The 70,924-nt window shown below is 39.5% G+C and overlaps 7 protein-coding genes and 2 pseudogenes across 11 annotated transcripts; 3 read left to right on the top strand and 6 right to left on the bottom strand.

Annotated features, from left to right (window-relative positions):
- Positions 1 to 222: 222 nt before the first annotated feature.
- On the bottom strand, positions 223 to 13,067 carry LOC121741429. The gene is made up of 9 exons (XM_042134168.1): positions 12,672 to 13,067; positions 11,523 to 12,281; positions 7,260 to 7,709; positions 6,111 to 6,869; positions 2,954 to 3,276; positions 2,689 to 2,853; positions 1,710 to 2,397; positions 788 to 1,318; positions 223 to 396 (listed from the first exon to the last, which is right to left on the bottom strand). Exons 1-9 carry the CDS (start codon positions 13,065 to 13,067, stop codon positions 361 to 363), a joined length of 4,107 nt encoding a protein of 1,368 aa, XP_041990102.1. The 3' UTR covers positions 223 to 360.
- Positions 13,068 to 13,386: 319 nt separating this feature from the next.
- Positions 13,387 to 25,065, bottom strand: LOC121741432. Of its 2 annotated transcripts, XM_042134174.1 has the most exons (5): positions 24,533 to 25,065; positions 22,996 to 23,055; positions 14,912 to 15,071; positions 13,820 to 14,521; positions 13,387 to 13,528 (listed from the first exon to the last, which is right to left on the bottom strand). In XM_042134174.1, the coding sequence occupies exons 1-5, from the start codon at positions 24,742 to 24,744 to the stop codon at positions 13,520 to 13,522; spliced, it is 1,143 nt and encodes a 380-aa protein (XP_041990108.1). In that variant the 5' UTR covers positions 24,745 to 25,065; the 3' UTR covers positions 13,387 to 13,519. The 2 variants fall into 2 exon arrangements, with proteins under 2 accessions (XP_041990108.1, XP_041990107.1); XM_042134173.1 differs by lacking the exon at positions 13,387 to 13,528 and having other exon boundaries at positions 13,690 to 14,521.
- On the bottom strand, positions 15,277 to 22,282 carry LOC121741430. 4 transcript variants are annotated; one of them, XM_042134171.1, is made up of 5 exons: positions 20,945 to 20,965; positions 18,705 to 19,561; positions 17,556 to 18,314; positions 16,554 to 17,165; positions 15,277 to 16,162 (listed from the first exon to the last, which is right to left on the bottom strand). In XM_042134171.1, exons 2-5 carry the CDS (start codon positions 19,098 to 19,100, stop codon positions 15,446 to 15,448), a joined length of 2,484 nt encoding a protein of 827 aa, XP_041990105.1. In that variant the 5' UTR covers positions 19,101 to 19,561; positions 20,945 to 20,965; the 3' UTR covers positions 15,277 to 15,445. The 4 variants fall into 4 exon arrangements, with proteins under 4 accessions (XP_041990105.1, XP_041990103.1, XP_041990104.1 ...); XM_042134169.1 differs by lacking the exon at positions 18,705 to 19,561 and having other exon boundaries at positions 20,945 to 22,282; XM_042134170.1 differs by lacking the exons at positions 17,556 to 18,314; positions 18,705 to 19,561 and adding an exon at positions 19,853 to 20,554 and having other exon boundaries at positions 20,945 to 22,282.
- Positions 25,066 to 28,837: 3,772 nt separating the features above from the next.
- On the top strand, positions 28,838 to 34,059 carry LOC121810797 (annotated as a pseudogene).
- Positions 34,060 to 35,667: 1,608 nt separating this feature from the next.
- LOC121810289 lies at positions 35,668 to 39,000 on the top strand. The gene is made up of 5 exons (XM_042211084.1): positions 35,668 to 36,105; positions 36,864 to 37,076; positions 37,155 to 37,303; positions 37,388 to 37,456; positions 37,539 to 39,000. The coding sequence occupies exons 1-5, from the start codon at positions 35,893 to 35,895 to the stop codon at positions 38,878 to 38,880; spliced, it is 1,986 nt and encodes a 661-aa protein (XP_042067018.1). The 5' UTR covers positions 35,668 to 35,892; the 3' UTR covers positions 38,881 to 39,000.
- Positions 39,001 to 39,068: 68 nt separating this feature from the next.
- On the bottom strand, positions 39,069 to 43,211 carry LOC121810798 (annotated as a pseudogene).
- Positions 43,212 to 46,188: 2,977 nt separating this feature from the next.
- Positions 46,189 to 48,483, bottom strand: LOC121810290 (tubulin beta chain-like). Its single transcript, XM_042211085.1, has 3 exons — positions 47,865 to 48,483; positions 47,178 to 47,447; positions 46,189 to 47,090 (listed from the first exon to the last, which is right to left on the bottom strand). The coding sequence occupies exons 1-3, from the start codon at positions 48,256 to 48,258 to the stop codon at positions 46,420 to 46,422; spliced, it is 1,335 nt and encodes a 444-aa protein (XP_042067019.1). The 5' UTR covers positions 48,259 to 48,483; the 3' UTR covers positions 46,189 to 46,419.
- Positions 48,484 to 59,292: 10,809 nt separating this feature from the next.
- LOC121742064 lies at positions 59,293 to 60,881 on the top strand. Its single transcript, XM_042135091.1, has one exon. It carries the CDS (start codon positions 59,645 to 59,647, stop codon positions 60,725 to 60,727), a length of 1,083 nt encoding a protein of 360 aa, XP_041991025.1. The 5' UTR covers positions 59,293 to 59,644; the 3' UTR covers positions 60,728 to 60,881.
- Positions 60,882 to 64,170: 3,289 nt separating this feature from the next.
- LOC121741130 (putative germin-like protein 2-1) lies at positions 64,171 to 64,974 on the bottom strand. The gene is made up of 2 exons (XM_042133829.1): positions 64,842 to 64,974; positions 64,171 to 64,729 (listed from the first exon to the last, which is right to left on the bottom strand). The coding sequence occupies exons 1-2, from the start codon at positions 64,960 to 64,962 to the stop codon at positions 64,188 to 64,190; spliced, it is 663 nt and encodes a 220-aa protein (XP_041989763.1). The 5' UTR covers positions 64,963 to 64,974; the 3' UTR covers positions 64,171 to 64,187.
- Between the last annotated feature and the right edge of the window lie 5,950 nt (positions 64,975 to 70,924).

The following is a 70,924-nucleotide window of genomic DNA, read 5'->3' on the forward strand; positions in this document are numbered from 1 at the left end:
GGGCTGAAAAACTCCATTTCCGTTGGCGAACATCGGCGCTGGTTGGAACACTCCGTTTGCCGCTGGTATCTGATTTCCGTTGGCGAACATCGGCGCCGGTTGGAACACGCTGTTTGCAGCTGGTATCTGATTTTCGTTGGCGAACATCGGCGCAGGTTGAAACACGCCGTTTGCAGCTGGTATCTGATTTCCGTTCGCGAACATCGGCATCGGTTAGAACACGCCGTTTGCAACTGGTATCTGATTTCCGTTCGCGAACGTTGGCTCCGTTTGGAATACGCCATTTGCAGCTGGTATCTGATTTCCGTTGCCGACCAAGCCATTTTCCGCCGGTAACTGATTGCCATTTTCCACCGGTAACTAATTCGCCATATTTTGATTCGATGAAGACGTATCCTGTGTTTTGAAATTTTGAAACAATATTGTGGAGTACCGTTTATATGGAGTATAACAGAACAATTTTGTTACGGCGGTTACTCGAATCATTTTAAATAACCTATATATCAACAAGACAACAACAATCATGAAATACCCAAAGAATCACACAAATTTTACGAAGAAAACAATCTTTGTCAAGAAGAAAATCCTAAAAATACTTAGCATAAAGAAAAAGAGTGAATTCACAAATACGTCGATTCAAAAAACACTAGAAGGACTTAACCAAGAAAACTAAATTTCAGCCATAAATTTACAATTCATCAAGATTTCATAGAAGTAGATCGACATTTCATATTAGCGTTTTATACTCTTAACTGATATAGTAAATCAATTTTTAGTAAAAACTCACCACATTTGGTTGCAGAAGTCCGGGCTGAAAAACTCCATTTCCGTTGGCGAACATCGGCGACGGTTGGAACACGCCATTTGAAGCTGGTATCTGATTTCCGTTGCCGACCAAGCCATTTGCCGCCGGTAACTGATTCGCCATATTTTGATTCGATGAAGACGTATCCTGTGTGTTGAAATTTTGAAACAATATTGTGGAGTACCGTTTATATGGAGTATAACAGATGAATTCTGTTATGGCGGTTACTAGAATCATTTTAAATAACCTATATATCAACAAGACTACAACATTTCCGTTGGCGAACATCGGCGCCGGTTGGAACTCGCCGTTTGCCGCTGGTATCTGATTTTCATTGGCGAAAATCGGCGCCGGTTGGAACATGCCGTTTGCAGCTGGTATCTGATTTCCGTTCGCGAACATCGGCGCCGGTTGGAATACGCCATTTGCAGCTGGTATCTGATTTCCGTTGCCGACCAAGCCATTTGCCGCCGGTAACTGATTCGCCATATTTTGATTCGATAAAGACGTATCCTGTGTGTTGAAATTTTGAAACAATACTGTGGAGTACCGTTTATATGGAGTATAACAGAACAATTCTGTTATGGCGGTTACTCGAATCATTTTAAATAACCTATATATCAACAAGACAACAACAATTACGAAATACCCAAAAAATCACACAAATTTTACGAAGAAAACAGTCTTTGTCAAGAAGAAAATCCTAAAAATACTTAGCATAAAGAAAAAGAGTGAATTCACAAATACGTCGATTCAAAAAACACTAGAAGGACTTAACCAAGAAAACTAAATTTCAGCCATAAATTTACAATCCATCAAGATTTCATAGAAGTAGATCGACAATTCATAGTAGCGTTTTATACTCTTAACTGATATAGTAAATCAATTTTTAGTAAAAACTCACCACATTTGGTTGCAGAAGTGCGGGCTGAAAAACTCCATTTCCGTTGCCGAACATCGGCGACGGTTGGAACACGCCATTTGCAGTTGGTATCTGATTTCCGTTGCCGACCAAGCCATTTGCCGCCGGTAACTGATTCGCCATATTTTGATTCGATGAAGACGTATCCTGTGTGTTGAAATTTTGAAACAATACTGTGGAGTACCCTTTATATGGAGTATAACAGAACAATTCTGTTATGGCGGTTACTCGAATCATTTTAAATAACCTATATATCAACAAGACAACAACATTTCCGTTGGCGAACATCGGCGCCGGTTGGAACACGCCGTTTGCCGCTGGTATCTGATTTTCGTTGGCGAACATCGGCGCCGGTTGGAACACGCCGTTTGCAGCTAGTATCTGATTTCCGTTCGCGAACATCGGCGCCGGTTGGAACACGCCGTTTGCAACTGGTATCTGATTTCCGTTCGCGAACGTTGGCGCCGGTTGGAATACGCCATTTGCAGCTGGTATCTGATTTCCGTTGCCGACCAAGCCATTTGCCGCCGGTAACTGATTCGCCATATTTTGATTCGATAAAGACGTATCCTGTGTGTTGAAATTTTGAAACAATACTGTGGAGTACCGTTTATATGGAGTATAATAGAACAATTCTGTTATGGCGGTTACTCGAATCATTTTAAATAACCTATATATCAACAAGACAACAACAATTACGAAGTACCCAAAAAATCACACAAATTTTACGAAGAAAACAGTCTTTGTCAAGAAGAAAATCCTAAAAATACTTAGCATAAAGAAAAAGAGTGAATTCACAAATACGTCGATTCAAAAAACACTAGAAGGACTTAACCAAGAAAACTAAATTTCAGCCATAAATTTACAATCCATCAAGATTTCATAGAAGTAGATCGACATTTCATAGTAGCGTTTTATACTCTTAACTGATATAGTAAATCATTTTTTAGTAAAAACTCACCACATTTGGTTGCAGAAGTGCGGGCTGAAAAACTCCATTTCCGTTGCCGAACATCGGCGACGGTTGGAACACGCCATTTGCAGCTGGTATCTGATTTCCGTTGCCGACCAAGCCATTTGCCGCCGGTAACTGATTCGCCATATTTTGATTCGATGAAAACGTATCCTGTGTGTTGAAATTTTGAAACAATACTGTGGAGTACCGTTTATATGGAGTATAACAGAACAATTCTGTTATGGCGGTTACTCGAATCATTTTAAATAACCTATATATCAACAAGACAACAACATTTCCGTTGGCGAACATCGGCACCGGTTGGAACACGCCGTTTGCCGCTGGTATCTGATTTTCGTTGGCGAACATCGGCGCCGGTTGGAACACGCCGTTTGCAGCTAGTATCTGATTTCCATTCGCAAACATCGGCACCGGTTGGAACACGCCGTTTGCAACTGGTATCTGATTTCCGTTCGCGAACGTTGGCGCCGGTTGGAATACGCCATTTGCAGCTGGTATCTGATTTCCGTTGCCGACCAAGCCATTTGCCGCCGCTAACTTATTCGCCGTATTTTGATTCGATGAAGACGTATCCTGTGTGTTGAAATTTTGAAACAATATTGTGGAGTACCGTTTATATGGAGTATTATAGAACAATTCTGTTATGGCGGTTACTCGAATCATTTTAAATAACCTATATATCAACAAGACAATAACAATTACGAAATACCCAAATAATCACAAAAATTTTATGAAGAAAACAGTCTTTGTCAAGAAGAAAATCCTAAAAATACTTATCATAAAGAAAAAGAGTCAATTCACAGATACGTCGATTCAAAAAACACTAGAAGGACTTAACCAAGAAAACTAAATTTCAGCCATAAATTTACAATTCATCAAGATTTCATAGAAGTAGACCGACATTTCATAGTAGCGTTTTATACTCTTAACTGATATAGTAAATCAATTTTTAGTAAAGACTCACCACATTTGGTTGTAGAAGTCCAGGCTGAAAAACTCCATTTCCGTTGGCGAACATCGGCGCCGGTTGGAACACGCCGTTTGCCACTGGTATCTGATTTCCGTTGGCGAACATCGGCGCCAGTTGGAACACGCCGCTTGTAGCTGGTATCTGATTTCCGTTGGTGAACATCGGCGCCGGTTGGAACACGCCGTTTGCCGCTGGTATCTGATTTCCACTGGCGAACATCGGCGCCGGTTGGAACACGCCGTTTGCAGCTGGCATCTGATTTCCGTTCGCGAACATCGGCGCCGGTTGAAACACGCTGTTTGCCGCTGGTGTCTAATTTTCGTTGGCGAACATCTGCACCAGTTGGATCACGCCGTTTGCAGCTGGTATCTGATTTCCCTTCGCGAACATCGGCGCTGGTTGGAACACGCCGTTTGCCGCTGGTATCCGATTTCTGTTCGCGAACATCGGCGCCGGTTGGAAAAGCCGTTTGCAGCTGGTATCTGATTTTCGTTCGCGAACATCGGCGCCGGTTGGAACACGCCGTTTGCAGTTGGTATCTTATTTCCGTTGGCGAACATCGGTGCCAATTGGAACACGCCGTTTGCAGATGGTATCTGATTTCCGTTGGCGAACATCGGCGCCGGGTGGAACATGCCATTTGCCGCTGGTATCTGATTTCCGTTGGCGAACATCGGCGCCGGTTGGAACGCGCCGCTTGCCGCTGGTGTCTGATTTTCGTTGGCGAACATCTGCGACGGTTGGAACACGCCGTTTGCCGCTGGTGTCTAATTTTCGTTGGCGAACATCGGCGCCGGTTGGAACACGCTGTTTGCAACTGGTATCTAATTTCCGTTCGCGAACGTTGGCGCCGGTTGGAATACGCCATTTGCAGCTGGTATCTGATTTCCGTTGCCGACCAAGCCATTTGCCGCCGGTAACTGATTCGCCATATTTTGACTCGATGAAGACGTATCCTGTGTGTTGAAATTTTGAAACAATATTGTGGAGTACCGTTTATATGGAGTATAACAGAACAATTATGTTATGGCGGTTACTCGAATCATTTTAAATAACGTATATATCAACAAGACAACAACAATTACGAAATACCCAAAGAATCACACAAATTTTATGAAGAAAACAGTGTTTGTCAAGAAAAAATCCTAAAAATACTTAGCATAAAGAAAAGGAGTCAATTCACAAATACGTCGATTCAAAAAACACTCGAAGGACTTAACCAAGAAAACTAAATTTCACCCATAAATTTACAATTCATCAAGATTTCGTAGAAGTAGATCGACATTTCATAGTAGCGTTTTATACCTTAACTGATATAGTAAATGAATTTTTAGTAAAGACTCATCACATTTGGTTGTAGAAGTCCAGGCTGAAAAACTCCATTTTCGTTGCCGAACATCGGCGCCGGTTGGAACACGCCGTTTGCCACTGGTATCTGATTTCCGTTGGCGAACATCGGCGCCGGTTGGAACACGCCGTTTGCAGCTGGTATCTTATTTCCGTTGGCGAACATCGGTGCCAGTTGGAACACGCCGTTTGCAGATGGTATCTGATTTCTGTTCGCGAACATCGACGCCGGGTGGAACATGCCGTTTGCCGTTGGTATCTGATTTCCGTTGGCGAACATCGGCGCCGGTTGGAACACGCCGCTTGCCGCTGGTGTCTGATTTTCGTTGGCGAACATCTGCGCCGGTTGGAACACGCCGTTTGCCGCTGGTGTCTGATTTTCATTGGCGAACATCGGCGCCGGTTGGAATACGCTGTTTGCAGCTGGTATCTGATTTCCCTTCGTGAACATCGGCGCTGGTTGGAACACGCCGTTTACCGCTGGTATTCGATTTTCGTTCGCGAACATCGGCGCCGGTTGGAACACGCCGTTTGCAGCTGGTATCTGATATCCGTTCGCGAACATTGGCGCCGGTTGGAATACGCCATTTGCAGCTGGTATCTGATTTCCGTTGCCGACCAAGCCATTTGCCGCCGGTATCTGATTGCCATTTTCCGCCGGTAATTGATTCGTCATATTTTGGTTCGATGAAGACGTATCCTGTGTGTTGAAATTTTGAAACAATATTGTGGAGTACCGTTTATATGGAGTATAACAGAACAATTCTATTATGGCGGTTACTCGAATCATTTTAAATAACCTATATATCAACAAGACAACAACAATTACGAAATACCCAAAGAATCACACAAATTTTACGAAGAAAACAGTCTTTGTCAAGAAGAAAATCCTAAAAATACTTAGCATAAAGAAAAAGAGTCAATTCACAAATACGTCGATTCAAGAAACACCAGAAGGACTTAACCAAGAAAACTAAATTTCAGCCATAAATTTACAATTCATCAAGATTTCATAGAAGTAGATCGACATTTCATAGTAGCGTTTATACTCTTAACTGATATAGTAAATCAATTTTTGGTAAAGACTCACCACATTTGGTTGTAGAAGTCCGGGCTGAAAAACTCCATTTCCGTTGGCGAGCATCGGCGCCGGTTGGAACACGCCGTTTGCAACCGGTATCTGATTTCCGTTGGCGAACATCGGCGCCGGTTGGAACACGCCGTTTGTAGCTGGTATCTGATTTCCATTGGCGAACATCGGCGCCGGTTGGAACACGCCGTTTGCCGCTGGTATCTGATTTCCACTGGCGAACATCGGCGCCGGTTGGAACACGCCGTTTGCCGCTGGTATCTGATTTCCGTTGGCAAACATCGGCGCCAGTTGGAACACGTCATTTGCAGCTGGTATGTGATTTCCGTTAGCGAACATCGGCGCCGGTTGGAACACGCCGTTCGCCGCTGGTATCTGATTTCCGTTGGCGAACATCTGCGCCGGTTGGAACACGTCGTTTGCCGCTGGTGTCTGATTTTCGTTGGGGAACATCGGCGCCGGTTGGAACACGCCGTTTGCAGCTGGTATCTTATTTCCGTTCGCGAACATCGGCGCCGGTTGGAACACGCCGTTTGTCGCTGGTATCTGATTTCCGTTCACGAACATCGGCGCCGGTTGGAACATGCCGTTTGCAGCGGGTATCCGATTTCCGTTCGCGAACATTGGCGCCGGTTGGAATACGCCTTTTGCAGCAGGTATCTGATTTCCGTTGCCGACCAAGCCATTTGCCGCCAGTAACTGATGGCCATTTTCCGTCGGTAACTGATTCGCCACATTTTGATTCGATGAAGACTTATCCTGTGTGTTAAATTTTGAAACAATACTGTGGAGTACCGTTTATATGGAGTATAACAGAACAATTCTGTTATGGCGGTTACTCGAATCATTTTAAATAACCTATATATCTACAAGACAACAACAATTACGAAATACCCAAAGAATCACACAAATTTTACGAATGAAAACATTCTTTGTCAAGAAGAAAATCCTAAAAATACTTAGCATAAAGAAAAAGAGTCAATTCACAAATACATCGATTCAAGAAACACCAGAAGGACTTAACCAAGAAAACTAAATTTCAGCCATAAATTTACAATTCATCAAGATTTCATAGAAGTAGATCGACATTTCATAGTAGCGTTTATACTCTTAACTGATATAGTAAATCAATTTTTAGTAAAGACTCACCACATTTGGTTGTAGAAGTCCGGGCTGAAAAACTCCATTTCCGTTGGCGAGCATCGGCGCCGGTTGGAACACGCCGTTTGCAACCGGTATCTGATTTTCGTTGGCGAACATCGGCGCCGGTTGGAACACGCCGTTTGTAGCTGGTATCTGATTTCCGTTGGCGAACATCGGCGCCGGTTGGAACACGCCGTTTGCCGCTGGTATCTGATTTTCGTTGGCGAACATCGGCGCCGGTTGGAACACGCCGTTTGCAGCTAGTATCTGATTTCCGTTCGCGAACATCGGCGCCGGTTGGAACACGCCGTTTGCAACTGGTATCTGATTTCCGTTCGCGAACGTTGGCGCCGGTTGGAATACGCCATTTGCAGCTGGTATCTGATTTCCGTTGCCGACCAAGCCATTTGCCGCCGGTAACTGATTCGCCATATTTTGATTCGATAAAGACGTATCCTGTGTGTTGAAATTTTGAAACAATACTGTGGAGTACCGTTTATATGGAGTATAATAGAACAATTCTGTTATGGCGGTTACTCGAATCATTTTAAATAACCTATATATCAACAAGACAACAACAATTACGAAGTACCCAAAAAATCACACAAATTTTACGAAGAAAACAGTCTTTGTCAAGAAGAAAATCCTAAAAATACTTAGCATAAAGAAAAAGAGTGAATTCACAAATACGTCGATTCAAAAAACACTAGAAGGACTTAACCAAGAAAACTAAATTTCAGCCATAAATTTACAATCCATCAAGATTTCATAGAAGTAGATCGACATTTCATAGTAGCGTTTTATACTCTTAACTGATATAGTAAATCAATTTTTAGTAAAAACTCACCACATTTGGTTGCAGAAGTGCGGGCTGAAAAACTCCATTTCCGTTGCCGAACATCGGCGACGGTTGGAACACGCCATTTGCAGCTGGTATCTGATTTCCGTTGCCGACCAAGCCATTTGCCGCCGGTAACTGATTCGCCATATTTTGATTCGATGAAAACGTATCCTGTGTGTTGAAATTTTGAAACAATACTGTGGAGTACCGTTTATATGGAGTATAACAGAACAATTCTGTTATGGCGGTTACTCGAATCATTTTAAATAACCTATATATCAACAAGACAACAACATTTCCGTTGGCGAACATCGGCACCGGTTGGAACACGCCGTTTGCCGCTGGTATCTGATTTTCGTTGGCGAACATCGGCGCCGGTTGGAACACGCCGTTTGCAGCTAGTATCTGATTTCCATTCGCAAACATCGGCACCGGTTGGAACACGCCGTTTGCAACTGGTATCTGATTTCCGTTCGCGAACGTTGGCGCCGGTTGGAATACGCCATTTGCAGCTGGTATCTGATTTCCGTTGCCGACCAAGCCATTTGCCGCCGCTAACTTATTCGCCGTATTTTGATTCGATGAAGACGTATCCTGTGTGTTGAAATTTTGAAACAATATTGTGGAGTACCGTTTATATGGAGTATTATAGAACAATTCTGTTATGGCGGTTACTCGAATCATTTTAAATAACCTATATATCAACAAGACAATAACAATTACGAAATACCCAAATAATCACAAAAATTTTATGAAGAAAACAGTCTTTGTCAAGAAGAAAATCCTAAAAATACTTATCATAAAGAAAAAGAGTCAATTCACAGATACGTCGATTCAAAAAACACTAGAAGGACTTAACCAAGAAAACTAAATTTCAGCCATAAATTTACAATTCATCAAGATTTCATAGAAGTAGACCGACATTTCATAGTAGCGTTTTATACTCTTAACTGATATAGTAAATCAATTTTTAGTAAAGACTCACCACATTTGGTTGTAGAAGTCCAGGCTGAAAAACTCCATTTCCGTTGGCGAACATCGGCGCCGGTTGGAACACGCCGTTTGCCACTGGTATCTGATTTCCGTTGGCGAACATCGGCGCCAGTTGGAACACGCCGCTTGTAGCTGGTATCTGATTTCCGTTGGTGAACATCGGCGCCGGTTGGAACACGCCGTTTGCCGCTGGTATCTGATTTCCACTGGCGAACATCGGCGCCGGTTGGAACACGCCGTTTGCAGCTGGCATCTGATTTCCGTTCGCGAACATCGGCGCCGGTTGAAACACGCTGTTTGCCGCTGGTGTCTAATTTTCGTTGGCGAACATCTGCACCAGTTGGATCACGCCGTTTGCAGCTGGTATCTGATTTCCCTTCGCGAACATCGGCGCTGGTTGGAACACGCCGTTTGCCGCTGGTATCCGATTTCTGTTCGCGAACATCGGCGCCGGTTGGAAAAGCCGTTTGCAGCTGGTATCTGATTTTCGTTCGCGAACATCGGCGCCGGTTGGAACACGCCGTTTGCAGTTGGTATCTTATTTCCGTTGGCGAACATCGGTGCCAATTGGAACACGCCGTTTGCAGATGGTATCTGATTTCCGTTGGCGAACATCGGCGCCGGGTGGAACATGCCATTTGCCGCTGGTATCTGATTTCCGTTGGCGAACATCGGCGCCGGTTGGAACGCGCCGCTTGCCGCTGGTGTCTGATTTTCGTTGGCGAACATCTGCGACGGTTGGAACACGCCGTTTGCCGCTGGTGTCTAATTTTCGTTGGCGAACATCGGCGCCGGTTGGAACACGCTGTTTGCAACTGGTATCTAATTTCCGTTCGCGAACGTTGGCGCCGGTTGGAATACGCCATTTGCAGCTGGTATCTGATTTCCGTTGCCGACCAAGCCATTTGCCGCCGGTAACTGATTCGCCATATTTTGACTCGATGAAGACGTATCCTGTGTGTTGAAATTTTGAAACAATATTGTGGAGTACCGTTTATATGGAGTATAACAGAACAATTATGTTATGGCGGTTACTCGAATCATTTTAAATAACGTATATATCAACAAGACAACAACAATTACGAAATACCCAAAGAATCACACAAATTTTATGAAGAAAACAGTGTTTGTCAAGAAAAAATCCTAAAAATACTTAGCATAAAGAAAAGGAGTCAATTCACAAATACGTCGATTCAAAAAACACTCGAAGGACTTAACCAAGAAAACTAAATTTCACCCTTAAATTTACAATTCATCAAGATTTCGTAGAAGTAGATCGACATTTCATAGTAGCGTTTTATACCTTAACTGATATAGTAAATGAATTTTTAGTAAAGACTCATCACATTTGGTTGTAGAAGTCCAGGCTGAAAAACTCCATTTTCGTTGCCGAACATCGGCGCCGGTTGGAACACGCCGTTTGCCACTGGTATCTGATTTCCGTTGGCGAACATCGGCGCCGGTTGGAACACGCCGTTTGCAGCTGGTATCTTATTTCCGTTGGCGAACATCGGTGCCAGTTGGAACACGCCGTTTGCAGATGGTATCTGATTTCTGTTCGCGAACATCGACGCCGGGTGGAACATGCCGTTTGCCGTTGGTATCTGATTTCCGTTGGCGAACATCGGCGCCGGTTGGAACACGCCGCTTGCCGCTGGTGTCTGATTTTCGTTGGCGAACATCTGCGCCGGTTGGAACACGCCGTTTGCCGCTGGTGTCTGATTTTCATTGGCGAACATCGGCGCCGGTTGGAATACGCTGTTTGCAGCTGGTATCTGATTTCCCTTCGTGAACATCGGCGCTGGTTGGAACACGCCGTTTACCGCTGGTATTCGATTTTCGTTCGCGAACATCGGCGCCGGTTGGAACACGCCGTTTGCAGCTGGTATCTGATATCCGTTCGCGAACATTGGCGCCGGTTGGAATACGCCATTTGCAGCTGGTATCTGATTTCCGTTGCCGACCAAGCCATTTGCCGCCGGTATCTGATTGCCATTTTCCGCCGGTAATTGATTCGTCATATTTTGGTTCGATGAAGACGTATCCTGTGTGTTGAAATTTTGAAACAATATTGTGGAGTACCGTTTATATGGAGTATAACAGAACAATTCTATTATGGCGGTTACTCGAATCATTTTAAATAACCTATATATCAACAAGACAACAACAATTACGAAATACCCAAAGAATCACACAAATTTTACGAAGAAAACAGTCTTTGTCAAGAAGAAAATCCTAAAAATACTTAGCATAAAGAAAAAGAGTCAATTCACAAATACGTCGATTCAAGAAACACCAGAAGGACTTAACCAAGAAAACTAAATTTCAGCCATAAATTTACAATTCATCAAGATTTCATAGAAGTAGATCGACATTTCATAGTAGCGTTTATACTCTTAACTGATATAGTAAATCAATTTTTGGTAAAGACTCACCACATTTGGTTGTAGAAGTCCGGGCTGAAAAACTCCATTTCCGTTGGCGAGCATCGGCGCCGGTTGGAACACGCCGTTTGCAACCGGTATCTGATTTCCGTTGGCGAACATCGGCGCCGGTTGGAACACGCCGTTTGTAGCTGGTATCTGATTTCCATTGGCGAACATCGGCGCCGGTTGGAACACGCCGTTTGCCGCTGGTATCTGATTTCCACTGGCGAACATCGGCGCCGGTTGGAACACGCCGTTTGCCGCTGGTATCTGATTTCCGTTGGCAAACATCGGCGCCAGTTGGAACACGTCATTTGCAGCTGGTATGTGATTTCCGTTAGCGAACATCGGCGCCGGTTGGAACACGCCGTTCGCCGCTGGTATCTGATTTCCGTTGGCGAACATCTGCGCCGGTTGGAACACGTCGTTTGCCGCTGGTGTCTGATTTTCGTTGGGGAACATCGGCGCCGGTTGGAACACGCCGTTTGCAGCTGGTATCTTATTTCCGTTCGCGAACATCGGCGCCGGTTGGAACACGCCGTTTGTCGCTGGTATCTGATTTCCGTTCACGAACATCGGCGCCGGTTGGAACATGCCGTTTGCAGCGGGTATCCGATTTCCGTTCGCGAACATTGGCGCCGGTTGGAATACGCCTTTTGCAGCAGGTATCTGATTTCCGTTGCCGACCAAGCCATTTGCCGCCAGTAACTGATGGCCATTTTCCGTCGGTAACTGATTCGCCACATTTTGATTCGATGAAGACTTATCCTGTGTGTTAAATTTTGAAACAATACTGTGGAGTACCGTTTATATGGAGTATAACAGAACAATTCTGTTATGGCGGTTACTCGAATCATTTTAAATAACCTATATATCTACAAGACAACAACAATTACGAAATACCCAAAGAATCACACAAATTTTACGAATGAAAACATTCTTTGTCAAGAAGAAAATCCTAAAAATACTTAGCATAAAGAAAAAGAGTCAATTCACAAATACATCGATTCAAGAAACACCAGAAGGACTTAACCAAGAAAACTAAATTTCAGCCATAAATTTACAATTCATCAAGATTTCATAGAAGTAGATCGACATTTCATAGTAGCGTTTATACTCTTAACTGATATAGTAAATCAATTTTTAGTAAAGACTCACCACATTTGGTTGTAGAAGTCCGGGCTGAAAAACTCCATTTCCGTTGGCGAGCATCGGCGCCGGTTGGAACACGCCGTTTGCAACCGGTATCTGATTTTCGTTGGCGAACATCGGCGCCGGTTGGAACACGCCGTTTGTAGCTGGTATCTGATTTCCGTTGGCGAACATCGGCGCCGGTTGGAACACGTCGTATGCCGCTGGTATTTGATTTCCGTTGGCGAACATCGGCGCCGGTTGGAACACGCCGTTCACCGCTGGTATCTGATTTCCGTTGGCGAAAATCGGCGCCGGTTGGAACACGCCGTTTGCAGCTGGTATGTGATTTCCGTTCGCGAACATCGGCGTCGGTTGGAACACGCAGTTTGCCGCAGGTATCTGATTTCCGTTGGTGAACATCTGCGCCGGTTGGAACACTCCGTTTGCCGCTGGTATCTGATATCGTTGGCGAACATCGGTGCAGGTTGGAACACGCCGTTTGCAGCTGGTATCTGATTTTCGTTCGCGAACATCGGTGCCGGTTGGAACACGCCGTTTGCCGCTGGTATCTGATTCCCGTTCGCGAACATCGACGCCGGTAGGAACACGCCGCTTGCAGCTGGTATCTGTTTTCCGTTCGCGAACATTGGCGCCGGTTGGAATACGCCATTTGCAGCTGGTATCTGATTTCCGTTGCCGACCAAGCCATTTGCCGCCGGTAACTGATTGTCATTTTCCGCCGGTAACTGATTCGCCGTATTTTGATTCGATGAAGATTTATCATGTGTGTAAAATTTTGAAACAATACTGTGGAGTACCGTTTGTATGGAGTATAACAGAACAATTCTGTTATGCCAGTTACTTGAATCATTTTAAATAACCTATATATCAACAAGACAACAACAATAACGAAATACCCAAAGAATCACACAAATTTTACGAAAGAAAACAGTCTTTGTTGAGAAGAAAATCCTAAAAATACTTAGCATAAAGAAAAAGAGTCAATTCACAAATACGTCGATTCAAGAAACACTAGAAAGACTTAACCAAGAAAACTAAATTTCACCCATAAATTTACAATTCATCAAGATTTCGTAGAAGTAGATCGACATTTCATAGTAGCGTTTTATACCTTAACTGATATAGTAAATCAATTTTTAGTAAAGACTCACCACATTTGGTTGTAGAAGTCCAGGCTGAAAAACTCCATTTTCGTTGCCGAACATCGGCGCCGGTTGGAACACGCCGTATGCCACTGGTATCTGATTTCCGTTGGTGAACATCGGCGCCGGTTGGAACACGCCGTTTGCAGCTGGTATCTTATTTCCGTTGGCGAACATCGGTGCCAGTTGGAACACGCCGTTTGCAGATGGTATCTGATTTCCGTTCGCGAACATCGGCGCCGGGTGGAACATGCCGTTTGCCGCTGGTATCTGATTTCCGTTGGCGAACATCGGCGCCGGTTGGAACACGCCGCTTGCTGCTGGTGTCTGATTTTCGTTGGCGAACATCTGCGCCGGTTGGAACACGCCGTTTGCCGCTGGTGTCTGATTTTTGTTGGCGAACATCGGCGCCTGTTGGAACACGCTGTTTGCAGCTGGTATCTGATATCCCTTCGTGAACATCGGCGCTGGTTGGAACACGCCGTTTACCGCTGGTATTCGATTTTCGTTCGCGAACATCGGCGCCGGTTGGAACACGCCGTTTGCAGCTGGTATCTGATATCCGTTCGCGAGCATTGGCGCCGGTTGGAATACGCCATTTGCAGCTGGTATCTGATTTCCGTTGCCGACCAAGCCATTTGCCGCCGGTAACTGATTGCCATTTTCCGCCGGTAACTGATTCGCCATATTTTGATTCGATGAAGACGTATCCTGTGTGTTGAAATTTTGAAACAATATTGCGGAGTACCGTTTATATGGAGTATAACAGAACAATTCTGTTATGGCGGTTACTCGAATCATTTTAAATAACCTATATATCAACAAGACAACAACAATTACGAAATACCCAAAGAATCACACAAATTTTACGAAGAAAACAGTCTTTGTCAAGAAGAAAATCCTAAAAATACTTAGCATAAAGAAAAAGAGTCAATTCACAAATACGTCGATTCAAGAAACACCAGAAGGACTTAACCAAGAAAACTAAATTTCAGCCATAAATTTACAATTCATCAAGATTTCATAGAAGTAGATCGACATTTCATAGTAGCGTTTATACTCTTAACTGATATAGTAAATCAATTTTTAGTAAAGACTCACCACATTTGATTGTAGAAGTCCGGGCTGAAAAACTCCATTTCCGTTGGCGAGCATCGGCGCCGGTTGGAACACGCCGTTTGCAACCAGTATCTGATTTCCGTTGGCGAACATTTGCCGCCGGTAACTGATTCGCCATATTTTGACTAGATGAAGACGTATCCTGTGTGTTGAAATTTTGAAACAATATTGTGGAGTACCGTTTATATGGAGTATAACAGAACAATTATGTTATGGCGGTTACTCGAATCATTTTAAATAACCTATATATCAACAAGACAACAACAATTACGAAATACCCAAAGAATCACACAAATTTTATGAAGAAAACAGTGTTTGTCAAGAAAAAATCCTAAAAATACTTAGCATAAAGAAAAGGAGTCAATTCACAAATACGTCGATTCAAAAAACACTCGAAGGACTTAACCAAGAAAACTAAATTTCACCCATAAATTTACAATTCATCAAGATTTCGTAGAAGTAGATCGACATTTCATAGTAGCGTTTTATACCTTAACTGATATAGTAAATCAATTTTTAGTAAAGACTCATCACATTTGGTTGTAGAAGTCCAGGCTGAAAAACTCCATTTTCGTTGCCGAACATCGGCGCCGGTTGGAACACGCCGTTTGCCACTGGTATCTGATTTCCGTTGGCGAACATCGGCGCCGGTTGGAACACGCCGTTTGCAGCTGGTATCTTATTTCCGTTGGCGAACATCGGTGCCAGTTGGAACACGCCGTTTGCAGATGGTATCTGATTTCTGTTCGCGAACATCGACGCCGGGTGGAACATGCCGTTTGCCGTTGGTATCTGATTTCCGTTGGCGAACATCGGCGCTGGTTGGAACACGCCGCTTGCCGCTGGTGTCTGATTTTCGTTGGCGAACATCTGCGCCGGTTGGAACACGCCGTTTGCCGCTGGTGTCTGATTTTCGTTGGCGAACATCGGCGCCGGTTGGAACACGCTGTTTGCAGCTGGTATCTGATTTCCCTTCGTGAACATCGGCGCTGGTTGGAACACGCCGTTTACCGCTGGTATTCGATTTTCATTCGCGAACATCGGCGCCGGTTGGAACACGCCGTTTGCAGCTGGTATCTGATATCCGTTCGCGAACATTGGCGCCGGTTGGAATACGCCATTTGCAGCTGGTATCTGATTTCCGTTGCCGACCAAGCCATTTGCCGCCGGTAACTGATTGCCATTTTCCGCCGGTAATTGATTCGTCATATTTTGATTCGATGAAGACGTATCCTGTGTGTTGAAATTTTGAAACAATATTGTGGAGTACCGTTTATATGGAGTATAACAGAACAATTCTATTATGGCGGTTACTCGAATCATTTTAAATAACCTATATATCAACAAGACAACAACAATTACGAAATACCCAAAGAATCACACAAATTTTACGAAGAAAACAGTCTTTGTCAAGAAGAAAATCCTAAAAATACTTAGCATAAAGAAAAAGAGTGAATTCACAAATACGTCGATTCAAAAAACACTAGAAGGACTTAACCAAGAAAACTAAATTTCAGCCATAAATTTACAATCCATCAAGATTTCATAGAAGTAGATGGACATTTCATAGTAGCGTTTTATACTCTTAACTGATATAGTAAATCAATTTTTAGTAAAAACTCACCACATTTGGTTGCAGAAGTGCGGGCTGAAAAACTCCATTTCCGTTGCCGAACATCGGCGACGGTTGGAACACGCCATTTGCAGCTGGTATCTGATTTCCGTTGCCGACCAAGCCATTTGCCGCCGGTAACTGATTCGCCATATTTTGATTCGATGAAGACGTATCCTGTGTGTTGAAATTTTGAAACAATACTGTGGAGTACCGTTTATATGGAGTATAACAGAACAATTCTGTTATGGCGGTTACTCGAATCATTTTAAATAACCTATATATCAACAAGACAACAACATTTCCGTTGGCGAACATCGGCGCCGGTTGGAACACGCCGTTTGCCGCTGGTATCTGATTTTCGTTGGCGAACATCGGCGCCGGTTGGAACACGCCGTTTGCAGCTAGTATCTGATTTCCATTCGCAAACATCGGCGCCGGTTGGAACACGCCGTTTGCAACTGGTATCTGATTTTCGTTCGCGAACGTTGGCGCCGGTTGGAATACGCCATTTGCAGCTGGTATCTGATTTCCGTTGCCGACCAAGCCATTTGCCGCCGGTAACTGATTGCCATTTTCCGCCGGTAATTGATTCGTCATATTTTGATTCGATGAAGACGTATCCTGTGTGTTGAAATTTTGAAACAATATTGTGGAGTACCGTTTATATGGAGTATAACAGAACAATTCTATTATGGCGGTTACTCGAATCATTTTAAATAACCTATATATCAACAAGACAACAACAATTACGAAATACCCAAAGAATCACACAAATTTTACGAAGAAAACAGTCTTTGTCAAGAAGAAAATCCTAAAAATACTTAGCATAAAGAAAAAGAGTCAATTCACAAATACGTCGATTCAAGAAACACCAGAAGGACTTAACCAAGAAAACTAAATTTCAGCCATAAATTTACAATTCATCAAGATTTCATAGAAGTAGATCGACATTTCATAGTAGCGTTTATACTCTTAACTGATATAGTAAATCAATTTTTAGTAAAGACTCACCACATTTGGTTGTAGAAGTCCGGGCTGAAAAACTCCATTTCCGTTGGCGAGCATCGGCGCCGGTTGGAACACGCCGTTTGCAACCGGTATCTGATTTCCGTTGGCGAACATCGGCGCCGGTTGGAACACGCCGTTTGTAGCTGGTATCTGATTTCCATTGGCGAACATCGGCGCCGGTTGGAACACGCCGTTTGCCGCTGGTATCTGATTTCCACTGGCGAACATCGGCGCCGGTTGGAACACGCCGTTTGCCGCTGGTATCTGATTTCCGTTGGCAAACATCGGCGCCAGTTGGAACACGTCATTTGCAGCTGGTATGTGATTTCCGTTAGCGAACATCGGCGCCGGTTGGAACACGCCGTTCGCCGCTGGTATCTGATTTCCGTTGGCGAACATCTGCGCCGGTTGGAACACGTCGTTTGCCGCTGGTGTCTGATTTTCGTTGGGGAACATCGGCGCCGGTTGGAACACGCCGTTTGCAGCTGGTATCTTATTTCCGTTCGCGAACATCGGCGCCGGTTGGAACACGCCGTTTGTCGCTGGTATCTGATTTCCGTTCACGAACATCGGCGCCGGTTGGAACATGCCGTTTGCAGCGGGTATCCGATTTCCGTTCGCGAACATTGGCGCCGGTTGGAATACGCCATTTGCAGCAGGTATCTGATTTCGGTTGCCGACCAAGCCATTTGCCGCCAGTAACTGATGGCCATTTTCCGCCGGTAACTGATTCGCCACATTTTGATTCGATGAAGACTTATCCTGTGTGTTAAATTTTGAAACAATACTGTGGAGTACCGTTTATATGGAGTATAACAGAACAATTCTGTTATGGCGGTTACTCGAATCATTTTAAATAACCTATATATCTACAAGACAACAACAATTACGAAATACCCAAAGAATCACACAAATTTTACGAATGAAAACATTCTTTGTCAAGAAGAAAATCCTAAAAATACTTAGCATAAAGAAAAAGAGTCAATTCACAAATACGTCGATTCAAGAAACACCAGAAGGACTTAACCAAGAAAACTAAATTTCAGCCATAAATTTACAATTCATCAAGATTTCATAGAAGTAGATCGACATTTCATAGTAGCGTTTATACTCTTAACTGATATAGTAAATCAATTTTTAGTAAAGACTCACCACATTTGGTTGTAGAAGTCCGGGCTGAAAAACTCCATTTCCGTTGGCGAGCATTGGCGCCGGTTGGAACACGCCGTTTGCAACCGGTATCTGATTTCCGTTGGCGAACATCGGCGCCGGTTGGAACACGCCGTTTGTAGCTGGTATCTGATTTCCGTTGGCGAACATCGGCGCCGGTTGGAACACGTCGTATGCCGCTGGTATTTGATTTCCGTTGGCGAACATCGGCGCCGATTGGAACACGCCGTTCACCGCTGGTATCTGATTTCCGTTGGCGAAAATCGGCGCCGGTTGGAACACGCCGTTTGCAGCTGGTATGTGATTTCCGTTCGCGAACATCGGCGTCGGTTGGAACACGCAGTTTGCCGCAGGTATCTGATTTCCGTTGGTGAACATCTGCGCCGGTTGGAACACTCCGTTTGCCGCTGGTATCTGATATCGTTGGCGAACATCGGTGCAGGTTGGAACACGCCGTTTGCAGCTGGTATCTGATTTTCGTTCGCGAACATCGGTGCCGGTTGGAACACGCCGTTTGCCGCTGGTATCTGATTCCCGTTCGCGAACATCGACGCCGGTAGGAACACGCCGCTTGCAGCTGGTATCTGTTTTCCGTTCGCGAACATTGGCGCCGGTTGGAATACGCCATTTGCAGCTGGTATCTGATTTCCGTTGCCGACCAAGCCATTTGCCGCCGGTAACTGATTGTCATTTTCCGCCGGTAACTGATTCGCCGTATTTTGATTCGATGAAGATTTATCATGTGTGTAAAATTTTGAAACAATACTGTGGAGTACCGTTTGTATGGAGTATAACAGAACAATTCTGTTATGCCAGTTACTTGAATCATTTTAAATAACCTATATATCAACAAGACAACAACAATAACGAAATACCCAAAGAATCACACAAATTTTACGAAAGAAAACAGTCTTTGTTGAGAAGAAAATCCTAAAAATACTTAGCATAAAGAAAAAGAGTCAATTCACAAATACGTCGATTCAAGAAACACTAGAAAGACTTAACCAAGAAAACTAAATTTCACCCATAAATTTACAATTCATCAAGATTTCGTAGAAGTAGATCGACATTTCATAGTAGCGTTTTATACCTTAACTGATATAGTAAATCAATTTTTAGTAAAGACTCACCACATTTGGTTGTAGAAGTCCAGGCTGAAAAACTCCATTTTCGTTGCCGAACACCGGCGCCGGTTGGAACACGCCGTATGCCACTGGTATCTGATTTCCGTTGGTGAACATCGGCGCCGGTTGGAACACGCCGTTTGCAGCTGGTATCTTATTTCCGTTGGCGAACATCGGTGCCAGTTGGAACACGCCGTTTGCAGATGGTATCTGATTTCCGTTCGCGAACATCGGCGCCGGGTGGAACATGCCGTTTGCCGCTGGTATCTGATTTCCGTTGGCGAACATCGGCGCCGGTTGGAACACGCCGCTTGCCGCTGGTGTCTGATTTTCGTTGGCGAACATCTGCGCCGGTTGGAACACGCCGTTTGCCGCTGGTGTCTGATTTTCGTTGGCGAACATCGGCGCCTGTTGGAACACGCTGTTTGCAGCTGGTATCTGATATCCCTTCGTGAACATCGGCGCTGGTTGGAACACGCCGTTTACCGCTGGTATTCGATTTTCGTTCGCGAACATCGGCGCCGGTTGGAACACGCCGTTTGCAGCTGGTATCTGATATCCGTTCGCGAGCATTGGCGCCGGTTGGAATACGCTATTTGCAGCTGGTATCTGATTTCCGTTGCCGACCAAGCCATTTGCCGCCGGTAACTGATTGCCATTTTCCGCCGGTAACTGATTCGCCATATTTTGATTCGATGAAGACGTATCCTGTGTGTTGAAATTTTGAAACAATATTGTGGAGTACCGTTTATATGGAGTATAACAGAACAATTCTGTTATGGCGGTTACTCGAATCATTTTAAATAACCTATATATCAACAAGACAACAACAATTACGAAATACCCAAAGAATCACACAAATTTTACGAAGAAAACAGTCTTTGTCAAGAAGAAAATCCTAAAAATACTTAGCATAAAGAAAAAGAGTCAATTCACAAATACGTCGATTCAAGAAACACCAGAAGGACTTAACCAAGAAAACTAAATTTCAGTCATAAATTTACAATTCATCAAGATTTCATAGAAGTAGATCGACATTTCATAGTAGCGTTTATACTCTTAACTGATATAGTAAATCAATTTTTAGTAAAGACTCACCACATTTGGTTGTAGAAGTCCGGTCTGAAAAACTCCATTTCCGTTGGCGAGCATCGGCGCCGGTTGGAACACGCCGTTTGCAACCGGTATCTGATTTCCATTGGCGAACATCGGCGGCGGTTGGAACACGCCGCTTGTAGCTGGTATCTGATTTCCGTTGGCGAACATCGGCGCCGGTTGGAACACGTCGTATGTCGCTGGTATCTGATTTCCGTTGGCGAACATCGGCGCCGGTTGGAACACGCCGTTTGCAGCTGGCATCTGATTTCCGTTCGCGAACATCGGCGCCGGTTGGAACACGCCGTTTGCCGCTGGTATCTGATTTCCGTTGGCAAACATCGGCGCCAGTTGGAACACGTCATTTGCAGCTGGTATGTGATTTCCGTTAGCGAACATCGGCGCCGGTTGGAAAACGCCGTTTGCCGCTGGTATCTGATTTCCGTTGGCGAACATCTGCGCCGGTTGGAACACGTCGTTTGCCGCTGGTATCTGATTTTCGTTGGGGAACATCGGCGCCGGTTGGAACACGCCGTTTGCAGCTGGTATCTTATTTCCGTTCGCGAACATCGGCGCCGGTTGGAACACGCCGTTTGTCGCTGGTATCTGATTTCCGTTCACGAACATCGGCGCCGGTTGGAACATGCCGTTTGCAGCGGGTATCCGATTTCCGTTCGCGAACATTGGCGTCGGTTGGAATACGCCATTTGCAGCAGGTATCTGATTTCCGTTGCCGACCAAGCCATTTGCCGCCAGTAACTGATGGCCATTTTCCGCCGGTAACTGATTCGCCACATTTTGATTCGATGAAGACTTATCCTGTGTGTTAAATTTTGAAACAATACTGTGGAGTACCGTTTATATGGAGTATAACAGAACAATTCTGTTATGGCGGTTACTCGAATCATTTTAAATAACCTATATATCTACAAGACAACAACAATTACGAAATACCCAAAGAATCACACAAATTTTACGAATGAAAACATTCTTTGTCAAGAAGAAAATCCTAAAAATACTTAGCATAAAGAAAAAGAGTCAATTCACAAATACGTCGATTCAAGAAACACCAGAAGGACTTAACCAAGAAAACTAAATTTCAGCCATAAATTTACAATTCATCAAGATTTCATAGAAGTAGATCGACATTTCATAGTAGCGTTTTGTACTCTTAACTGATATAGTAAATCAATTTTTAGTAAAGACTCACCACATTTGGTAGCAGAAGTTGTCACGACCGCATTTTCTAAGGATAGAAAACACGGTTGATCGTAACTAGGGGAGGATTAAAGAAGCGGGGAAGAAAGGGGAAAACAACACAAATCGACCATAGCTCGAAACAAACGGGAATAGCTCGAATTAAAATCAGAGTTTTGAACAAAATAGACTTGAGTCTTTTAAGATGCACAACAGAAGCAAATGAACGCGGTTCCATGTATGAAGACATGAACCTCCGAGAGTCAAAATCTGACTGAATTAAATGTCTTGTCTCAATAGCACTTCCTCCACCACTTCGCTGCTCAACTTGCACATTTAGAAATATATGCAGGGCTGAGTACAAAAAGTACTCAGTGGACACATTGCCGAAGAATACACATATACATTTGAAAATATTGTCAAGCCATCATCACAGTAACACTCGGGGTGTTGTTGAAAAGACCCGAGCTTACTAAAAATATCACATTGGGTTGCAACCCCTTTTTCCTGTACTTAGCCATATCTGATCACATTGTGCCGTTGAGATGGTGTTCTCACACGGTCACCTTCCCTGCCCATCATGTCAGAGGTTTCCATGTACCGGGAAGGTGGCCACCTTCCACGGTCATCTTCTCTGTCGTTCACGGTCAGAGGTTCCAAGTAGGGACACCACCCTACTAGGACTCAAAATCGAATCGATTCACATATATCATCTTTCATAATTCACTTGGCCTTAGCCAAACAGATAGGCATCATACACAAAACATTTATGGCAAGACAACATCTTTAAAACATCCACGAACATGTGTTTGTGTTTTCACAAAATACGATTTGTATTTTAGTATAAGAAAGCTCACCTTGATCGTTTAGTTTCCTTAACTTGAATCTTTCGTCCCGACTTTACTTGCGGAGGTAACCTTTTGAAAATATCACAATATAATAATACACTAATTAGACTAAGGACAAATCTACTTAAATTATAATGCATGCCTCATAATTGATCTCCTTTTCTTATTTCACTTACTTTAAAGAATTTCTAAAACTCATATTATTTTATGCTTCTTCTTCCACTATTCTCGGGCTTCGACTATATTGGATCTATGTATCTTTTTCTTTGAAAATTTACTCTTAGGCAAAACTTTAAAATAAATCAAAAGATCAATTATTTTATCTTAGTTATACCTAGATGAACCATATAAAAATATTAATTGAACCTTAACTTAAACTAAGGCTAAAAAATTAAGTATCTAAATTTCTCCCAACTAATTCTTGGCCACCTTTTTAAACAAATTTACTGCGGCCATTGGTATTTTAAAAGGGGATGGGCTTAAATTAATTTTTCTACTGAATTAGCCCAAACAAATAAAATGTTAGCCCAACAACAATTAAATAGAAAACCCACACATAAATACCCATTCATCATCTTCCTCACTAGGATTTAATCAACTTCATTCTTGCCCATAAGCAATTATTTAAAACAGCCCAGTAATAAAGAAAACAAGGCAGCCCGGCTCAATAAAAATCGGCCCATGGAATTAACACTAGGACCCAATAAATGGAAAAATTACTCCAAGTTTAATAGGAAAGGGAAGTTAAAGGCATAACCCAAATTCTCAAATAAGCGTATGTACTCCCATTTCATTTTAAAGCAAACATTAAAATTTTTGGCCCAATATTTATTTAAATACTCAAAATCCAAGGAATTTAAAAATAATACAGTTTACTCCCATTTCAACATAAAACTGTCGGCTATCTCTCTCTCACAGTTTCATTCAAAGCTCTTCAAAGAATGCACCCAAATTTTCTCAAATTTGCAACACTCAGAATTGGGGATTTACAAGCACACACAAAATCCCTCTCCCTCTTCCTCGATTTCTCTCTCAAAAGATCAAAACAAGATCCCAAAATTATAGAGAAATCCCCCGAATGGAGAAATCCCCAAACCCGTCGGAGTCCGTTCATCCGCCGCCGATCCGCCGGAAGAGCTGATGCCGTCTCGCCGGGAGGACACTGCTGTCGCCGCTGCACAGAGCCGGGCTGCTGTTCGCCGCCGGGTCAGGCTGCTGCTGCCATCGGCCTCTCTTTAAGCTAAGTCACCCTTCCCCTATTCCCCTTTCACCCTTTCGTGATTTATTCCGAACTTGAGTTATGGCAGCATTGATTCATTGTTGGGTTTGTACTAAGTTGTTTTCTCAAGTTGTGATCTTGTTGGGGAGAGTTTGCTCTAAATTCGATTACCACTGGATGTTTATTGCTACTGGACTACTTGTGATGCTAATTTCCTCTACTGATTGTTGAGGCTAATTCTAAGTCCTCTTGAGTTCTTGTTCTCGATTGTTCTACTGTGATTGTTCTACTGTGATGCAAGGAGTAATGGGGTGTTGAGAGGGTTACCTTGTTCGGTGGTCTTTCTCGGTTATGGATTGATCTCTTGCCGCCCTCGCTCCTCTTCCTCCCCTTGCTCCGATTTTGTTGGTAGGATGTGGTGGAATTACACGTTGTTGGTAGGATGTGGGGGATGATTTGCATATGTGTATATATATACAACATCTTCTGTCAGAGAATGTGGTGGATGATTTGTTGGGAGATATTTTTCCACACTTCATTAATGCAGCCCTCTTTATTTCTACAACTCATTAAGGCAGCATTAAATGCTGCCATGACAAGGATTCCTTCTTGGATAAGCATATAAATATATATATTAAATAATAATTTTTAGTTTTAGTTTTATTTTCTTATTAATTATTTGAGTATTTGCTTACTTAATCATTAAATTTAGTGTAGGTATGATCGGTTCAAGTTCGTGGCTGCCCGCGCTGAAGTACCCGATTTTCTTTAGAACGAAGGATGTATTAAATTAAATTTTCGTTGGACTTTTGTTGGATGTATCGGACATTAAAATTTTAAATTTTAGAGTTTTATTTATTTATTCACTTCCCTATCGTCAAACAAACAAAGACAATCTAACGTAGCTCAGATTTAATCGCATAAAAGTTACTTATATAGATAATCAAGCTAATAATATTGATTATAATAATATCGGCTTAGCGGGTCGTTACAGAAGTCCGGGCTGAAAAGCTCTATTTCCGTTGGCGAACATCGGCGCCGGTTGGATCACGCCGTTTGCCACTAGTATCTGATTTCCGTTGGCGAACATCGGTGCCGATTGGAACACGCCGTTTGCCGCTGGTATCTGATTTCCGTTGGCGAACATCTGCGCCGGTTGGAACACGTCGTATGCCGCTGGTATTTGATTTCCGTTGGCGAACATCGGCGCCGGTTGGAACACGCCGTTCACCGCTGGTATCTGATTTCCGTTGGCGAACATCGGCGCCGGTTGGAACACGCCGTTTGCAGCTGGTATGTGATTTCCGTTCGCGAACATCGGTGTCGGTTGGAACACGCAGTTTACCGCAGGTATCTGATTTCCGTTGGTGAACATCTGCGCCGGTTGAAACACTCCGTTTGCCGCTGGTATCTGATATCGTTGGCGAACATCGGTGCAGGTTGGAACACGCCGTTTGCAGCTGGTATCTGATTTCCGTTCGCGAACATCGGTGCCGGTTGGAACACGCCGTTTGCCGCTGGTATCTGATTCCCGTTCGCGAACATCGGCGCCGGTAGGAACACGCCACTTGCAGCTGGTATCTGTTTTCCGTTCGCGAACATTGGCGCCGGTTGGAATACGCCATTTGCAGCTGGTTTCTAATTTCCGTTGCCGACCAAGCCATTTGCCGCCGGTAACTGATTGTCATTTTCCGTCGGTAACTGATTCGCCGTATTTTGATTCGATGAAGACTTATCATGTGTGTTAAATTTTGAAACAATACTGTGGAGTACCGTTTGTATGGAGTATAACAGAACAATTCTGTTATGGCAGTTACTTGAATCATTTTAAATAACCTATATATCAACAAGACAACAACAATAACGAAATACCCAAAGAATCACACAAAATTTACGAAAGAAAACAGTCTTTGTTGAGAAGAAAATCCTAAAAATACTTAGCATAAAGAAAAAGAGTCAATTCACAAATACGTCGATTCAAGAAACACTAGAAAGACTTAACCAAGAAAACTAAATTTCAGCCATAAATTTACAATTCATCAAGATTTCATAGAAGTAGATCGACATTTCATAGTAGCGTTTTTATACTCTTAACTAATATAGTAAATCAATTTTTAGTAAAGACTCACCACATTTGGTTGCAGAAGTCCGGGCTGAAAAACTCCATTTTCGTTGCCGAACATCGGCGCCTGTTTGCCGCTGGTATCTGATTTCCGTTGGCGAACATCGGCGACGATTGGAACACGCCGTGTGCAGGTGGTATCTTATTTCCGTTGGCGAACATCGGTGCCAGTTGGAACACGTCGTTTGTCGTTGGTATCTGATTTCCGTTGGCGAACATCGGTGCCGGTTGGAACACGCCGGTAACTGATTCGATGAAGACGTATCCTGAGTGTTGAAATTTTGAAACAATGCTGTGGAGTACCGTTTATATGGAGTATAACAGAACAATTCTGTTATGGCGGTTACTCGAATCATTTTAAATAATTATTTAATGATAAAGTGAATCTATCATAATCTAAAGTGTCAGTTTAATGAAAAGACTTATTTGCCCTTTTTCACGGGAAATTGTGAAGTTATTTTGTTTGCCCTTTTGGTCATTTTGAAAACTGACAACCATTGGATAAAAAAAATGCAGCTCCTATGGAGCAATAGTGGTGACTTTTCAGAGAAGATTAACAACTTTTATATATATATAGGATGTATTCATTCCTTTTTGTATCTTTTGTTCTTTGTTCTTTTTAATCTCAGTCCCACGATTTTGTCATCCGACGGTTAGATTGGTGCCATGTGTCATTTAATAATGCAGATTTTCAGTTGAATAATGCACACCGACTAATAATGCACCATTATAGTGTAATAATGCAGATTTTCAGTTGAATAATGTACACCGACTACTAATGCACCATTATAGTATAATAATGCAGATCATCATGACCGTTGATGAATGAGATCTAATCTAAGGGATGAATAGGAGAATAACGCTCCCATATATATAGGGTCCTGTTAGGTTGAGATTTTTTAGCTTAATTGAGAATTGAGATGCATTTTCAGCCACTCATTTTGAAATGTCAACTAAGTGGTATTATCGTCATTTCATTTCAATAGCCAAAATATCAAATGTCAACAACTCGTATTAAAATGTCAACAACTAAAAAAAATGTAATTTTTTTTTTATTTTTTTAAATTTTTTTTAAAATTTTTTAAAATTTTTTAATTTTTTTTTAATTATTTTTTTAATTATTTTTAATTTTCGCGCGATGTCAACTAGTGAGACATTATGTCAACTACGATGTGTAGCCTGCACATCAAATGTCAATAGCCCTGCACATCAAATGTCAATAGCCTGCACATCAAATGTCAACAGCTTATAGTTGACATTATATATGTGTAGTTGACATGGATTGTATATGTAGTTGACATTATATATGTGTAGTTGACATGAATTGTATATGTAGTTGACATTATATGTGTGTAGTTGACATGAATTGTATATGTAGTTGACAAAAAAAAATAAAAATAAAAATATAAAAAAATAAAAAAATAAAAAAAATAAAAAAAAAATAATAAAAAATCGAAAAAAAAATTAATTTTTTTTAAAAAATAAAAAAAATATTTATTAAATAAAATGTATGATGAAATTACAAATCTGCCCTTTCATAATTAATTAATGTAAAAATATTTTCCATGTGGCAAATTCTGGACCACTCATTTAATAAAAATGAGTGGCTTATAATGCATCTCAATTCTCAATTAGGCTAAAAAATCTCAATTGATCACAACCATATATATATATATATATATATATATATATATATAGGGTTGCGTTAAAGATAGAACCATTCTTAAGTGTAGAACCTAGAACTCTACATATTTTATTCATCGGATGAGGAAAAAATGACGGTCAAGATTAAAAATCATACATATTAGACTATGTTTTCACGACATTCCGGACTCAACATGTGAAAAAACTCACATGTTGATGGAAGAATGAATGAAACGAAGAAGAGTCCATGCATGCTTTATTTTTTCACCATGTTGATGGAAGAATGAATGAAACGAAGAAGAGTCCATGCATGCTTTATTTTTTCACTTATCTGCATTCACCCATTAATAATAGTTTTGGTTGTAATGGGAAGTTGTTGTGCAAATCAACACCATTGGATTAAAAGATCTAACGACCTCCGTTTGGCATTTGTTCTACGTTTAAAAATGATTCTACGTTTAAGAATGATTTTATCTTGATCACAATCCTATATATATAAATACATCATTAATATATATAAATACATGGATCTGCAATATTGAGAACTATTGTTGTGGACGGATTTTGTGATTTTTTGATTGCAACATAGGAACATATGAGAGAGAAAGAAGGTGAGAACAAGAAAAATGAGAGGAAGGAGAAAGAGAGCCAGCTACGCCGGCTATGCAGTCTCCGCATACAGTTTAGATTAAAACAACGGGGCATCATTTTAACCTCTGACATTTCCAACCTTTTATTGAGTATGCATCAAAACGTTTTTCTTGACGGCCAACCGGCGTGGAGTAACAACGGCGGCGAGTCCAGCCGCTTAATGCGGTGGCGGCAGGGACGACAACAACGGTGATGGCGTCGCGCAGATGACAGCGATGGGCGGCGGGCGGCGGCTGTCCAAGAGAACTGCCCGTGGGCAGCTGTGGCGGCAGCGGCGGCTGGTCGAGGTCGGCGGGGTAGGTGAAGCATCCCGGCCGCCGGCGTGAAGTAGGGCGGTGGAGCGGCGGGCAGGCTGCGAGTCGGGGCAATGGTCGTGGCGGTGATTGTGTCTGCGCCGAGGGAGAGATTGAAAAAGTGAGAAAATTGGAGGCGTTAGTCTTCTGTAGGGTTTGAGGAAATATTAATCTTTGTAATATTTGAGCTTTTAATGTATTTTTTTGTAATTTAAAGTTTTTATATTATTAATTGATATTCTATTTAGTTAAATAAAGTAGGATTTAATTTGATTGTTGGGCTCTACGGCTCTAATCTCTATTATTATGTCTTAAAAGTTAGATAGTTAGTATTAAATATTTTTAATTTACTCTTTAGTATATTAAAATTGTTTAACAATTACAACAATTTATAAATAGAACTATTTTTAAATTTAGTTGAAATTGAGTTTCCGTTTATATAATAATAACATATATACTAAATATCAATTTAGTCTTTGGTCATGCATCATAAGTTGTTCTAAGCGGTAGTCAACCATCGTATGCAGCGGCGGCGGGATGACTGACGGTGTTGAGGTGGGGGTCGAGTTTGCGGGGACGACGAAGAGGCAGGCGGTGTTGTGGCTGACGGCGACCGGCGAGTGCAGGCAGCAGCATTAGCTGGGGAATGGGAATGGAGGTAGAAGCCGAGAGAGAGATATATCCGGAAGAGAGAGATAACTAGAGAGGTTGACAGAAAGAAGATATTGAGAGAGAAGGATCGCTGGAGGAGGAGGCATGGCGGGCAAAGGCAAAGACTGGGACAGGTTTAGAGAGAGGGAAGATCATCTCTCTCCAAAAGGTTGGGAATTGTGATGAAAAAAGATGAAGATAACTAGGTTGAGTATTTATATTTTGGGCTCGTGATTTATATTTCTCTTGGGCTGAAACCAATGCAAGAATTCAATTACAAAATTAATTAAAGAGTGTTTTATTAAATTTTCGTAGTACTACTCTAAAATTAATTAATAGACAAATCTTACCAGTCTTCAGTCATGGACAATTGTATGTTGCTATATCTAGAGTTACGAGTCGTGGATGTCTCAAGATTTTAGTTTGTGGAGATGAAGATGATAATAGAAGCGGTGCTACTGTTAATGTTGTTTACAAAAAAATTTTTCAAAACTTATGAACTATTGGTTGGTTTGTTGTTGTTTTCTAATTTTTCTCTTTAATCTCTACTCAAATAATAGGTTCTTTATTTATGTATTTTATTCTAACTAACTCATACTCTTTGATTCATATTATTTACCTCTCTTATTTGCTTTAAATAGTTTCTATTCTTGATTTGCAATAATTTTTACATTTTTTCTATATATTTTTTAAGTTGATTTAATTCCTTTTAAGTATATTTCTTATTTTTTTAAAATTATTTGACCCGTGCGTAACACGGATGATAACTCTAGTTTATTTTAATCCTCAAAATGTTGGTTAGACGGACTATGTGGCCAAATGGGTAAAGCGCTAGTCTATGGAATTAGCCATTAGCAATTCTAGGTTCAAAACCCAGAGTCGTTTCACTTTTTTTATTATTTTTTTTGTAGCACTATGCTCTATATTGCGTAATTGTGATATGATTATTGGATTATAAGTTTTGCGTTTGGAATGATTATGGAGTAATTGTTATGTTGTGATTAGTTGGATTATACTAAGTTTGGCCATGAAAATTAATATTGGTATGGGATGGTATATATTTTAATGTAAATTGCTTGAAATGGAAAAAATACTTTGAAGTATTGTTTTTGAAAAACATTAGAGAGACAAGATTATTATAAATAGATAGAGATGAATGTTAATAGACAAACCAAAATGTTGAAAAACATGAGACGTTAATTATTCAATTAAGTGATTAGATACATGTTCATCGCATACCTAATATACAAACCAAAGATTGTACTATTTTACACGATCTCATATTGACCGTATATGTTGGTGCACTATCAAGTATCAATTTCTGAGATCTGAAACTTATAATATTTTGTTCGCCTAGCTGTAAGTTAAGTGGGACAGAAATACATGTTTTAATTTTCGAAGATGTTTTCATTTTTCCTATTAATTTATAACGCCTAGTAATTTCATCAAATTAAAATAAAATAAAATAAAACTGACGGGGATTGAAAAAAAAATCTGTATTAATAATATGTAATACAGTAATAATTTGCACATCATTATTGTTTAGTATTATATATTTCATTTTATATGGTGTATTTATTTTTTATTTCAATACTTTAAAAAATATATTCATTCTACAAATTACGATTAGGTTATTCTCTTCGTGACTTTTATTGAGTGTATAATTATCATTTAAATAAATGATACTAATAAATTGAACTTGGATTTTAATATATATTTTGTAAAATTAATAATATTTCATTATAATAAAATACAATTTTATGTTCACACATAAAATCCATAACATTTTTCAATTTTGAAATATAAAAAAAAAATAGTCTCATTTCTAAAAATGAAAAGTTTAATTTATCTATTTTTTCCCTCTCTCACCTACTTTACCCACCATTTCTATGCGTCTATTTGACTTTATCCATTTTTCTTATCTTCTATCTCTGTTTAATAATTTCTCATTACGTCTATTTTTTTACAGAGAAATAATGTAATTATATCTGCGTTTACCCCTCTTTTTCTTGGCTGTATCATTTCTGATTTTGGAATTTTGATGAGTTTTCATGAAATTGAAGCAAGTTTTCACTTTTATTGATGTGATTGATATAATCTTGGTTGTATTTATATATTCTTACAGAGAGTTGGATTCATAGGACTTGGAAACATGGGATTAAGGATGGCTGATAACTTGTTTACACTGTTGTGGTTCATGATATGTAATGCTATATTTACATCTATGTGCTTTTCTCAACATATCTTGTTGTTATCTAACCCTGTTTCTTGAATTTTACAATGTTGTTTTTTGTTACAGTAACCATGATGTGATGAAGGCATTCTCGGACAAAGGGTCTTACAAAGGATTCACCTCTTGGAGTTGCTGAGGAGAGTGATGCTGTTGTAATCACAATGCTGCCATCTTCTGCCCATGTAAGCTTTGAGTACTTCTCCATGATTTGCAATCATTAGTAACTACTCGGGTTTTAAGAAATGTGGCTGCGAAAAGTTAGTAGAATGTGATCTACATTAGTTTTATAATTAGTGTAATGAGTTAATTGAATGTTGAACATACTTATCATACATAGTAAAAGTGAAACGGGTCAAAATGACAAAATGAGACATGTATTGGCGAACAGATGGAGTTATTGTCTTAGAACATGTTTTGGCTTCGTAATGGATGTGTACACGGGACCGGAAGTTATCCTTAATCATGGAGATCAGGTTAGGACGCGGTTGTTCATTGAGTCGTCAACAATCGATCCTCAGACATCGAGAAAACTGTCTGCAGCCATTGCTGCTGCTAGTTTAAAAGGTCTACTCCTTACTTCCCCTCTTTTAAAAGCTGATTTTCTTCTCTTTCATTTTACTGACTGTTTGTTTAAGGTGGCTCTGCTATGTTGGATGCCCCTGTATCCGGAGGTATCCTATCAGCCGAAAACGGAACTCTTACTTTCATGGTATGTGTTATCGCAATTCTGGTTATATGAATAATGGATCTCCTGTTGGCAAGTAAAAACAATATCCCACAATGGTGTAAAGAGAAAACTGAAATCACTATTTAAGCGATAGGAGTGACCGTTTACATTTCTATGTGCGTTTTTGATACACGTATGCTTGACTTTTGTCAATTGAGATATATTATTCAACTTATTTGTTGCATACAATGGTTCTCTACATGAGACCATCTGATCTTTCTTTCGACTAGGTTGGTGTTTCTTTCGACCTTTGTTTCTCTCGATGGGGAAAAACGTCATATACTGCGGAGGTCCAGGAAATGGTTCGGTGTGTTCTTGCCTATATTCTTGAAAAATGGCGCGTGCTAAAACGTGTCGAGAGACAATCTGGTAGGTTAACCAGTCAGCCATTGAAAAACTTGTTTTTCCTTTCTATCTAGGCAGCAAAGACTTGCAACAATCTGGCGATGGCTGTGAACATTCAGAAGCTTTTTCGCTCGGGCAGTCATTGGGCATCGGAGCAGCTACTTTGACCGAGATATTTAACTCTTCGAGTGCCCGATGTTGGAGTAGGTAATGCACTACTTGTTACCTGATGAATCAAGTTCAACAGAAACTAAAGCATAAATCTGTTGAAAAACTGGGGCTAATGTTCTCCGTTTTTTGGCAGTGACACCTACAATCCTGTGCCAGGAGTGATGGAAGGGGTGCCGGCATCTAGGAATTACGATGGAGGCTTTGCTACGAAACTGATGGTATGTGTTTTCTAAGAAAACGTCATGCTTCCAAGAAAACATCTGTTAGATTTTCATCTGGGAAAACAATCGGCTGCAGAAGTGTTATATTCGTCACTTTCGATGTAGGCTAAGGACCTGAACCTTGCGGCTACATCAGCCAAAGAAGTCGGTGCAAGAAGTCCGATGACATCTTCAGCCCAAAAGATGTTAGTTCACAGCCACTACATGATTGTGAATAGCCATTTACTAATTTTATTGCCTTTTAACCCTCAATTTACCGTGTAGATTCACAGAACTTTGTGACAGAGGTTTCGAAACAAAGGACTTATCTTGCGTCTTTCGCCATTATTTCCATGGCAAGGACGAGTCGTAATGTAGAGCAAGAACAGGAATTGTACAACATATCTATCTGCGATTGTTTGTATGATATTCGGTTTACAGAAACAAATGTTGTTTATTAAGCAGTTCGATTTATGGATCTCTTCCCGGCCAAGGATCTAGCTTCTGCACGTAAGTATGCTTCATGGTTGTGGTTTTCGAGCTCGTCAGAGAGTACATTGTGTTTATGTCTAGACAGCACAGAGAAACCTCTGTTTATGTCGAAACAGACAATGTATGGAGTACTATATTTGGTATCTGTTGCATTGGTTAGGAATCGAACTTGTGTGTTAAAACACCTGGTTTCTGAATCACACGTGAATATCTCAACACATTGTTCAGTTTTTGTAGCTTGAAGCTGATCTCCTGCTATATTTGGCATCTTTGGAGTATTGTGAATATGTAATTTATACTTGAAATTTTGTTTTAGTTGCAAAGATGAAACCACATACATTGTTGTTGTTGAAATCTCATCAAAATCATAATTTTGAGAAATCAACATATTGGGATTTAATTAGCTACTTTTATAAGTTACGAGATGAAAAGAAGTCAACCAAAAGTTATGATTTAAATGATATTTTTTCCGTTTTATATTAGTTGGGTTTTAGAAGGTTTGCCGGTGGATGTGGAGCATGCCTTTCCGAGGCGAGGTGGTGTCGGAAGCATAATTCAGAGTTAACAAGTCGAATTTGCCACCCGACCGAAGTTCGGGCTGCCCTTCGGCACAATGGTGTTGTGGTCCGCACGGATTAAAGTCTGATCTATTAAAACGAACTCTCAATTAAATTTCATTGATTTATTAGGTAACTATTTTGACACAATAAATTTAATTTAATTACAATAACTAGATATAATAAATTATTATAGAAATTTGTATAAAATGTAGTCTAAGTGATGTTAATGACATGAGTGTAAAGAAGTCAGAATAAGTATGGTCGAAGTGTTCCTAAAAACTTTCCCTCTAAAAATGATAATTACGCAAAATTACGATTTTAAATTCAAATTTCAGTTTATGAAACCGACCATAAGCAGATGAAATTTCATGATTTTAATATCTATTATCCATATATATATTTTTTAAATAGCAAAGTTGAATCCATTTATTAGTTATATCAAGTCACTTATACCAAGGGGTGGGTCGATACGATATATCGTATCGAAAATGTTGTATCGTGTATCATATCGAAAATATCGATATGGAAGAATTCATATCGTTATCGTATCGAAATTTTCGATATATCGAACTTTCGATATGGATAATATCAATATCATTATCGTATCGATATTTCGATATATCATACCGAAATTCGATATACCGAAATTCGATATATCGTTAAGAACGATATATCAAAGATCGATACGATATATCGAAATATCGTTATCGTATCGAATACATGTATATCGAAAAATATAATTTCAAAACTGAAAAATAACACAAAAATTAATAAAACTTCAACACAATAAAATAAATAGTGTTCTAATTAGGGTTTCATATATATATTTTCTAAATATATTAATGAATTAAATGGATTTATATATATTTATAATTTTAAACTTCAATATGTATTGAATTTCAATATGTTTCGATATATACGATATATATCGAATATTCGATATAAAACGATATATCGCAATATAAGGAAATTCATATCGTTATCGTATCGAAAACTTACGATATGATACTGTATCGTATCGAAAATTACGATATACCAAAAATTCGATAATTTTTCGATATTTTTCAATACGATACGAGTGATATATCATTTTTTTTCGGTATTTTTCTCCAGCGCTACTTATACCATCCACAGACCATAATTAATAAATTTTACATTTAACAGTAAATGGAATATGACCAAACTTACTTTTCACATAACACTCTTGCCATGAACATAAACAACTTTCTTAAAGCGAATTTAAAAAGCAATAAATAAATACAAATAACGTAAAAAGCAATAAATAAAAAAGCATACAAATAAAGAAATTCACCAACGGCAAATATATAACGGCTAGTCCCACACTTTTCCACCACTGTTGATGTTGACGACGATGATCAAATTCCTATTTCAATTCACAATCTTTTCAATCACCCACATTTTTCTTGCGCCTAAATCGATTTCCCATCGCGATTTTTTCCACACCCATTTCCATCTACTAAAGGGGAAGGTTTATCGACTCAAGCGAATTATTTCAAGAAAGCATTTTTGTTGATCAAAATCGAGTCTCTGTTGAAATTGACCAAAAGGGTGTCAAGAATTGATCAAAGGGAGCGGCGATGTTGAGTGGCAGTTGCGTTGATCATCGTAGCAACGTTAGCTCTTGTCAGCCGAGGGGGTTCTTGACGCCGCCGCCGACATGCAAGACGGAGCGGGGATCTCCGGTGATGCCGAGGTCGGAGATGAAGCCGCAGCACAAGGGAGATCTGTTTCATGTCGTTCACAAGATCCCTTCCGGTGACTCGCCTTACGTTAGAGCCAAACATGTTCAGGTTGATTTTTGGTGATTATAAGCTCGTTTCTTGATTTTGGGCCTTTGTTGTTTATTGCTATGCTTTTAGCTTGAATTGGTGTTTGTTTTGTTCATGGGGTTTTGATGGGATTTAGTGAGGAGAAAAAGAAATGGTAATGCCATGTTTAAATTGGAAGAACATGTGAAATTAGACTAAATGGTTTAATTTTGCTGTGGAAATTATGATGAAAATACTTTTTTTGGAACAGTAGAATTTTGTTAATAGGTTGAGTTCTGATCTGGAAATTATGATAACATAGTAGAGTGTATTACATGATGATCTTTCTGGAATGGTTACTGCTGCATTGTGTTAATTGGATTTTTATGGAATTTGCCATGTTTATAGCATGTGTACTTAGATGGAAGGGCATATGAAATCAGACTGAATAGTGGAATTTATTATCTTCTGATCTTTATTGCTATGCTTCTAGCACAATTTGATGTTTAGGATTCATTTATGTTTATTGGATTTGAATGGAATTTAGTGAGGATACCATGCATATTTAGTTGGAAAAGCATATGAAATCAAACTAAATAGTGGAATTTTACTGTGGAAATTATGATGAAAATACTTTTTTTATGGTCACTGCATTGAGTTTATTATCTGCTGAACAATATAATGATAATAGGTTGAATTCAAATCTGAAAATTGTGATAATATAAGACTGTTTCTGATGGAAACTTTTTTTCTAACAATCTTCCTGGAATGGCTGCTGCTGCTGCATTGTGTAATTGCAGCTTGTAGACAAGGATCCAGGCAGGGCGATTTCCCTGTTCTGGCAAGCGATAAATTCTGGTGATCGGGTTGATAGTGCTCTGAAAGACATGGCTGTCGTCATGAAACAGTTGGACCGCTCAGATGAAGCTATCGAGGCCATCAAGTCCTTTCGCCATCTATCTCCTGCCGACTCTCAGGAAGCCCTCGACAATATATTGCTTGAACTCTATAAGGTAAACTGGACTTTTGTTTCAAAAATTCGACCGTCTTGATGGAAACTGGAAGTCTGAGCACCAATTTTGTTAATGCAGCAATCGGGAAGGATGGAGGAAGAGATTGAATTGCTTCAGTATAAACTGAAGCAAGTTGAAGATGGAATGGCCTTTTCTGGGAGGAAAACGAAGACTGCAAGGTCTCATGGAAAGAAGGTTCAGATCACAATTCAGAAGGAGTATTCAAGGTTCCCTATCTTCTTTGCTTCTTTAGTTCGTGAACGGGCTCGTATCTTCTTCACGACCTTGTAACTTTGATAACAAAACTGCAGGTTGTTAGGAAATTTAGCTTGGGCCTATATGCAACAGAAAGATTTCAAATCTGCTGAAGAACATTACAGGTATCTATGTTTTGAGTGATGTGCATCATGTTTTTCGTAGTTATGAATATTGAGGGCTTGTCGTGTATATACGTGTCTGCAGAAAAGCGCTATCCTTTGAATCGGATAAGAACAAGCAGTGTAACTTGGCAGTCTGCTTGATGCACATGAACAAGTTGACAGAGGCCAAGTTTCTCCTCCAATCAATACCATCTGATAGTGGTGCTGTCGATGAATCTTATGTTAAGTCATACGAGCGTGCCTCTGAGATACTGGCTGAGTTTGAGTCGCAGCGTGTTCTTAAGCCTATGAAACAGATGGAACAGAATAATGAAGCTGGGATGGTAAGAGGATTTGTAGATGGACACATCAGTAGAACTAAGTCATTTGGCGGGCAGTGGGGAAGCAGTAGGTTCTGTCCTCAGAGACATACTAATACTAACGATAGAAATGGCACGCTTTCGTCTCCTCTGCCCTCATCTGGAAATATGTGCAAAGGAGCATCTACTGACTTCCCATACGAGAAGAGGGCCGACTTGGATTGGAGGGGGAATCGTTATGAGCCTAATGTGAGCCGGGAAGGAGTGAACTCTTTCCCCTACCGGAATACTCCCAAAGTTCCACTCACTCAACCAAGGAGAAGTACGAGCTATGGAGATCAAGGAAAGGCCGTTTTGACAGAAAACGCTAATGGAGGTTATTGCCGGAAACTGTCGTTTGAATCATCTGCCAGTAGTGAATCTGTGCATTCATTTGCAAGCCAAAATGCTGGCTACTATTCTCATGATGCACCTGATGAGATGCTGAATATACTACCGCAGTTTTTGGCGAAGAAGAATACATGTGTGAAGCCATTAGAAGCTAATGAAGAAGGGGTGAATACTTTGCCTTCTGCTGACTTTGGAAAAGTAGGAGGCAAGAATCGGACTCTTGAGATTTCAAGACGCGAGCAGCATAAGAAGAGCTGGGCTGATATGGTCGAAGAAGACGAAGAAGAGTTTGGAAGCTGGAGAAACAATTATCCAAAGATCAGTCAGAAAACTTCATTATCAGATAAGTTTTCTGTTTCTGCTGCTGCTTCAACGGACCCAGACCCGTTCAACGATGAGAATGTTAACTCCAACATAATCCCCGAGACTCCCAAGCTGCACGATGTAGATGATGAAGTAAGTCAGGAGATGGGTTCGATCGATCTTGGAGGCGGATATCTGACTCAGCCAGAGAAAATCGCGCTGCCAAAGAACCAGCCATTGAGGCGTTCTCTGTGTTTTGATCAGAACCACAACCTCAACATACCAAACGTCCGCTGTGCTTCCCCATTGGCAACCAAAGCTCTCGACTTTGAAGGCCAAGCCGGGGATCTCAGTGTTGGAAAGTCCAAGAACCTGAGGAGGCTGCAGGTTTTCCAGGATATAACGAGTGTTCATGCAAGTCCTCGACACTGAGATCCGAGTTCTGGCTTTGGTTTTCCTCTTTCGAGACTGTGCACAAATATTATGTTATAGTTGTAACAACAATATATCACACTGAATCAAATATACTGCAAATTGTTTAGCAGTTGTACATGATTGCTGCTTTTCAACACACTGAATCAAATATACTGCATTATTGGACAACATTAGACTCTTATTCCATCTTAATGATCAGAAACTTCGCTAACTCGAGCTTTTTCGTCTCCACGCCCAAAGATGCTTCCGAGCCATTGTGCAGAGAGCTTGTGGTATCTCCGCAGATACTTTATCTGTAAAATCAACATAGTTAAGCCATAACGAACCAAGTAGCCCGAAGCCCATCCGTAGTTATCTGTCAGCAACCACGTAAAGAATCCTTTCACATTAACACCATCTAACCTAAAACAAAGACGGGAGCAAACTATGTGAAATAGTGACATTTTATCCGAGACAGAGATAAAGTGCTAGTAAACGCAGAATCACTCACTCAATTGCTTCACGCAGACAGCATAGATGATCGAAGAAGAATTTCTTCCTCGTGTAATCTTTGAGCGCCTCAGATATCGGCACATTATCATTCCTGTCTTCTTCAACCCCCTGCAACCAAAATCCATAACATGATACTAGAATTGATGTGCTTGTTCACTTTAAAGAATGTAACAACTGATTAAACATGAGCTCACCATTCTCAGTAATGTAGATTAGAGGATCCTTGTACTGTAGTTTTATGTATTGGAGGAGGAGGCGGAGCCCCTTCGGATACACATTGTACCGACTGTAGTTGCTCCATTGTTCCCCAGTAGGTATGCTGTCTTTGTCCCCTTCATTTTGAGACGAACAGATAAGGGGACTGAACGAGCTTTTTTGCTTCGTTTATTCACACATCAGGAAAAGTATAGTATCATTACCTACTGGATTGTAGCCAGAATCAGTGAGGTAGCTCACTTCATTAGGAGGGTGATAAACATCATCTGTGCTAAGTGCATATTTCCCAGAGTAATAATTCAGTCCAATGAAATCGAACGATCCCTTCACCATTTCTGCTTCGTCTTCGCTGAATCTAGGCAGCCGGTTTCCAACTCTCTCTCTCATGATCTCTGGATACCTACCATACACTACAGGATCCATGATCCTGCATACAACATCAGCCAAAACAATAAAAACATTAGCCTTTTTTTCTCATTTGAGATTTCGAGTCGTCTTCAAACTCACCATCCAAACATGAAAGCAAGCCCCCTATCTCTAGCCTTGACACCCTCAGCAGTCTCATCATAAGGCAGAAACCAAAAGGAATTAACTATGATTCCAATCTCCCCCTTCTGCAGTTCCTGCATTAGGCATACTCATATCAACAACGTGCGTTCATGAAAACGACTCTCAAATCTCAATATAGTAATATAACAATAGTAGTACTTGGTATTTGTCCCGGTACAGCTTCACAACAGCAGCATGAGAGAGAAGCTGGTTATGTGTGATCTCATAGGGCTCAGTGGCAGAGTCACCGCCCGTGCAGCTGCCATCAAGCCAGCTGGAGCAACGTCCCGGTGCAAAAACACCGATGGTGTAGCCAAGATTGCTCAGGCACCACGGTTCGTGTAAGAAGTGGAGTGCTCATTCAGTTGCAAGAAGGGAAGAAAGAAGTGAAGCAAAAGGCTGATGAAGTGAAGAAGGAGCCTAGAAGAACTAGCCGTTGGGGTAGCAGTTAGTTTGTTAAGATGTAGCAGTTACACTTCTTGTTTTCTTGATTCTTGTTAGTAGTTAGTTAGTAGCAGTTGCTACTTGATTGTAGAGCTTTAAATAGCTCAGATTCGAGTGTATGTAGTTAGAGAATTTATTCAATAAAGAGAATCAGTTTTCTCCAAGAAATCATCATCTTCACTAAGTGTGTGTTCTCTGCATAAGTGTGAGTTATCATATTGCTGTGAGTGTGTGTGTTCTCTGCATAATTTCTGGTAGAGTAGAACAAAACATAATTTCTGGTAGAGTAGAGTAGTGACGGAAGAGCAGAGTGGGGACAGTAGAGCGGGCAGCGGCAGAAACCCTAATTTAGTTCTTTTTTTTTTGGAAAACATAATTTTCTAGAGACGGATTCGAATCCGCTCTGATACCATGTAGAACAGTAAAATATAGATATAAGCGGAAAAGTAAATAGACATAGTAGAGAAAGCAGTAGTGTATTTGGTGTATTTTATTACTCAACACAAGCCACATATATATAGTACAAGACACTAAGTTAGGCTATGTCACATCACCGATGTGGGACAAAATACTAATATTCTTAACAAAGAGGAACCTCATTTCACTAGGAATGTTGGAGCAGAGGGGGTTCACCATACTAATGAGTCAGGGAAAGTTGCTTGTGAAATCTGGGGATTCAGTAATGATGGAGGCTGATAGAGAGCATATTCTCTACTATCTAAATGCCAAGGCTGTTAATGGAGAGAGCAATGCAGTGTCAGAGGACTCCCTAATGCTATGGCATATGAGGCTGGGCCATCCTGCAGAAGCGAGCATGAAAGCACTCATCAAGAAAGGCCTAATTCCTGGAGATTTCAACAAGATGGATCCCTGTGAGCAGTGTATACTTGGAAAAGCAAAGAAGGCACCCTATCCTACAGGTATTCACTCATCTACAGCCCCTTTAGACTATATACACAGTGATCTTTGGGGACCTTCACCTGTGTGTTCAATTGGTGGTGGAAAATATTATCTATCTATCATTGATGACTACACCAGAAAGTTGTGGGTATATATCCTAAAAGAAAAGTCAGAAACACTCACAAAGTTCAAGATATAGTGTAAGGAGGTGGAGCTAGAGAAGGGAAGGAGTGTAAAGTGTCTCAGGACTGACAATGGGTTGGAATACTTGTCTGTTGAGTTTGATATGTTCTATAAAGAGAAGGGAATGAAAAGACATCGGACTGTCTCTTGCAACCCTCAGCAAAATAGGGTTGCAGAGAGGATGAATAGGACTATCCTAGAGAGAGTGAGATGCTTGCTACTTAGCTCTGGATTAAGCAGCAGGTTCTGGGGTGAGGCTATGTACACAACAGCCTATCTCATCAACAAATGTCCATCTACTGCTATTAAATCTGAGACTCCTGATTACATGTGGTATGGAGCCCATAGTGACTACTCAAAACTCATTGATAAGGTTGTTGTACTAATTGATCCCATCTTGATTCACACCTTTATTTATTGTTCCACCTAAAAATTAAAGTTGTTTGATTGTTGCCATTTGAAGAACTAATAGTACTCCCTATATTTGGCAAAACATGAAAATATATTGACAGAAATGTTTCATTTCACTACACAAATATAGAAACAACCTGGCAATATCCTAGGCCATGATATGGAGAATCTATAGGCATCTGCTCCCATGTTCTTTAAGCTTCACATCTTCCTGTCCAATTATGTTTGAACATTTCAGAACAATTAAATTATGCGATAATATCACGAAGTTCGGTAAAATTCCAAAACAATCTCTTTTGGTAACGCTCGAGATGACGTTGTTTCCTTGAAATAAATATTTTTCTTCTTTTCTTGATTTAATTAAACAACGTCGTTTTGAGCATCACCAAAGACATCGTTTTGTACACAAATGAGATAATTGAGAAAAAAAAAGTAAAACTTCATAATTTATTATTCTGTTTTGTAGTCTATTATCCCTTAATTTATTATATACATCAATGAAAAATGGAAAAGTAATGAAACACCTTGTATAGATGATAAGAATCAACCGCCACATCCCCATTCGAACCATCTAGAATCTTCTCTGCATATTTTCAAGATTCTGTATGCATCAATTTTCATCTTTTTTTGGAGAGAAAGAGAGAGGAGAGAGAGACCTGGATATGTATGTGTGAAATGGTCCCACATAGAAGATCATTTGCCATTTTCATTGTAAGCACCCTCCACCTAATAATCATAGACATAGTTATATATACCCTCTTTCGGAATTTTCCTTTTAGGTAGTAAACTTAGAATTTAATTTTTTAGAATAATTAAACTAGTATTGTATTGAGAGATCACTTAAGTGGAGAATAATAGGATTATTTAATTAAATGCTCGATTCTTACTCAAATAGAAATTACGTAAATAGTTTAGCACGAACTAAAATAGGGAAATGCGAAAATGCGAGAAAGAGACCTGATAAGCGGCTGAAGAAGAGCCGAAAACGGGAATCCTCTACGGTTAATGGAATTTTCACTGCAGCTACAGTACTTGGATTCATCGTAAGTGGAAGAAGCGACATTGGCAGAAGCAGCTAGAACTGTGAGAACCGCATACAGTGCTACTGTTGAGAAGCAGATTCCAGATGCCATGCTATATAGACTAAAGTCCCAAAATGGTCCTTAACATATGACGATTTTTTGATTTTGGTCCAAAATATTATCTTTTGAATTATTCGGTCCTAGACATTTGAAAACAGACTATAATTAGTCCTTTTTGAACTGTTCTGTTAAAATCTAACAGTCAACGTTTATTTAAGCTATTTTGACCGGATTAAAGATTAGGATTAGAATTTTTAATATTTTTGAAAATAATAAACCTTGTTTTGAAGGTGTACCCAACCAAGTCTCCGATGAACTTGAACTCAACCTCCAGAAATTTGGTGGAGCTCCGCAGACTGCTACGCTTGACCTGCAACTACTCCTAGAGTCTTCGCCGTAAGTCTTCCAAACACCACCAACCTTCCACAAAATACAAAACCCACCTGTTGAAGGGCGGAGAGAATAAAACTCCACTAAAGACAAATGTAAATAGTCAATGTAGTGTGCGTTGAGTGAGTTTATGGCAGAAGATATTGGATTAGAGGAATGATTTCTCGCCGGATTTGTCAATAAAATCCCCAACACCGCCGCATTCCACGGCAGAGCACTTGCACCGAGCCGAGCCATCCGAACGTCGGTAGCGCTTGCCTGGAGAGCAGATGCGTACGCCTTAGCAGCCCCACCTCCTCAGCTTGGCAGACATCCACACCCTAAGCCAGCGCCGAGCCAACAGCTCGGTAGGACGATCTGAGGCAGAAAATCCTGCCTGCGCAGTGCGTGGGAGGAACGAGAGCGAACCGATTCAATCCGCGACGCCACCTAGGCATTCCTCCTCGATGCAATTGAACGTCACCACTAGCGGAAGCTGCTGTGAAGGTTTCTCTCTTTCACAAACAAGCAGTGAATCCGATGCAGAAAATTTGGTGCCGGATTTTTTATTTTCAGGTTTTATATTTTAAATTATTTTACATTTTTAAGTTTTAGGTTAATTAGTTAATTAGATATTAGCCCTTAATAAAACATAGTTATAACTCTTAATTCGGTCAAAATTGATTTAAATTCCGTTGACTGTCACATTTTAACTATTCCGTCAATTTTGGACTAAATGTGGTCCGATTTCAAATGTGAGGGACCGAATAATTCAAAAGATAATGTTTTGGACCAAAATCAATAAAACGACATATGTTAAGGATCATTTTGGGACTTTAGTCTACTATATATATCTTCATAGGTTTTAACCTTTTTGGTAGTTTATATAAGGAAGAATGAGTCCATTATAATTGGTAAAGCAATTTTAATGATTATTTGGATTTATAGGTCATTAAATAAATTCATTTAATTTTAGTTGAATTTCTTAAAATTTTCACATCACATACAAATATACAATAAATGCAATAGTAAATAATTGGTGCACGTTGATGAATTCCCAAAAGCACCAACTACCTCAAGCTTGCATAACCACAAAAATTAGCTATTTTTATTATTATTATAAATGCCAAGAGTGTGATTATTAACCACAAAAACTAGCTACCACTACCAGTCTTTGCTCAAAGAAATAAAAGTAAATAAATTATTTAAATGTTACATGCGTTTGACTCTTCACGGTTTAAATACAATATATTTTTTAAAATAAATAAAATGTCTCCCATATTAGGAAATCTAACTTCTTCCACAATTCCTTCACTAGCTTATTGCACTGAAATAATCTATTTTGTTCGTCTTCTTCGCTCGTGGACTATTGCCACAAAAATAAATTTGCTTGTGTATAAAACTTTTCGTTCCAATTGTGGAATTTAAAAATCAAATAACTGACTAAATGAGCTCTCGATTTTTTTTAATCATCAATGAATAAAAAAACTGTAAAAGAAAGTTTGCAACTTTCCACACATTTCCCTACTAATCAATCCCTTACACTATTTTAGTCTTTTGTGTTTCAATTTCCACATTTTTAGTAAAAGTTAAGTTTTCTCTCTTTTCACAAAGTCAAGTTTTAGCATTTTACCAATTGCATGAATATTCGTTTCTATGGGTTGTCTCAAAAGTTAAAACCTTCATTGTCGAAACGAGCTATATAGGGTTCTCTCTAGTTTTCTTTTTCTTAATTTATGTCATTACTAATCCCATTATCAAACCCAACAATAATAAGAACAATATAAATACGAGAAAACAAAAAAGAAGTAAATGATATGATCCTTGACTTCAACTTGACATTCTTATTTTGAAAACAATTTCCTCCCAAACCCATCAACAATAAGAGCAATCAAAACCAGACCAGCTTTTATACAAGCACACCCACACATTAATATTTCTGTTCATCAAAACAAAGAGAGGAAGAAAATCAAAAATAAGGCAAAAGAAGTTGGAAACTTGGCATTACCAAATACTACCAATCATCATGAAAATCACTGAAAACAAGCAGAGGCGGCGGCTGAGGCATTACATCGGCGCTCCAAGGTGATTTCTGCGCAGGGCGAGAGATTTCTACGTGGACAGCCTCGACAGCAAAGTCGGCGTCATCACCTGCCCTGCCACTAATACCTCCCACCTCTGCAAGAACTTCAACACCAACAGACGCAAAGACGAGGACAGGGAGAGACTAGGGGAGATGTACAGATCGAGTGAAGTTGATCGAGTTGGTCGTTTTAGAGAGAGAAGGAATGATGGATATGTAGGTGGTAATGGTATAGACAGAAGTTGCAGCATTGCTCATGGGAAGATTGGCACCATTGATGAAGATGAGCAGTGTGACTTTCAAGAAAATGTTGCTTTTAGGAGTGATCACATGTTTCTCAGGACCAGAAGCCATGCTGTTCCCAGGAACTATGACTTTTATTAATCTCTCTTTCTCTCTCACACACACACACATACACAGAAACACATTTATTTGTTCCATATATTCTTTACTTTGTCCCATTGTAGACTGTTATGAAACTGTTAAATTTCATCTCACCACATTCATTATATCAGTACTTAGCATAAACTCTTTGAAATTCTAAGAAGATTTTAATAACTCAAGGAAGAAATATCGTAAGGAAAAAACATAAAGAAAATTGTATACATGGGTGGAAAATCTAATAGATCACAATTCACAAACATTCATTATCATTATCACACACCTCTCTCAAACATGACAGAACCACAAATCATATTATACATATGGACAAATACATTCCTAAACATTAAGACACAATAATAACACACTCATAAAAAACCAATGACCATGAGATTTGGACATACCATGGGAACTCATAAATTCACATCAAGTTTCCTCCTCTTCCGCCTCTTCGTCCTCATACTCATCATCGGCTGTCGCATCCTGGTACTGCTGATATTCTGCCACAAGGTCGTTCATGTTGCTTTCAGCCTCAGTGAACTCCATCTCATCCATCCCTTCACCAGTGTACCAATGCAAGAAAGCCTTGCGCCTGAACATTGCAGTGAACTGCTCGCTAACGCGTCTGAACATCTCCTGGATCGAGGTGGAGTTTCCGATGAAGGTGGAAGCCATTTTCAGACCTGTGGGAGGGATGTCACAGACACTGGACTTCACGTTGTTGGGGATCCACTCAACAAAATAGGACGAATTCTTGTTCTGCACGTTGATCATCTGCTCATCAACTTCTTTGGTGCTCATCTTGCCACGGAACATGGCTGAGGCAGTCAAGTAGCGTCCATGGCGTGGGTCTGCTGCGCACATCATGTTCTTTGCATCCCACATCTGCTGAGTGAGTTCGGGTACTGTCAAAGCCCTGTACTGCTGGGAGCCTCGGGAGGTCAAGGGCGCGAACCCAACCATGAAGAAATGAAGTCGTGGGAAGGGGATAAGGTTGACGGCAAGTTTCCTGAGGTCAGAGTTGAGTTGGCCTGGGAAACGGAGACAACATGTGACACCACTCATGGTGGCGGAGATAAGGTGGTTGAGATCGCCAACTGCGAGAAAATAGCCATTATGAATTGCATCAGAAATACTGCAGTCACATGCCAAGTAAATCGTTTACATGAATAAACCAAACTTACAGGTAGGAGTTGAAAGCTTAAGAGTGCGGAAGCAGATATCATACAGGGCCTCATTATCCAAAACCATACACTCGTCTGCATTCTCAACGAGTTGATGAACAGACAACGTGGCATTGTACGGCTCAACAACAGTGTCGGATACCTTCGGAGATGGAAAGACGGAGAATGTTAACATCATCCTGTCTGGATACTCCTCTCTGATCTTGGAAATGAGAAGGGTTCCCATACCAGATCCGGTGCCTCCACCCAAGGAGTGACATACTTGAAATCCTGTTGAGGAAATGTCATAACAATGTCATAATCCAATACAATAATCATTCCCCTTTTGCATTTTCTATACCATATAGTATTAAACATTAATGAATATACAAGTAATTCCATTAAATGACATCCAAAATTCTGCTTCTCTAAATTTATGTAATTCACACCAGCAAATATGGAATTCCATAGCATCAAATCAACACACTACACTAAAATTGTCCTAAATCGCATCAAAACCAGATTGAAGATAACAGTTGATCACTGGCAAGCATAACATGGCGTAATAAGTGAAACAGATCAAAGTTCGCAAAACTCGTACTAATTCAGAAGCAGAGATAGAACTAATCAAAATCAACGAGATTTCCAAAAACCGCATCAACAGATCCAACGACACAAACACCAGATCTAACGAAAAAATCCACCAACCTTGCAAGCAGTCACAATTCTCCGCCTCCTTGCGCACGACGTCGAGCACGGAGTCAATGAGCTCCGCTCCCTCAGTGTAATGCCCCTTAGCCCAATTATTCCCGGCGCCGGACTGGCCGAAGACGAAATTATCCGGCCTAAAAATCTGGCCGTAGGGCCCGGATCTGACGGAATCCATGGTGCCGGGCTCGAGGTCCATGAGGACCGCGCGTGGGACGTACCTCCCGCCGCTGGCCTCGTTGTAGTAGACGTTGACGCGCTCGAGCTGGAGGTCGGATTCGCCGTTGTATCTCCCGGTCTGATCGATGCCGTGCTCGTCGCAGATCACCTCCCAGAATTTGGCGCCGATCTGGTTGCCGCATTGCCCGCCCTGGATGTGCAGGATTTCTCTCATTTTTCCTCGGTTTTTGCGGTGGATCTACTTCCTTCTTATCTGGAGGGGAATGAGGGTGATTTGTGAGTGGATATTGGGGGAAAATTTGCTTCGGATTTTGATTTTCGAGCTGAAATTGGAATCGATTGCTGTTTCAGTATGGCTTTGAGAGTGATAAGAGATGAGCTGAAGATGGCTTCTGATATAGATTGAGTCACGGATTTCACTATATTCTCGAAAATGCCATTCAGATTTTATATTTTATTCATTTTATAGGTTATGTATGCATTTCCCAAGAAGAATGTTTTTTTGACTAAGATTTAGAGCATTCACTATAGTACGAAAGGGGGCGGACGAAAGTCTAGGGCGAGGGTGGGGCGGTCTATAGTGGATCGGACGTCTGCTCCGGGGTGGACAAGAAAAATGGGGCGAGGGTGGGGCAGTAGAGGCTTCGCCTCCTACGGGGGCGAGGACGGGGCGATGGTGGTGGGAGCGGGGCGATCTATAGTGGGGCGACGGGCTATGGACGTCCGCCCGTTTGAGTTTTTTATTTTTTTTAAAAAAAAAATTCAAAAATTATATCTATAAATACCACTCCACTTCTCATTATTTTCACACCAAACATTCCACCTCTTCACACACATATTTTCTCTCACTATAATTTGTAGTCTGAAATGGACGATTTATGGAAGGACGCGTGGAATTATCTGATCCAAGAGGTGGAGTACGAGGCCGAGGAGCACAGTGATATGCGCAGGAGCACAGCACATACCCCACTCCAGGCCGATTTGGTTGAAGAAGTTTGGGCACGTAGGGGAGGTGCCGGTGCAGTGTGAACACTATTATGATGTTTAATAGATTAATATTTCGTTGTATAATATTACCCCCACTTTAATACAACGAAAATGTAGTGTTTTAATTTTAATTTCTTCACTTATACCTGTTTTTTTATAATTACGTATAGTTCGATAAATTTAATTACTTATTATAATTGAATTAAAATTAAAATTGGTTATTAAAATTTTGGGGCTATTGGAAGTGTCCGCCTATAGTGGGGCAGTGGAGGAAAAAATTGGGGATATGGACAAAAAAGTGGGGCTGTGGACAAAAAAAAGGGGCGGGGCTATTGGGGAAGGCCGCCTATAGTGGATGCTCTTATAAGAGCATCTTCCGTGGGACGGACTTCCCATAGCCTTCCCGACGGACTTCACAAAAACACCTCCTGCCACGTCATACGGACTTCCCACTGCACAGTAGCGGACTTCCCATAGCCTTCCCGCGCGGACTTCCCGCAATAAAAAAATTTCACAAATTCACCAAATTACACACTTTACGGAATTAAACAATATACGGAGTTAAAAATTTGACACGAATATGGAGAAAATACTTATATTATTTAAAAAGTACATAATTATTTCAAAAAAATTACATGAATATTAAAAAAAATAAAAACCTCATTCCTCGTCTCATTCCTCATCCCCCGTCTCATTCCCCGAAGCCAGAGTCGTCCTCCGCATCGCCGGTGGCGGCGCCAACATCGGGCAGGGGTGGCAGCCTCAACTCGCTTCTCAGAGCATCGATCCCATCCTTCAACATCCGCTTGTACATGGGATCCGTCGTTGTATGCCACTTTTCCGTGGTTTCGATCATGAACTGCGTCATCTGCAGTTTGGCCAGATTGCTGAGCTCGGGAGTGATTAGAGAAGGAGGTTCCGATTGGACCTTTTGGGACTTGCTGCCACTCCTCCCGGCCATACGCATTGCAACTTTTTGCCCAACCGGGCGACGGCGGCGGGAAGACGATTGAGGCGTCGGGAACTCTGACTCGGCTTGGGGCAGTTCATAGGAACCGGCACTGCTGCTGTACTCGCAGGAGGCTTTGATCTTCGTCCGCTTCGGCCAACCAGCTTCAACACCCGCCATAAACTTGGGGGAATTCTCCACCTCAAGATAAACCTCCCAATATTTGAACTCACCGAACCCATTTTCAGTGTCGGGGAACTGTTGGTGAGACAGAAGCTTCACATCATCGGAGGTCATGCCGCTGGTTGCCAACCGGAGGTTTTTCTGGTAGAGGCCGGCAAATCGGCTGAGTTTTCTCCTCAGCCTCTCCCACTGTTTCCGGCATTGCTCTGCATCGTGACATTTCCCGCCGGCCGGTTTCCACTCGAGGTAGCCTTGGCTAATGCGCCACCACATTATCTCGATGTGCTGGTTGGCCGAGACGTATGGATCCTCAACTACCCCGATCCACGCCTTTGCCAGGGCGACGCACTCCTCAGTGCTCTAGATGGTCCTCCTTCTCCCGCCGCCTTCCTCTTCCCCCACCCCAACATCGGCCGCCGCACGCGAGGTGGTCTTGCCCTTCCCCGGCCTCCGCGTCCTCATCGCTGTCGTTGCTGGCTGCGTCACTGGCGACCCCCTCGGAGATATCCCCAACTCCTCAAAAGAGAACATCTCGACGCCGAGGAACTGAGTCTCCAGGGCAGAACGCGTCTCCTGCGAAGTACGCTGGGAAGAATCACTGCCCAACAAATCCATATACGGCCGGTAGACATTGTCCACCGGTGATTGTGGGACACCCTGCCAACTCCCTCCCGCAGCGGTAGTGTATCCATGCTGCATCTGGGGCATCATCATCCCCAGTTTTATGTGGGGAATCATCCCCGGTTGCATTTGGGGAAACATCCCCGGCATTTGTTGCATACCGTGTATCGACCCCGGCGTTGAGGCAGGCATCCCCGGCATCTGTTGCATCCCGGGCATCATCATACCGGGCATATTGTAGTACCCGAACATCATCCCGGGCATATTGTAGTACCCGAGCATCATCAGCGTCATTCCGGGCATCATCCCGGGCATCGGTACACTTCCCCCGTGCATCGGTACACTTCCCCCGGGCATATAAGGCGAGGGAACATTCCTCGTTTGTGACTCGCTCGTGACGGGGGAATCACTATCGTAGTTCTCCATTTATCGTCTAAAGAAATGAATGTAGAGGGAGAGAAACTCGTTAAAACAAGTGGTGTGAATGGAATGAAATTTAACGAGCCGTATATATAGAGTTTGAAAAAAAAAATTAAAAATCGCATCGGGACGTCCGCCGCGGACGTCCGTCCGCCTGACACAATTGCGGACGTCCGCCCGCCATCGTGACGGACGTCCCGACAACGCCGCGGATCTCACGTGTCCGCACCTGACGTCCGTGTCAGTGTCCGTGTCCGTCTCGTGCAATGGCGGACGTCCGTCACGGACGTTGCGTACGCCGGTCGGACGTCCACCGTGTCGTCCGCCGGTGGAGATGCTCTAAAATGAGAGATTATATTAATTTTATAATGTGATTTGCCATACTATTTTCTCAAAGAAGAAAATTTAGTAAAGTACTCATAGTATTTATTTTACTTAAAGCATATTGTTGATTTATTAGTGTTATTGTTATTAATTAAATTTATAAAAATGTTCTTGTATAGCCATATGCTATCTTTGTTCTTTTAAAATTATGTTGAGGGTGGATTGTCATTATCATCCAACTAAACAAATTTGGCAAATATTGTTTCATGTTAGTGGTGAATGGCAAAATAAATGTCATTTAATTGACTTAATGTTCATATCCATCATTAAAAGTAACGTAGGTGTACCTGTTTCAACTAATTACACTTGTTTCATACATCTTTTTAATGAGTAATGCTATTAGATCAAAACATTTCTCTCTTTATTTATCAGAGTGCGCAGAATATTATTTACGTAAATTGAATTGAAGCACTGATTAAAATTCATTATTTATTTATTACTATCTCACTTTTTAATCATGGATATATTCTTTCTTACTCTGCACAGATAGATCTCCTACTTTTGGCTTTGTTGATGCAATTGTTAGTTCGGTATATATTATGTTTATTACTTAATTTAAATGTGTTGCATCTTCATCGATAAGATAAGTGCTACCTGCATCTTGATTAAAATTTGCACGATTTTCCAGTAAAAATTAAACTTTGTGGGTCTATTAATATATAGTTGGGCTATTGGGTTTACAAGGCCCAGATTTATTAGTGGAAGACTCTATATTGGGCCAGAAATGTCGTAAATGGGCTGCTCAGATGCGGAAACCCGTATTTTTTAATTGATAATAACTAGAGAATTATTTAATCGACGATTGATTAAATTAAGTAACTAAAATAAAATAAAATATAAAGTTTCCAATGGGAACGCCTGCACTAGATTTTGATTCAAAGTTGGGTTTAGCCCAATTTATTGATGTATTGATGAAGGATATATATTAGTACGATATTAAGTTTTAATTAGGTGGCTGTTAATTAATCGGTACAATATGTAATTACATTACAAATTCTGATCATATTTTGGAATAATTTTTTTTGTCCGCGAACTCCGTGGTTATTCCATGTGCTGATTTATAGGCATATCTAAAAGTGAGATGATACGAACCTCTATTAGTTCAGATATTATAGGGATTTAGCATATCTTTTTCTATATCTTTGTTTTCTTGTTCATTAAGTCAGTAGCATTATAAATCCCCCTATATCTTAGGATTGCCCAAATATTTAGTTATCTTTTTATTCCCCATATCTTTTGATTCATAGTATATTTTCATATCTTGTTTTCTTGTTCCCTAAGCTAGTATTCTAGTATTATAAATAGGGTTAGGTTGTTATCTTTTTATTCATTGAATGAAGAAATAATTTGCCCACATTACTTGTGCAATACTCCTTATCAAACCTTGAAGACTGCCGACGGAGGAAGTTCTCCGCGCCAGCCACGAATTGAGCCGCCGACCCCAACGTTCGGGGCGCCGGATTGGTGTGTTGCGAGTGTAATCGCAGGATTTCTTCGTTAAGAGAATTGTGCCCTTAACAACTGGTGCTTTCATTGAGAGCTCAGCATCCTCCGTCTGTGTTCATCCATATCCCCAAATAAATCACCACCATTTCTACCACAACCACGATTCAGTCCGTCGACATGTCATACGACTACGCCAGCTATTGCCATCGTAAATACAATTTCCCTCAACTCGTGCAGCCGTTTCACCCTTGCCATACCCGACAGCCCACTTGCTGGGACCCACCATGGACCCGTCGGACCACTGCATATCAACATTCTTCATCCTACGAGCTAGATATGTACTCGCCATCACCGCCCAAGCGCCGACCTACCTGTTGGGACCCACCGGCGCAACAGCAGGACCGCGGCTACCCGACCGTTGACCGGCCCCGACGCTCGGAGACGTGCTGGGACCGACCTCGCCCTCGGGAGGAGGTGAGAGCGCGAGTCCAGCCCGCCTCCCACCAGCCCCGCTACTCCACCGAAAAGCCAATGCGAGACCTGTACAGTCAGCCCGCACGTGTGACCAGTCAAACTCCGGAGCAGCCATGCCTGCCTCTAATACGGGTCTCCCAGGCGGAGAAGTCAGAACGGTCCAGGTTGGGTCTCTGCTGGCACTGTCCCGAGAAATGGGTGATGAGACATGTGTGTAAACAACGCATTCTCTGTTATGCGGATGATGGGGATGAGTTTGAGGAGAACATTCAAGATGAGAATTTAGCCGAAGAGAAAACTGATAATACTCCCACTATAGTATTCGGTGATGATGTTCCCAATGACATTACCGACGCTCCTCTTGATGTTCCAAACAACGAGTCCCCTGGAGAGTTCCTCAAGAACAAAGGGATTGTCAAGAACGACAATGAGCCACCGCAAGTGCTCGTTGGGGTATCTGATGAGAAGATTGGTGAAAATGAGGAGACAATGCTAGAAGATAAAGAGGAGGATGGTTCTATTGGTGAAGTGGAGAAGATAATCGCCTCACTCAATGTTGTTCAAGTGTCATCCCAAAATGTTGTTGGAAATTGTTTGGGCAAGAAAGGAGATGGTGCTTACACCGAATTGCCCGTAATTGCTTGTGTCAATGTGGATTTGAATGTCGATGATGTTCCAAGTATGAATCATCGATCAACATCGCTCGACAAAGATGCAAGGTTGATCCCTCCGAGTAATGACATGCCATGCTTGGGCATTCTGGGAGGCGTGGACAAACTTTTCGATTTGGCAAGGAATTTTTCCGCCAAAGTTGGGTCTCCTTTGTTGATTTTTTATGGAAGTGAAGAAGGGAGACGTTCAACTGTTCGGTGTGTGTTTGATCCAGGAGGAGTTGCCTCGCCGAAGCTTCTGCTTTCAACTCTCCTTTTTGCTTCGTGGTTCCCACCTTGAGGACAAGGTGGATTTTAACCGTGGGGGAGTTGATACGAACCTCTATTAGTTAGATATTATAGGGATTTAGCATATCTTTTTCTATATCTTTGTTTTCTTGTTCATTAAGTCAGTAGCATTATAAATAGGATAGACTGTTATCTTTTTTATTCATTCAATCAATTAATGAAATATTTTCTCTCCCAAATATAACGTGTGTTTTCCAATCCTAATTTTGGATTCCCTCCGCCGATCCTAATTGGACGCCGGAGTATTCTATCAATCGTCGAGTTATCTGCCCGACGGGAGCGACTCCCGCGCACAGAAACTCTGCAATCGTCCGCCGAGCCTATTGGCCGCCGGAAATTTATCTCCACCGCCGAGCGAAACTCGCCGCCGGTGCTTGTTAAGGGAAACGTCCTTAACATGAGACTATTAACTCAAGAATTTAAAATTGCTCCATAAACAAAAACAAAAATCAATCTTCTGAGTTTTGACCATTTTATTAATCTTAGACGTGTCTCGTGCTATCCGACCAAGACCTCAAGAATCATCAAGAAATAATGTTGCTGTCAATGTTTTGGGATGGTATTGGACTCCTTTATTTAACTATTTTCCTATTTTTCTGAAGTTACGAAAATGAGGATCGAACACGTATTGAACTCCAAATTTAATAAAAAAAATCACTGAAGGGAAACCACGTGAATTTGGTCACATAATTAACTTCATTACATTCTCTTAATCAAGTGCATTTGTTTTATATTCTATTTGGAAAGTGAGGATAGGATTCTCAATCGACATTGCTTGGTTCACCAATAGATATAGGGAATACTGAAAAAAACATAATTATAGTATATAGGAAAAATATTATGCAAGTATAAGAATTAGTTTTTTTCCCTTTATCCACATATTTTAATTCGAATACCTAAAAAATAATTATTGAAAGTCATTAGTTTTATAAATAAATTATATTAAATCAAAGCTTTATCTATATATTTTCTAATTTCGATACAAGTTCAAATAAATTTATAAAAAGAACATTTGAATTTTATGTTTTTATGTAATTTGTAAATTTATGACACAATAACATTTTTTTATGATATTAGAATCAAACCAAATAAATACAATCCAAAAATCTAATGACAACATAGATAAACGGTGTTCACAAAAAGTCTGCACCTAATTGCTATAAATGTAATATATACAAAACTTTTACCTAATTGCTATAAATGTACTAATATATTATAGAGTACTAAACGTGGTTAATATAAAACTTTTTACGAAAATAGGAGTAACTTTATATTTGCGCATATTCGAATCGTGCTGTAACACTATTACAAGGTTGACGAAATTTTACTAGTTGAAAACGACATAATAATTAGGAAAATGCATGTGTTTGGCATTTCAAGAATCATATTTGCGTCTGTCCTACTCAAGGAATATACATAATTTAATTCAATATTAAAGAAGACATAAGATACAATATTATTGTAATCAGGGTAAAAGATAGATTTTGTCCGGTCATTTGGAGCGTTTTGAAAATAATCATCGTTGACGTAATTATAATTTGGTTTCATATTTAGAATCATATTTTACTATTTTTATGAGATTTTAGTTTTATTTAATTAAACTATAAGATTATTTGGAGAACACAACTTCATAATCTATCAGTCATATCTAATTTAACTTCCTCTGAATATATAAGAATTTTTAGGCTTTTTTTCTTTATTTGATACGCAGCAGCTAGCTAGTCATAATGACATCATAGTCATCCGATGATATGATGTATACAAACAAAAAGGTCGTATTAATACAGAGAAATTTCGAAAAAATGGGCTCAATTCGCAGGCCTTTCGAAATTTGTTGTTAAATTCGTTGACCTTTCGAAATATGGGATCGTGGCGTGCGAATTTTTCGGAATATGGGATTTTCGAATTTTCTTGTATTTTTACTTCTTTTTTCATATTATTTCTTTCACTATATTTAACAACTGACCAAATTATCCCTAATATTTTTTAACATAATTTTTTATTTATTTTATTCCATCAGCCACCTTTCCGCAATCACCATCTCCAGCTCCAAACCCTCCCACGCTCTCATGACGGAAAACGCTCATTTCAATTCCTCCGCCCACCAAGGCTAAATTCCTTCACAATTGCATAAACCATTTGCTAATCTTACTGACCAAACGGTAAAGGTCCCACCATCCAATTCCAATTTGCTTTCATGTATTTGCATTCACGTAATCCGCAAATTAAATCAAACCTTAAAGAACACGGAATTGAATTAAGAATTTAAATAAGAAAAATGAGGCAGCCCGAGCTGGAATGACACCGGGTAGCAGCTGTAATATACGCCTGCTGGAGGCAGCGGCGACCTGCGACGACAGCGGTTTGACTACTGCGGACAGCAGTAGCAGCTGCCCTCGGAGGACAGCAGGCAACCCGTAACGAAAAGAAGAGGCGCCGAGATCTTCTTTTGAGAGAGGAGATCGAAAGGGAAAAGATAGGAGGTCGAGAATCTAGTGTGCCGGACAGATGACGCAATCGTGTTAAGATGAAGGAGGAATTTGAGTTTTTCTAATTGAATTTCTTTTAGATGGATCATGGGAGAGAAAGGGTGGACGGCAACGAAGGGGAGGAGGAGAATGAGGGTGGAGGCGGCAGTGGTAATTTATAAAACTGGAGTTAAAAAAATTTAAATTATACGGTAAATATTAGGGGTAATTTGGTTAGTTTGTAAATATTATCATAGAAATAATAAGTGAAAATACATGAAAATTCCAAAATCTCATATTCCGAAAAATTCGCACGCCACGATCCCATATTTCAAAAGGTCAACCAATTTAACAAAAAATTTTGAAAGAACTGCGAATTGAGCCCCTTTTCCGAAATCTCTCAACATACATCAATCATTTGAGCTACATAGACATTTCAGGTGTCCCGTCTCATTATTAATTGAGGTAATTGATATTTGAATAAAAATAACACTTGAAAATTTATACTATATTTTAAAAATGAAGTTTACTAATTTGCATGTAGATTGTAAAACTATATGTAGATTAAAATTTGAGCGTTTTAAGTACTATCAACTTTTATACATCTCGTAAATTATGTATACCATCTTTTTTCTATGTCACTGAATTTCATGTTAAATTAATATCAAACTAATTTATAATAGAACTTTAACTTTAGGTTGGGAAACATTACATTTATGTATGTTGAGTGTCCTCTTGAAATTGGAATTTCTAATAAAATAATCACCCTCGATCTATTTCTTATATCTACGATTTAGACACCCCACTATGCCACAACAAACTTATAGTATTAGTAAATTATAAAGTGTATTTGGTTGGATTGAAAATGACTAACCTTTTTTTTTTGGAACAAATCAATAATTGGCAAAAATGAACAATTATTAACGCTTGCAAAATAGTAGGAAGGAGAACTGAAATGCCACTACAAACAAATACACTAATAATTTTTGGTGCTAAATCGATTTTGTCACATAAATTTGCTTAATTATGATTAATTATAATGTTATATATATGTCTGTTGTTGATAACTTGATTTTGTACTGCAAAGTGGTTCAACAATTAAGGGATACACATATTATTTTATTATTGATTTGGTATTTTAACTTTTCTACGATGTACTAGTAAGAATTAGAGAATTACAGGAGTGTGTGAATAATGAAGCTTCATGTAAATTATTGGTCACCAGAAAAAGCTATGCTCATAACTTTTGCAAAAATAGAATTGTGCCCAAAGTTGTTGTACTAGCAAGTCTTACCCAAAATTTTGAAGTTACACTTTATTTGTCCAAAAAATAATGTTGCTATAGAATATATTTCTTTGGATTATGATTACTAGGAATATGATTATTGATTGATTACTTATTTTATATTTGAAAATAATAAGGAAAATTAATAAAATTTTGAATTTGGAAAAATAATAATACTAATAATAGCTATTATTATATTGGTATATAATAAATTAGGCAAAGAATATGTAAAAATTATAGAGAATAATAAGAACCTCGACAATTGCACTATTTTTCTTATTTTTAGGATTTTATTTCTTTTTCTCATAAGATAAAATTCGAATAAATATAGAAATTTAAAAATAAGAATCACACTGTTGTCTGTGTCTAATGTCAAAATCTTACCAAACAAATACGTACTCTAAAACCCTTCAGGGCGTTATATATTATTTGAAATAGACCAAGGAAAAAACATACGATGGAATTAATTAATAATTAGTATATAACCTTAATTATAGTATCTAAACTTTTTAAAATGTTCATTTGCACGCCGGAAGCAAAATTTAAACTGAATAGTCTAAATTTAATTGTACAACTAAGAATGCGATTAGCCTCAAATATCTTCTAATAAAAACTATATTTATGAGTAACGTTCATTTTACAAAGAAAATTAGTACACCATTTCGTTATTAATCAAAGAATGGAATTTATTGCCACGAAATTATCCTCTTTATTCATCAAGAATAAAGACAAAATGAATAAATCGAACATGCTCTTAAATTTAATTTAAATCAATTTATTAGTATTATTTTTACTGAATTATATTACTAAATACTAATGGTTTGCATATACAGCACTGAAAATATATTAACGGGAAAGTTGATATTTTCTTAAATTTGGAAACGTTACTGTTTCTAATTTTTTAATTGATTTATTTCTTAATTTAATTAAATTGATAAAACGGAATTAAATGGTAGTTTCTAAAAAGTCCCTTGATATATTATAGACTACTCCTTTTTATGCACATTTATTACTATTATTGATTATCGATTACAAAAAAGGGCGACTGTGATTAAATTTCCTTAAATACTCCGTCTATGAACAGCAAGTCCTCAAACCGACAGGCGACAGCGAAACGATCTCATTAATTTCTCCGATCCGATTAATACAGTTGAAACCAGTTCCCACGCGTCATCATCCCCTTTTCCCTTCCTTTTAAATCCCTCTCTAGGGTTTCAAATTCTCCTCAATCCCTTCCATCATTTGGAGCAGAAAGGGGCGAAATCAAAGTTCCCCCTTTATATAAAGACTCCTTTTTTCACATTTCATCCCAACTCTCCCGATTTCAAATCAAGGGATTTTGGATGATTTCTGCAGAAATTTTAGAAATTCGGAAGGGGTTTTTGTAGAATCGACTGAAATTCGATCAATTTTGTGTTTCTACGATGCCTTTCCCGTGGAAGAAGGTGAAGAGCGCCCGAATTTCCCGATTGGTCAACGACCACCTCCACATCTCCCAGAAGCGGCGCGACGGCTCTTCTCTGGTGGTGGAGACCGGTTTTCCGACTTCTCTGATCGATCTCTTCATCAAGAATCGCGAGAAATTGAAGAAGCCGTCGAAGAAGAAGCGCGGTGTTTATGATCCGGCGATTGAAGGATCGCCGATTTACTGCCCTCCGCCGCCGCCGTCGCCAGTGGGATCGCCGCCGCCGCAGAGGGTTTCCCCAATTCCGCCTCCGCCGATTGAAATTCGCGCCGCCGCTGAGGTTGTGGAGGAGCGCGGCGGCGCTGAGAGTGGCGGGGAAGCTAGAGAGAGGGATGTGAATGGGGTTTTGCTAATGATTTTCAGGATTTTCACGGTGGTGGTTTTGGGGTTCTCTACTAAGAGACTAGCTTTAGGGATCACCATCTCGGCGGCCCTTCTACTCCTCCTCGAATACGCCGGAAAACGCCGCCGCCGCCTCTCCACGGCGGCGCCGCCAATCGCCCGAATCGATTCTAGATTACTAATTCAAGAAATTCAAGTCCTCAATTCGCCGGAGATTCAACCGGAGAAGGAGATCACCGAGGGGAAACCTGAATTTCAAGAAATCGAAGCCGTGGAGATGGCAATGAAGGTAGAAGAAGAGCTTCCCCTCTCCAAAAAATCAAGAAAAGCAAAGATTACTTCCAAGATTAGGAAAATTGTTCTGATTCCAAAGAAATTCAGAGGTGCTAAAAAGGATCACAGAGATGGCATTGCTGAGGAATCGGATAACGGAAGCATAGCATCGTCGGTTTCCGATCAAAGAGAAGAAGATGTGAGAACTTCAATTTGTTCCGCGATCGAGGAAACAGAAGCAAAGATGGATGAAGAGGAAGAAAAAGGCGAAGATAAGGTCGACACTGTGGCGGCTCGGAGATACATGGTGCTCTGTCTGATCGTGCTGGCCGGCCTCATCGGAGGCCGGCCTTTCGCGCTTGTCCTAACGTTGTTGTGGTTGTTGGTGTTGAAAGTGATGATGTGGTTTAACGTTAAGTCCAGTTAGAAACATTTTTAAGGTTTTGATTGTGGTTATCACAGTTGTTGAATATGACATACGGATGTAAATTTGGTAGATGGAAATCTGAAGTTAACCTATTTGTTGTCTGAATTTGATCATCTTGAAGAAATATGATGATTGATGATGAATGCTTTGATTAGCTTTTTTTGATAAAGATAAGGCGTGGAGATGCTACTGAGTGAAGAAGTCATGAGCAAAGTGTAAAGTTTTGCTGCTTTTTTCGTGTTCACGGTATTCCCATTTGTGAAATTAAATTAGTTCGATATTAATTGAGATTAAATTGATTCAATCGTAAAGTTGAAATTTTGCATTGTATTGGAAAAATCACTAAGTTAAAATTTTGGTTATTTTGTAACGGACTGTGAAATTCTTTGTGGAAAAATAAAAAAATATATTCAAATTTTATTTATGTTTTTTCGGTTTGGTTTTAGAATATCAAAATTTAGCTAAATTTGATTATATCTTCAACGAATTCACTCACTCAAACAATTCTTTAAAAATAAATTAATCAATTTGACAAAATTCAATCTTTATCTCTATTGACCTTTTCTGTGTTTTGAGTTTGTCGTCCACGCGTTGCCTGCCGAATGGAATGGAATGAAATTTTTGCAATTGATTGGTTTCGTTGGTGGTTCGTTCAACCTTCTTTGTTGCTTCTTAATTTGTTTTATTAACCAAATTTACCTTTTTGCTAAAAAACATCATTTTCCAATGGGAGAGTAAATGATAAAATATTACTATATATCTTTTTAATTTTTATATATTTAGCAAATCATTAACATGAAAGAAGCATTAGGCTGAAATGATCTATTCCTCATTATTTCTGCTTTTTGTACTGAAATGATCCCATTTAATGGGGCCAATACACTTTAGATGAGGCTGCTAGGGAAATCACCACCTCATTGCTTCATAAAGACAAGAAAATACTAATAAATAGATAATTTTAGAGAACAAATTAAATGAGAATCCCCACTTCATTGACTTGAGTATCCTCTCCCTCACAATCACAGCATATTATTGAATTACGCTATTTTTCAAATAGAATCGTGGCTTGTCTTTACAGCTATGTTTTCCATTTATCTCGTGGTGGGTTGGATTCATAAGTGTGACTATAAAGTGACACTAGTCCTACGTAACATCAAATCTTGTCTAATTTTCTCTATCATTTCTCCCACTCCCTCTTAGGATGCCACCGGTTCAAACTAGCGGTTTCGGTTCCGATTCAATGGTTTCAGGGTGTGTTCAATTGGTCTTTTACCATTTTTTCAATGGTTTCAGGGTGTGTTCTGTTGGTCTTTTACCATTTTTTCGATTTTAGGGCAAAATTGGCGATTAACTATTTGTACGTTTGGATGATATGAAATGATGCCAGTTCAAGAACTAGCATTTTTATTATTATTATTTTGGACCAGACTCAGCAATTATTTGTTCGTTATGGTTTCAAAATTCTTGGAACCGAAATGAGATTGATAGAACCAATATATCAATTCCAGTTCAACCCATAAGAGAGTATGAGACTATTAAGGTCCCAAATTGAAACCATTGATCTGAATCCGAGTCAAATCGACAATTCTAGTTTAACCATGCATTGCTCACCGCCCCATTTTTTTTTTCCTTTTTACGAAATTTCTATCAAATTTGACATAAAAATCTGTAGTGAAAGATATTTGTATCTTGTAAGTCAAAGAAAGCATAGCATTTCACATGACTTGTATGGACTAGGGGTGCATGTGAGAGGTTATCCGTGATGCCCAATATTTTAATTATTTAAATAATTAATTAAGATTGTCTTTATCCATATGTTAATTATGTTGGGTTACAAACCTATCCCACATCGGATGAGTGAGGGAAGTTGGAAGGTGTATATAATTCCTATCCAACCCCAATTAGTTTGAGGCCTTTTGGGAGTGACTCAAAAATAAATCCGTGTTGGCTTGACCCAAAGCGGACAATATCAAACTAATGTTGCAGTCGACGATCCTAACAAGTGGTATCAGAGCCCAGGTGACTATGGGTTGTGCCTGGATGAGCCCCGGTTAGGGTCGGGCCCTGAAGGACTCGGGTTAGAGTCGGGCCAAGGATGACCCAGGGGCCAGGGTTGGAACGACCATGTTTGTGTCGACTGCGTTCCCGATGTGGTCTTGGTTTGAGGGGAGGTTTGTTGGGTTACAAACCTATCCCACATCGGATGAGTGAGGGAAGTTGGAAGGTGTATATAATTCCTGTCCAACCCCAATTAGTTTTGGGGGTGTAATTGGGGGTGACTCAAAAATAAATCCGTGTGGGCTTGACCCAAAGCGGACAATATCAATCCGTACGGGCTTGACCCAAAGCGGACAATATCAAACTAATATTGCAGTCGACGATCCTAACAAATTAGATAATATTTGAAGTTGCACCTGATGATAAGACGAATTTAATCTATAGTATGGTTTCGAGTATAGTCTTAATCATTAAGGAAAATAGATGCAACCCAAAAAAAAGAAAAAGAAAAAGAAAAGAAAAGGCTGTTGGATACATCTCATACGAATCTAAATTTTAATACTAACGTATTCTATGGGACAAATACCTAATCTTTGAAAATTTATGTAACTAATTAATAATTTTTTGAGCATGCAATTCTTGTTTGAACTAACTAGATTGGGTAATTGGTTGAATTATTCTCTCCAGGCATTAATTAAAAGATAAGTTGTCACTCTCTTTACCACGAGATTCATGAATATCGTTTGAAGATAACTTAAATAAATTACAAAGTAAGCTTTTATGTTTCTCTATGTCCTTCGAATTATCTTGGATGATGGTACAAATATAGTGACTAATAATAAGAAATGCACTTAAGCATGAGATAGAGAATTATTTAAATTTTAGATAGAGTGTTTGCTTTTGTTTATAAGTTTGATTTTGTCGACTTTTTGTTGATATATCTGTTGATCTGGACTATTTCTGCACTGTTGCTTAATTTGTTAAACATTTCCTTTATATAAAAAAAAAGTATTTTGGTCATTCTATTGTTTTCACAAAAAGAAAAGGCATATATTCTTTCTTATCTTGATTTATTTCGGAAGTTATATACACAGTATTATAATTTTATCAATATATATAATGAAAAAGGGCATCGTATGAACTAATCCATATTTATGTTATCCACATTTTAACTAATCAGTCGTGCAATTGCAAACTCTTTTTTGTCATTTCAAACACACTAATTCAACAATAATGTCTGGCTAGTAATATACATTTAATTTTCTTTATTTACACAACCCCCCCTCCTCTGTTTTTATAATCCATACTCTTTTTTTTTCACTTATTTTATAACAAAAGTGCTCGAAGCCAAAAATTGGCAAGCAAAGTAAAAGTACAGTACAAAACAACTTGGCCCGCAGATGAATACCCTTGATAATTAAAAAAAAAAAATAATGAAATCACTCTAAAGACAAAAAAACGTTTATAATTTATAAAGAGCTTGCAGCTTTTCAACAATGGCATGGTCTACCTGGAAAGCTTTGGCTAACACATCAACATCGATCGACGGATCAGAGCCGAATACGGCATTTGCGATGGCGATCACGCCGGGGTTTTGGCTGTTCAAAAACGCAATTGTAACGGCATCGTTTTCCCCTACATTCTGTTGAAAATGAATCAATCCGAATGGAAACGCGAAAACATCGCCCTTCTGCAGCACTTTTGAGATTAGCTTGTTCTCGGGATCCGACGTCACAAATCCCACGAGCACGGTGCCCTCAAGCACCGTCAGTACCTCAGCGGCGCGAGGGTGGCGGTGGGGAGGGACCACCCCTCGGGGCGCGTAGTCCACACGCACGGTGGAGATACCGAGAGTGTTGAGCCCCGGGATCTCGAAGACTGTGGGCCGGTTTATGAAGGATCCCATAGGATTCGAGGTGTTTCCGGGGATGTGTAGGCCCCGAAAATGGAAGTGGTCGGCCTTCACTTGTTTAGGATCTAGGCAAGTGAAGCCGTTCACCCTCACTATATTTAATTTAAAAATATCAATAAATGTAAGTTACATAGTACTCCATTATACAAAAATATGTACATCACATAATGATTTATTGATTTATGTAGAAAAACAATTACTAACCTGGACTTTTGAAATCGGCAACACAAAAATCTTGAAGAGGGCTTGATTCATGGGCTAGGGTAAGATAATTAGTGCTAATGATTGTTGTAAGAATTAGGATTAATAGCATTGATACTGCCATTCTTGAGGTAAATTCGAATAATTATTGTGGTGAAAAACATAGATGCATGGCCTATATATATACACAAAAATATAATGTATTTTATATATATTGTTACGAGACAGTCAAAAGAGATAAAGTCGTAATTAACGAACTGGCCGTCTGATTCCAAGCTGTATATGAGTAAATATTATGCCCATGCAATTTTATCTATTCAAAATTTCACAATTTGAAACTATTAATTAGAACTTAATTAAAAATGCAAGATATATAGAAAGAAACATTTTATCCGAATGACAGAGAGTGACAGAATATGGAGTGATAGAAATTTTTATTAGGCTATGACGTTGTGACTAATTTGACTATGTGTTAGGTTAAATGTTTTTTTTGTACTACTAAGACAAAATCCTAAACATGATATCTAAAATAATGTAGTTTCAAATTTCAATAGCTGGGGCAGACCACGTAAATTATTATAAAGATATATTTTGATATGATGCTCATGGAGTAATTATTAATTATGTTGGCAAACATGGCCAATTCAACATAAGCCAAGCTAATTAATTAGATATTAGTGTCGTTTGATTATACTGTAGTACTCGGTTAAATATTTTGACCTTTTCGTTTGGTTGCAAGGTTATATGCTTACTTTTATCATAGTAGTATTATTATTTTTCTTTCTAAAAAACAAAATATTGTATTTATTGGAGAGCATTTAAAGGATGATAACAATTTGTTTCATCTACTGAAACAAAGTCATTTGTGAATCATATAAAATCAGAGTACGTATTTTATATTTTCCCAATAAAAATAAACTAATTTTAGAAACAAATTCAATCCGTTGTAGTCTAGTTGGTTAGGATACTCGGCTCTCGCCTGAGAGACCTGGGTTCAAGTCCCGGCAATAACCTTTTATAATATCCAGTTATTAATTCAAATTTTTGGACAATAAATAAGAAAATAATTCTAAATTTAATGTTCGAAAAAATCAAATGAAAACATGAAGCTTTAAAATAATTTTAAAAACTGCAACAGTCAATTTGTTATTAAAGGCCCCCCATATTTTAACTGTTAGGAAAGCATGAGAAAATAACCATTGATCTAATTAATAACCGGTTTTTAGTAAATATTCGATCATTTTAATATACGTGATAAAATAATTACTAACTAAGCATGATATTAATAAATTTAACATCTAAATATAGAAATCATGCACAATGTTTTTAACCAACGCCCAATTAAGCTACAATCATTAACCATATATTTTTCTATTTATATCTTAATTTTATTCTAATTTTAATTGTTTCAATCCTAATTATTTATATTCCTTTATATTTTCTCCGTACCCTCCATCTCGTAATATAATTTTATAAAAAAAAGTAATTATAATATGAACTATAGTCATGGACAAAGGCCGAATCGACCCTCAAATTGATCGAGCCTCACCGGAAATAAGGTTGGGTCGTGGAGGGACAACCCCCATCTATCCTTGCCTTAGTAACACCTAAGGTATGGGACACTTGCAACGCATCCCGCCCAATATCATCCGTTTGGGACGATACCATTCACATGTGTAGTAGATGCCCTTATAAGTAATTATTATAACTTTTGACGTGTACTACTAACCCGCATTTACTTTTTCATCTGCTATAATTTGACCGAGAATCTTTTGATATTGTTAACTACGCTTTAAGTAAAATTTTTTTTAATATCAAGACCTGCAGATGACTCCTAATATGAAAAAGATTTATTCCTTCAACGACCATCAATTTTAATATTGCTTTAGGTGTTCTCGTGCAACCATACAAAACTAAGAAAAATTATATCAACACAAAAATATTAGCATTCGAAATTAATTTAACATTATTCAAATAAGTTTTCAATGTAAGCTAATCATATTTGTGATGTGGCAAACATAGGTATCATCGTCGAATTTTCGTAATTTTGTGCGTATTCTGTGTGAATCTTTTTGCAAAAGCATATTTCTATCGCATTGAAAAATAGGAAATTTTTTATCTTCAATTTAAGAATATACAACTCCAGCCAAAACAAATAAAATTCCGTGGAGAAAAGGGGAACAAAGTTAAATTACTATTTGCGCCCCCAAGTTCGGCGACTGCCTTAACGTCGAATTTTCGTAATAAGTAATATTTTTTTAATATTGTCAACTCTTCTATAAGTAATATTTTTTTAATATCAAGACCTGCAAATGACTTAATATGAAAATGATTTATTCCTTAACGCCCATCAATTTTGAGATTGCTTTAGGTGTTCCTGTGCAATCATGCAAAACTAAGAAAAATTATATCAACGCAAAAATATTAGCATTTGAAATTAATTTAACATTATTCAAATAAGTTTTCAAAGTAAACTAATCATATTTGTGATTGTGGAAAATATAGGTATTATCAAATGAAAAGACCTTGAAATTCTATTGATTCTTCTAGCTAGTGCAAGGGCTGAAGTTGAACAAGAACAACAACTACTGAAAAATAATTTACTCCGTTAATAGTAATTCAGATGTAGTTGAATTGATGAAACAATTGATAGCTTCAACGTGAATATCCAAGATAGTATCATAAGAATCTGCATAATTAAATCAACCCGACAATTATGCACTCCCTCTGTCATCAAGTAATTGACTAGTTTTCGGTACGTGTTTTGAAAAAACGATAATAAATAATTAAAGTGAAAAAATAAAGCAAGAGAGAAAATAATGTAGAGGAAGTCTCTTCTACATTATGTACACATGAAAATGACAAATAACAAGTTTATTATGTACACATGAAAATGGCAAAATAAAAGTTTATTGGTGGACAGGGAATATAAGCTAATTATTACGGAGTAGTGACTAACTACTCTATGGTCAGTTTATTTGGTGGGATTCTTACATTAATTAGAAGGTACTCTGATTTTTTATTTTTAAATTAATATATTTGTTTAATTTTCTAATAACTTATTCATTATATCTTAATCTTATTTTTAAACCTATATACTATAATAATAATAATAATCACATGTTGAGAACGTGCACTTAGATTGGTAGCTCGATGCCATTACTTTTTGGGCAAGAAATTGCGCACCTAAAGCCACCCTATGATTTGGAATATATTTTCAATTCAATAAGTATAATTTTATTTTTATATTTACAAATAGGGATGTCAATCGGGCCAGCCCAGCGGGTTTCGGGCCAGCCCTACTCGGGTTACGGGCTTATCGGGTGCGGGCTTATCGGGCTGAAATTTTATCGGGTTCTAAAATTTCAACCCTAACCCTAAACCTTCGGGTTTCGGGCTAGCCCAGCGGGCTAATCAAGTTTTTAAGCAAATAATTAAAATTAACACTTATTTAACTTTTAAGAATCTTCTATATATACCATAACAAATTATTATATCAAAATAAAATATAAGTCTATCATATAAGTAAAGTAATATATTAAAAATCTAAAATATTCATGACATAAAATCTAAAATATTCATGACATAATCTAAGTCTAAGATAACAAAAAGATAAACTGTTTAACCACAAGTTCTAAAAAAAAGTCCATGTTTCAAAATAAACCTAAATATTTGAATGACATTCTTCCAAGTCAAAAAAGTCCATGTTTCAAAATAAACCTAAATATTTGAATGACATTCTTCCAAGTCTATAAGCTTTGACACTTCAGCTTGAGCATTAGCTTCCTCCTCGTCATCTTCAGAATCTCCATCTTCTACTAACAAAATTACTATGTTAACACAAAATATAGTTTGATAGTTTAGAATTTTATAACAAAAGTAAAATCTTACCATTAGAATATCCATGCAACCAGTTACGTGTGCAAATTAAAGCTTGCACTTTTTCAGGAAGGAGTCTATTTCGGTATTTATTTAAGACATGTGCTCCAATGCTAAAGGAAGATTCGGATGCTACCGTTGTTATAGGAATACTAAGCACGTCACACGCCATCCTAGCAAGTACTCCAAAACGGGACGACTTCTCTTTCCAATATTTAAGCAAATCGATTTCAGCATCTTCATCCATTGGGAGGTCTTCCAAATACACATCCAATGCTGACTTTGTATCAGAAGTTAATTTGTAACTCTTGTATCCCTAAGTCAAAAGATAAATGAAATTACTTTAGATACAAATATAAATACAAACAAATATTTAAAGAAAATAAGATTACTTACAGCAAGTACTCTTGATTTCATTCTCAATGCTTTCCTTACTCCTCCTTCCATGAATTTAGTCTCTCCAACTTCAGAATTATAACTTCCACTAGATTGAGGAATCTTAATCGAAGATGCATCAACACTTTTTTTCTGGTACTCATCGTACAGAGTATACAATTTCATCTTCAACCTATTGACTTTGTCCTGACTTGAAAGAGGATCAAGTGTTGAGTAACAGTACTCCACAAGTTTTAACTTCATTCTTGGATCAAACACGGCTCCCATGGAGAGAATGTCGCTATAATCTTCCCAATATTTCTCGAACTTTGATTTCATCAAAAGAGACATAGACCTTACCACTTCATCATGACTTCTAGAATTCATCTCCAACAATTGAGCAATATTCCATACTTCCATAAAATACAGGTTGGAAGTAGGATAGGATGAACCAGAAAATAAATTAGTTATTTCATAAAATGGCTCCAAGAATTCACTCATCATTTTCCCTCTTTCCCACTCTTCCTCCGTTGGGCAATGCTTATAAGCTAAATCATCACATTCAAGCATACAAAATACCCGGCGGTATTTAATTCCACTGACAAGCATCAAATACGTGGAATTCCAACGTGTAGGCACATCCATGCACAATGAAGTAGTAAATTCAATATCAACTTTTCGTGCACATTCCTTAAACTTGATCATTCTCATTTCTGGTGCTTTTACATATTTGATACTTGCTCTAATTTTATCTAAAGCATCACTAGCTACTTTCAACCCTTCTTGTACAATAAGATTTAGGATATGTGCACAACATCTCACATGAAAATATTCCCCATTGCACAATAATGAGTTTTGCAACTGAAGTCGTGTTTTCAACAATTTCACCATGGAATTATTAGCAGAAGCATTATCCAAAGTCAAAGAAAAGACTTTCCTATTTATGTTCCAATCCACCAGAATGTCAGAAATCTTTTGAGCTAATTCAGCTCCAGTATGTGGAGGAGGCATTGAACAAAATGCAAGTATTTTGCTATTCAGTTTACATGCTTCATCCACAAAATGAGCAGTCAAACAAATGTATCCCGAATTAGTACAAGCAGTCCAAATATCAGAAGTCAAGCACAACATTCCAGGCACACTATTCAATCTTATCTTCAATCTTTTCTTTTCAGATTCATACAAATTCATCACATCCAAGGCATGCGTATTTCTAGAGATAAACCTTATATCTGGGTTCAAATACTTCAAAAAAACTCGCATTTCGCTATATTCAACCCACCTCAATGGAAGATTATGTGCAACTGATACTTTAATCATCAATTCTCGGCATGTTTTTGGGTCTATTACATTATCCTTAACCTTTAACTTGCCATCATGATTAAGAAGCATAGCACCCACATCTCCAAAATTCGGTTTCTTCTTACAAACCAACATATGGCGACTAAAAGTGGAAGTTCCCATTTTCGTACCTTCATATTTCCATCTTTGAAGACAATGATTGCACTTGACATTCTTCCCATCTTTGTCCGGTTCTTCATTTGTAAAGTTATTCCAAACATCGGAAGTCTTTTGTCTCTTCTTAGGCTTGGAATCCCCTAGAATCTCCACATTTTCAATATTAACTGTTGGAGAAGAATCTTCCATTCTTAACAATTATAAATCTGCATAAAAAATATAAATATTATTAGCATTGATTAATCACTAATCAAATAATCATGTATAACCAATGTATAAACTAACTAAAATGCCTCTGTTTTGCATAGGCTGTAATCAATTATCACTTATATTTGTTTAGTATAGAGTTCTAAAACACATACTATAAAGTAAAC

This window comes from Salvia splendens, chromosome 7, assembly GCF_004379255.2.
Source record: "Salvia splendens isolate huo1 chromosome 7, SspV2, whole genome shotgun sequence".
NCBI lineage: Eukaryota > Viridiplantae > Streptophyta > Magnoliopsida > Lamiales > Lamiaceae > Salvia > Salvia splendens.

Bases quoted from the DNA above. Each gene is read 5' to 3' on its own strand.
- LOC121741130 (XM_042133829.1), bottom strand. From the start codon at position 64,962: ATGGCAGTATCAATGCTATTAATCCTAATTCTTACAACAATCATTAGC. The intron at 64,730-64,841 runs GTTAGTAATTGT...AATTAAATATAG, and splicing joins TGCCGATTTCAAAAGTCCAG to TGAGGGTGAACGGCTTCACT.
- LOC121741430 (XM_042134169.1), bottom strand. From the start codon at position 21,625: ATGTTCGCGAACGGAAATCGGATACCCGCTGCAAACGGCATGTTCCAA. The intron at 18,315-20,944 runs GTGAGTCTTTAC...TTTAACACACAG, and splicing joins GACTTCTACAACCAAATGTG to GATAAGTCTTCATCGAATCA. The intron at 17,166-17,555 runs GTGAGTCTTTAC...TTCAACACACAG, and splicing joins GACTTCTACAACCAAATGTG to GATACGTCTTCATCGAATCA.
- LOC121742064 (XM_042135091.1), top strand. From the start codon at position 59,645: ATGCCTTTCCCGTGGAAGAAGGTGAAGAGCGCCCGAATTTCCCGATTG.
- LOC121810290 (XM_042211085.1), bottom strand. From the start codon at position 48,258: ATGAGAGAAATCCTGCACATCCAGGGCGGGCAATGCGGCAACCAGATC. The intron at 47,448-47,864 runs GTTGGTGGATTT...TTTCCTCAACAG, and splicing joins GAATTGTGACTGCTTGCAAG to GATTTCAAGTATGTCACTCC. The intron at 47,091-47,177 runs GTAAGTTTGGTT...ATTTTCTCGCAG, and splicing joins TAAGCTTTCAACTCCTACCT to TTGGCGATCTCAACCACCTT.
- LOC121741429 (XM_042134168.1), bottom strand. From the start codon at position 13,067: ATGTTCACCAACGGAAATCAGATACCTGCGGCAAACTGCGTGTTCCAA. The intron at 12,282-12,671 runs GTGAGTCTTTAC...TTTAACACACAG, and splicing joins GACTTCTACAACCAAATGTG to GATAAGTCTTCATCGAATCA. The intron at 397-787 runs GTGAGTTTTTAC...TTCAAAACACAG, and splicing joins GACTTCTGCAACCAAATGTG to GATACGTCTTCATCGAATCA.
- LOC121741432 (XM_042134173.1), bottom strand. From the start codon at position 24,744: ATGAAGTGTGGAAAAATATCTCCCAACAAATCATCCACCACATTCTCT. The intron at 15,072-22,995 runs GTGAGCTTTCTT...TTCAACACACAG, and splicing joins AAGGAAACTAAACGATCAAG to GATACGTCTTCATCTAGTCA. The intron at 14,522-14,911 runs GTGAGTCTTTAC...TTCAACACACAG, and splicing joins GACTTCTACAATCAAATGTG to GATACGTCTTCATCGAATCA.
- LOC121810289 (XM_042211084.1), top strand. From the start codon at position 35,893: ATGTTGAGTGGCAGTTGCGTTGATCATCGTAGCAACGTTAGCTCTTGT. The intron at 37,077-37,154 runs GTAAACTGGACT...TTGTTAATGCAG, and splicing joins TATTGCTTGAACTCTATAAG to CAATCGGGAAGGATGGAGGA. The intron at 37,457-37,538 runs GTATCTATGTTT...ACGTGTCTGCAG, and splicing joins TCTGCTGAAGAACATTACAG to AAAAGCGCTATCCTTTGAAT.